Source organism: Arachis stenosperma, chromosome 9, assembly GCF_014773155.1.
Source record: "Arachis stenosperma cultivar V10309 chromosome 9, arast.V10309.gnm1.PFL2, whole genome shotgun sequence".
Lineage (NCBI taxonomy): Eukaryota > Viridiplantae > Streptophyta > Magnoliopsida > Fabales > Fabaceae > Arachis > Arachis stenosperma.
In genome coordinates, this window is record NC_080385.1 from 81241661 (window position 1) to 81313749 (window position 72089).

At 40.5% G+C, this 72089-nt stretch overlaps 2 non-coding genes across 2 annotated transcripts; both read left to right on the plus strand.

The window, feature by feature from the left end:
* The first annotated feature begins 16785 nt into the window (after positions 1–16785).
* On the plus strand, positions 16786–16889 carry LOC130952853 (small nucleolar RNA R71). Its single transcript, XR_009075029.1, has one exon. It is a non-coding gene; the product is annotated as a small nucleolar RNA R71 (small nucleolar RNA).
* An 18823-nt stretch (positions 16890–35712) lies between these two features.
* LOC130953852 (small nucleolar RNA R71) lies at positions 35713–35820 on the plus strand. Its single transcript, XR_009076012.1, has one exon. It is a non-coding gene; the product is annotated as a small nucleolar RNA R71 (small nucleolar RNA).
* The last annotated feature ends 36269 nt before the right edge of the window (positions 35821–72089 follow it).

Consider the following 72089-nt stretch of genomic DNA (forward strand, 5'->3'; position numbering starts at 1 on the left):
TCGTTGTGATTGAAAAATCCAAAAATTTTCTTAGTTCACCCTTTCCTTTAAAACCAATTTCTTATGCAAAAAGGGTGACTAAGTATTTGCAATTCAAAGTATGATTTCTAATCACAACCACAATCTAAAAAGAAAGATATGCAAAAATGTATAAAGAAAAAATTCACTAAAAGTGTGAAATCTAAAAATATCCAAAAGCATCAAAATACCAAAAATCCAAAATAAGCAATAAAAGTATCCAAAGTAAACTAAAAGTGCATCGAAATATATACAAAAGATGTGCAAAAATAAGGTAACTAAGAAAGTGTCCGAAAAGTTCACCGGTTCCCATATAATGCTACCGGTGCCCTCCCCACACTTAAAATCAAGCATCGTCCTCGATGCTAAACCGGAGGATCAGTGGGAGATACAACGGTAGGCTCTGGCTCTGGCTCTGGCTGTGGGACCGGCTCCTCATGAGTCCGTGGTGGCTCTGTAGTGTCCGTAGCTACTGGAGGGGCATCCTGCTGAATCGGGGCCTCCGCATCCTCCCCCTGATGATCCTGCTCATCGGAGGCCGGAGAATCGGGAAGTGGAGGTAGCTCGGCACCCAAAGAAATAAGCGCCAGGTCCATCCGATCTAAACGGCGTCTGACATGGAGTCTCTCTCGCTCTAAGAATCGGAATAGACGCTGGACCAGTAGGTAAGTAGGCTCAGGTGCCGCAGGAGGAGCTGTAGATGAAGATGGAGCTGCTGTTGTGGAAGAGGATGGGGCTGCTGTAGGGGCTGATGGTGAAGGTGTCCCTACTACTGCTCTTGCCCTAGAACGGCATCTAGCAGGGGGCCTCTCAATCACCCAAGTGCCCCAAGAAATAGTGATCTCCTTGGCACCATCCTCTAGCGTCGGTGGTATCACATCATCATCGTGGCTAGGAACATCTGCCAGTGATGCCATGCTGGTAATCAAGACAGGAAAAGGCAGGAGGCCACGAATATGGGCTCGCCACATGCTCTGACGGATCAATCGGGGAAAATAAACTTCCTTCCCCTCCATGACATAGCCAATCAAGAGTAACATCTCCATAGGGACCTCAGAAAAGTGAGTGGTGGGCAAGACGTAGTGAGCAAAGATCATCTGCCAAGTCTTGGCCTCCTTGTTCAAGTGTGCAAAGAGCATCCCTTTGGGCTTTGTGTTGCCCGAGTCCATGACCCAAGTGGCATCTGGTAACCCAATCACACGCCTAAGTGCCTCATAATCAAAGGTTATGGTATGGATAGCTATCTCTGCCTACTGATGGGCACACAAGTCATCAGGAATGTGCCGACACTGTAGTGCCTCCCCAATGGCAGTCTCAGTGATCATAATCTCTCTACCCCTTACCTGAACTGAATCCAAAGTCGGACGGAAGAAGTTGCAGTAGAATTCCTTCACCCAAGATATATTGATATCCCCCAAATCTCTGTCAACGAAATTGATACCCAACTCAAGGATTCGGCTAGTGATGGACCGTCGGACATCATTGGGTAGGAGCAATTTCTTCTCAGTGTTCAGCTTTGTTGTTCGATATTTGGAAAATCGATGCTCACAGTAAAGATTAGGGAACTTAGTAGGATCGGTAGAAGGTAACTGCTGGTTTTCTTTTTCCTCATCGTTCAACAGATTCTTAGCATAATGCTTGTAGATAGAGGGAATGGAGGGGGTAGAGTGTTTTCTTTTCTTGGAGGAGGTGGCAGTGGCTATGGCCTTTCCTTTATCCGACATTCTGAAAAATATGATAGAATATGTAAAACACTTAGCACATAACAAAGAAGGTATGTTCAGGATATCATTGGCTAATAGCAATCATGATGTTGTAATAAACTTGAAAAGAAATGGTGAACAAATAGGCATAAGTGAACAAGTAAATAAGAATGCAATGTTCACTAAGGACAACAAGTCTTATTCAATAAGCACAAAATCATCATACTTTAGAAAAATTGGTTAAAAATGGTTAATCGTGAGTAGAAGTGAAATGGTTAAAGAAATGAGTGAGTTAGAAAAGTGGATTAGTAGTATGATGGTATTTAGGCTCAATGAAAAGATAAGTTGCAGTTCATGTTCACAATGATTGATGCAAATCCGGGAAGTTGAAAGGAAACGGAAATTAGCCCAATTAAGACGAAAAGAATAGAGATTAAGATGAAAACAATTTTCTTGAAAATTGGGCAGCATTCTGACTTAAAATTGGACGTTCCCGGATAGCAAAATAGCACAGATAGCATGTTCACAACATCAATTGAGCACAGCAGTGGTTGCATGACATTCAGGCAACAAGAAGTACATAAAAACAGTCCAAAATCAGCATACAACATCCAAATAAACAGACAGCAAATATGCACATACGGAGCACTTATCAGGCCTAGAATCCTCTATCCAGTCCTAGCTACCTAACTGCAATTATTTCTATTTAACCTATCATGCAAAACTTGAATTTAAACTAACTAACAGACAATTAGACTAACTAACAGAAATTGATGATTAAAAGAAAAATAGAAAAAAAAAACAGAAGTTGAGTAGGAACCTGGGAGTCGGGAGGAACTGGGAATGGAAAAGGAAATAGCGATTGACCGGAATTGATGGGGGAGGCAGAGGTCCGCGCCGCCGTGGACGGTGGCCGGGAGGATGGGTGGCGGCGGTGGCATTCGGAAGAATGAGGGGCTGAGAGAAAGAAGCCCGGCGAGAATGTGTGAGAATAAAAGAGGGGGAAGGGATAGCCGAGTGTTACTGCCGGCAGTGATGGTGGAACGGCGGTGGAGGTGGCTGCTGCTGCTGTGAGGGTGAGAGACGGAGGCGGAGAGAGAGAGTGGATGGGAGAGAGAGAAAACGAGGTGAGTGCAGGAGAAAGAGAGAGAGTCGACGGAAGAGAGCGGTGGTGGTTGCCGGCGGAGCAGTGGCGGTTATGGCTGAAGAGAGGAGGAAGAAGAAAATGGAGGTTGGGGGAAGAGGGTGCGCGACTGCGCAGTGTGCGTCGCGCATTAGGGTTATCTCATTTTTGAATCGACGCTCGCGCGCACTTTGTGCGTCCGCGTGCATTGAGGGAAATGGAAATCCACGCGTGAGCGTGCAGTGCGCTTGAGCGTGGGTGATCAAAATAGGCAAGGACGCGTGCGCGTACCATGCGCGCACGCGTGCTTGGAGTTGGGCTAGGGCTTAGAGTTGGCCCAAGTCAGGCCTAATTATCTGGAAAATGGCCTGGAGGTTGCGCTACTAGACCTGCGCGCACGCGGCCTGCACGCTTCCGCGTAGATTTGGCAGATTATGCAACGGCGCGTGCGCGTACAGTGCGCGCACGCGTACATGAGGTTGGGCCTGAGGCTTGGAGTGGGCTTGAGGCACGCCCAACTCTCGGGTCAGAATACGTGATAAGCCGCGTTCATAGGGAATACGTGATAAGCCGCGTTAGCGCAATGCGTGCGCTCGCGTCTGTTCCTCCTTGGGCATAAGGGCGCGCACGCGGCAAGTACGCGTCCGTGCGAGTTGTGTTGGGCCAGGGGCTTAAGGATGGCCCAGATCCGGCTCAACTCTCTGTGGCTTGGCTCAAAATCTTGCAGCAGCAAATCGACGCGGGCGCGGCATGTACGCGACCGCGCGAACTTCCTTGTCCGCATAATCGGCGCGCACGCACGTAGTGCGCGTCCGCGTAGGTCATGTTGGGCTCAGGGCGTGATGTTTGCCCAAGAGAGGCCCAACTCTCGGGTACGTGGGCGATGCTACATCCTCACAGGGACGCGTGCGCGTACATGGTGCGCGCGCGTCCACCCCCTTTTTTTTTTTCAGAAAAGTTTTGCTGGGTGCTCCCCATACTGTTCACAACTCTTTATTCAATCAACCATCATACAATTCACAAAAAATGCAATTTGATATTGTTCATCTACTTCTAAACACAACATACATGTGACTAAGCTAACAATTAAGTTGTTCAAACAGATTTGTATGGAACATCTACCTACAATGGCAATTCAATTCACCTATTAAGCAAATTTAAAAGAGAGTGAAAAGAGTTTACCATGGTGGGGTGTCTCCCACCTAGCACTTTTAGTTTAAGTCCTTAAGTTGGACATTTTGAGATGCTTGTTGTCATGGTGGTTTATGCTTGTGCTCATCCTTGAATCTCCAAGGATCCATGCTTCTCAGTTGGTTGACAGAATTTCCAACCGTCTTCATTAATCTTGGGCAAAGTTCTTCCCAAGATATGAGTTCCCATAGTTGGTCTTCACATAGCGAACCGGAATCCCATATCTTATCTTCACACCCGTCCGTTAGTTGAGTTCCATGATATTTTCGTATGGGTGGTTGACATAAGGGTGATTGACACATAGAATTCTCTTTATCCCACCAATGCTTCCTTCTAGACCCATATACGGTGATTTTCGTTCTATCCTCATTCCTATACCTTAGAATTTTGGCCTTTATGATTTTTATAACGAATTTCCAACCACTACACAACTCTCTTTTATTCCTAACTCCACAAAGAGCTCTAAGTTGACCATCATTTTCAATTAAACCATATTCAAGTGAGAACGTGAAGCTTAGGGATAAGAGTTTTACCCACTTGAATGATGTGATGGATGGTGCTTTGGGAAGGGAGACCTCCCCACACTTAGACAATGCAAGGTCTACTTCTTTAGGCTCTTCTTTGGTTGCTTCCACCTCTTTGCAAGCTTCTTCAATTTCAACCTTTTCCCTTTTTTCACTTGGCTTGGTGTTGTCTTCAAGAACTTCATCTAGCCCAATGAGAGGTGATTCAATTTTGGATAGGAATTCATTGATGAGTGAATTCATCTCTTGATCAACCTCTTCATATTCTTCAATTTCAATATACACCATGCCATTTCTGTCTTCCTTGGGAGGTTGTGTACACTCTTTTATAATTTCAGCTTCATGTCCAATGGGAGGGGATTTCATTGTAGCGAGAAATTCATCCATGATGGAATCCATTTCTTGATAAGCTTCTTCCAAATCTCCAGCGATGGTATGCCTTGGAAGTTGTGCACCCTCCTCAACATCAATTTCAAGCTTATTGGAAGAGTGCTTCATGATGCTACATTCCCTTGGTCTTTCAACATCTCCTAAATCTTCAACCATTTCTTCCTTTTCCTCAATGATCATAGGCTCCTCCAATTGCTCCAACACCAAATTTGATTCCTCCTTTTCCACCGAATTTTCCAATTTTTCCTTCATACTTTGCTCTTCTTTTGACCTTTCCCATGTGGTTACGGAATTGCCTTGAGTCTTCAAACATTGGTGGGCTAGAGTATGCACCACCTTGGTCAAATTGGTCACAAACTCAAGTGTATCCCGCTTCATGGCTTCTTGTCCTTGAAGTAACAAAGTGAGAAGATCGTCTATTGGGGCTTGTGGTGGGTAAGAAGGTTCATTATCTTGGAGAGAGGGTTCATAATAGGAAGGTGGTTCTTCTTGGTAAGGTTGTGGAGATTGTGTGTATTGAGGTGGTTCTTGGGAGTAATCTTGGTAGGGTTGTGGTGGTTCTAAGGGTTCTTGCTCATAATGGTCATAAAAATATGGTATGGATGGTTGGTCATTTAATGGATATGGATTATAGAAAGGTGCTTGGTATGGAGAGGCTTGTGAGTATGGTTGAGGTTCATGTTGAGGATGAGATTCATAGGCATATGGTGGTGGCTCTTGAAAGTCACAAGGTGATTCACCATAGCCATTGGATTGGTATGCATCATAGAATGACTCTTCTTCATAGTGCATGGTTAGAGGTTGTTGCCATGAAGATTGATCATATGCACATGGCTCCTTCCACCTTTGATTGTCCCATCCTTGATACATGTTGCCATTAAAGTTCACATTTCCTACAACACAATTAGAACCAAACTCAAAACCAAAGTGAGAATTCATAGTGAGAGAACAAAATAAAACTAACAAGAAATTAAGAAACAAACAAAAGATAAACCTATTCACAATATTCACATATGTACAATAACCAATAACACAACACCATTGCAAATCCCCGGCAACGGCGCCATTTTGATGATTGGTTTTTTGATGGTTTAGAATTTCACTAATGAAATTTCGTTGTAAAGTATAGTTTCTAAACCAAACAATAATCCTTTCATATAAAAAGTTGTTTGTCACTAGTACAAACCCCTAAAATTTATACACCGAAGTATTTAAACCTCGGGTCGTTCTCCCTAGGATTTACAATAAAATGTTTTGTTATTGGTTGTGAGTTATTTTGGGGTTTTGGATAAGAAGCATGAAAAGTAAATGGTAATGAAAATAAACTAACAACTAACAAAGCTCTTGGCAAGATGTGAGAACTAGAAATCCTATCCTAGTTACCTTTCTCAATTGTGATGAGAATTGTTCATTGCTACCACTTAGTTAACCTCTAACCATGGAGGAAAGTCAAGTGGATGAATCAATTTGATTCCTCAAGTTCTAATCAACTCCTAAAGGAATGACTAGCTTTAGAGACATTCAAATCAATTAGCAACTTCTAATTATCAATCAACAAAAGAATTAGATAACTCAAGAGTCACTAATTACTCTACCTAGGCCAAGAGGAACAAAATCTACACTAAAATCCAACCAAGCATTTCATCAAACACTTGGAAGGCATAAAAGGAAAACATAGTAAATCAACAACAAGAACAAGATCTAACAACAATTATTGAAGGGAATTAACAACAACAATCAAAAGAAACACATTTATTATGAATTACCTTTATTGAATTGAAAGAGAGTAAAAGGAACAATACTAGATCTATAACAAAATACAAGAACAACATAAGAGAGATTATAACAAAAGAATGGAAGAAGAATGAATGTAACTACAAGGAAAATGATGTGTAGAAGTAGGAGAAAGCAAAGATTAAAACCTAGATCTAAGAACTAAACCTAATCCTCATTCTAGAGAGAAGTGAGAGCTTCTCTCTCTAAAACTCTAAAACTAATCCTCTAACTAAAACTATGCTTCCCTAATTGATTATTGGTCCAAGTCATTCCTTCCCCTTAATCCTTCATCCTTTTATTCCTTTCCCTTAGCAATTTGGCGCCAGAAATGGGTTCAGAAACCCTCTCAAATCGCCAGGCACGTGTTGCATTAGTGAGGTCATGTGCCGTCATCGACGCGTGCGCGCACGGTACGCGTGCGCGTCCCTGGCCTCTTTCGCAATGTGCGCGCGAGCGCCTTGTGCGCGTGCGCGTGCATGGCCTAGATCAATTCTTTGGCTTTTTTTTGTGCTTCTCTCCACTTGCATGCTTCCTTCCTTGCTCCCTTGATCCATGCCTAGCCTATTTCAATCCTGGAATTACTAGCAAACACATCAAGGCATCTTATGGAATCAGGGAAGAACTAGAATTCATCAAAATAAGGCTTAAAAAGCATGTTTTTACACTTAGGCACAAATACGGGAGAGATTACAAAACCATGCCAATTCATAGGTTAAATGCGAGAAAAGGTTATCAAAATACCCTAAATTCAATACAAGATAAACCGTCAAATTAGGGTTTATCAGCTACCAACCTCCTTTTCTCACTGACTCTGCTGAGGCAGCCACATCTTCAGCTGCCCCTTTCGCATCTACTATCCAAGCTCCGTCCACTACACCCCCACCTGCTCCTGAGCCCGTTTATCTTCTGGTGCATCGACACTTTAACCGCTTAGACCAGATGGAGCGCCACCACCAGCAGCAATATGAGAGGTCTGAGCGTCGCAACAGGCGACGTTATGAGAGGTCTGAGCGTCGCAACAGGCGACATTATGAGATGGCGACGCTATGAGCACCTCAAGCTGATGATTCGATCTGGTGGCGACATCCCCTCCGAGCCCGACGCACCTTCAGATACATCCGAGGAGGAGGCGAGTGATCATGCGGAAGAGGCACATACCCAGGCTGAGCAGGGAGGACCTGAGCACACTGCACCACACCATGAGGAGCACCACCACCTACAGGCCATAGATCCGGAGATTCCTCTATAGACAGAGCCTTCGCTTCAGCAGACCGCTCCTCCTACACTCACAGAGACTGTAGACCGTCGGCCCACCACTGAGACACCAGCAGCCCATCCTTCTAGAGATGACACTTCTTCACACCCAGCTTGAGTGAGTATGGAGGACGATGCTATATTTTAAGTGTGGAGAGGTCGCTATCTCTAGCATATATTTTTTGGTGAACCACTACAGACTCTTATCTTATTTTGTTCATTTTCTGTATTTTATTTGCTCATTTTTTCTCTTTTTTGCTTTTGCTGTATTTTTGAATTCTGCACTTTGGGCTGTATATATCTTAGATATTTTAGCTTAATTTGCACTTTTAGTTTACTAGTTATATATTAAGTGGATTAATTAGTATAGTTTGCCCTTTTAGCATATGATAAGTTGGTTTAATTGAAAATAAAAGAGTAAACTAGGAACTTTAGTAAATAAAAACAATCCACACGTCTTGTATATATAGCATTACATGTTAGTTAGTTAACAACATTTCTTCAAGGAGGAACACTAATATTTTAAGGGCCACCCTAAGATTTACATTGAGTTGAATGGAAACTCTTGATTTCTACTTGCATAACATACATAACTGATATATGATTTCTGAGCTAGAGAACACACAGCCTGTGAGTTTTGAGCTTAATTGTATGCTTACACCAAACCATAAATTTCATTCCTGTGTGTTTCACACTTCTTTTCTATGCTTGCAATCTTTATTTTGTTTTAATCTATATGTCCAATTATAGAATATAGATACATACCAAGAGATGATTGAGGCCATTATTTGTATTTATGCTCACTTGTCCCAAATAAGCCTACCTTATATGCCATCCTTGTTAGCCCCTGATGAGCGGATAATTTATACGCTTTTTGGCATTGTTTTTAGGTAGTTTTTAGTAAGTTCAAGCTACTTTTAGGGATGTTTTCATTAGTTTTTATGTTAAATTCACATTTCTGGACTTTACTATGAGTTTGTGTGTTTTTCTGTGATTTTAGGTAATTTCTGGCTGAAATTGAGGGACTTGAGCAAAACTCTGAAAAAGGCTGACAAAAAGGACTGCTGATGCTGTTGGAATCTGACCTACCTGCACTCGAAATGGATTTTCTAGAGCTACAGAACTCCAAATGCTGCGCTCTCAACGGCGTTAGAAAGTAGACATCCAGAGCTTTCCAGCAATACATAATAGTTTATACTTTATTCGGGAAATGACAACGTAAAGTGGCGCTCAACGCCAAGTACATGCTGCTGTCTGTAGTTAAACGCCAGAAACACGTCATAACCCAGAGTTGAACGCCGGAAACATGCTATAACTCGGCGTTCAACTCCAAGAAAAGCCTCAGCTCGTGGATAGATCAAGCTCAGCCCAAGAATACACCAAGTGGGGCCCGGAAGTGGATTTATGCATCAATTACTTACTCATGTAAACCCTAGTAGCTAATCTAGTATATATAGAACATTTAACTATTGTATTAGACATCTTTTGACCATTCAGTCTTTTGATCACGTTATGGGGGCTGGCCATTCGGCCATGCCTGAACTTTTCACTCATGTATTTTCAACAGTGGAGTTTCTGCACATCATAGATTAAGGGTGTGGAGCTCTGCTGTACCTCAAGTTTCAATACAATTACTATTACTTTCTATTCAATCCTCTTTTATTCTTATTCCAAGATATACGTTGCACTTCAACTTGATGAATGTGATGATCTGTGACACTCATCATCATTCTCACCTATGAACGCACGTGACTGACAACCACTTCCGTTCTACCTTAGGCCGGGCGCATATCTCTTAGATTCCCCAACAGAATCTTCGTGGTATAAGCTAGATAGATGGCGGCATTCATGGGAATCCAGAAAGTCTAACCTTGTCTGTGGTATTCCGAGTAGGATTCCGGTATTGAATGACTGTGACGAGCTTCAAACTCCTGAAGGCTGGGTGTTAGTGACAGACGCAAAAGAATCAAGGGATTCTATTCCAACCTGATTGAGAACCGACAGATGATTAGCCGTACTGTAACATAGCATTTGGACCATTTTCACTGAGAGGATGGGATGTAGCCATCGGCAAGGGTGATGCCTCCAGACGATTAGCCATGCAGTGACAGCGCATAGGACCATTTTCCCGAGAGGATGAAAAGTAGCCACTGACGATGGTGATGCCCTACATACAGCTTGCCATGGAAAGGAGTAAGAAGGATTGGATGAAAGCAATAGAAAAACAGAGATTCGAAAGGATTCTAGCATCTCCACACGCTTATCTGAAGTTCCCACTATTGATTTACATAAGTATTTCTATCCTATTTTATTTTCCATTTATTATTAATTTTCGAACCTATCATGAATCAATTTAATCTGCCTAACTGAGATTTACAAGGTGACCATAGCTTGCTTCATACCAACAATCTCTGTGGGATCGACCCTTACTCACGTAAGGTATTACTTGGATGACCCAGTACACTTGCTGGTTAAGTTGAACGGAGTTGTGGAAAGAAAGTTGGTGCGCGAAATTGTGAACAATACTTTTTCACAACTCAAATAATCCCCGGTAATGGCTCCAAGAACTTGGTGCGCCTAATACCATGGCATTACACAACTTCGCACAACTAACCAGCAAGTGTACTGGGTCGTCCAAGTAATAAAACCTTACGTGAGTAAGGGTCGATCCCACGGAGATTGTTAGTATTGAAGCAAGCTATGGTCATCTTGTAAATCTTAGTCAGGCAGACTCAAATGTATATGATGATGATAAACGAAAATAACAGAAAAGGTAAAGATAGAGATACTTATGTATATCATTGGTGTATGAGCTTCAGACAAGTGTATGAAGATGCCTTCCCTTCCGTCTCTCTGCTTTCCTACAGTCTTCATCCAATCCTTCTTACTCCTTTCCATGGCAAACTTGTGTAGGGTCTCACTGTTGTCAGCAGCTACCTCCCATCCGCGCAGTGAAAGCTAATGCAGAGCACTCTGTCACAGTGCCGCCAATCACCGGTTTGGTTCCCTCCCCTACCGGAATAGAATCACTCTTTTGCGTCTGTCACTAACGCCCAGTAGGTTACAGGTTTGAAGCACGTCACAGTCATTCAGTCATTGAATCCTACTCAGAACACCACAGACAAGGTTAGACCTTCCGGATTCTCTTGAATGCCGCCATCAGTTCTTGCCTATACCACGAAGACTCTGATCTCATGGAATGGCTGGCTCGTTTGTCAGACGAGCACTCGGTTGTCAGGCGATCAACCATGCATCATGCAATCAGAAATCCAAGAGATATTCACTAAAGCCTTGAATGCTTGTAGAACAAGAATGGTTGTCAGTCATCTTGTTCATAGGTTGAAGAACAAGTGATATCTTAGATAAAGAACAAGCGGAGTTGAATGGAAGAACAATAGTAATTGCATTAATACTCGAGGTACAGCAGAGCTCCACACCCTTAATCTATGGTGTGTAGAAACTCCACCGTTGAAAATACATAAGAACAAAGGTTAGGCATGGCCGAATGGCCAGCCTCCCAAAGGTCTAAGATAGCATAAAACAAAGATAGCTACTCAGATGTCGTCTCTTCGACTCTCCGACTCTCTGTCATACAATAGTAGAAGGTCCTACTTATAGAAAACTATTACATAGATGAGTAAATGACATAAAAATCCACTTCCGGGCCCACTTGGTGTGTGCTTGGGCTGAGCAATCAAGGAAATTCGTGTAGAGACCCTTTCTGGAGTTAAACGCCAGCTCCCATGCCAGTTTGGGCGTTTAACTCCAACTTTTATTCCTGTTCCGGCGTTTAACGCTGGAATTTCTGAGGCCGGATTGCTTCGCGGGTTTGGGCCATCAGATCTTGGATAAAGTATGGACTCTTATATATTGCTGGAAAGCCCTGGATGTCTACTTTCCAACGCCGTTGAGAGCGCGCCAATTGGGCTTCTGTAGCTCCAGAAAATCCACTTCGAGTGCAGGGAGGTCAGAATCCAACAGCATCTGCAGTCCTTTTGGTCTCTGAATCAGATTTTTGCTCAAGTCCCTCAATTTCAGCCAGAAAATACCTGAAATCACAGAAAAACACACAAACTCATAGTAAAGTCCAGAAAAGTGAATTTTAAATAAAAACTAATAAAAATATACTAAAATCTAACTAAAAGATATCAAAAACATACTAAAAACAATGCCAAAAAGTATACAAATTATCCGCTCATCACAACACCAAACTTAAATTGTTGCTTGTCCTCAAGCAACTGAAAATCAAATAAGATAAAAAGAAGAGAATATGCAATGAATTCCAAAAACATCTGTGAAGATCAGTATTAATTAGATGAGCGGGGCTTTTAACTTTTTGCTTCTGAACAGTTTTGGCATCTCAATCTCTCCTTTGAAATCCAGAATGGTTGGCTTCTTTAGGAACTCAGAGTCCAGATAGTGTTAATGATTCTCCTAGTGAAGTATGATGATTCTTGAACATAGCTATTTATTGAGTCTTGGCTGTGGCCCAAAGCACTCTGTCTTCCAGTATTACCACCGGATACATACATGCCACAGACACATAATTGGGTGAACCTTTTCAGATTGTGACTCAGCTTTGCTAAAGTCCCCAATTAGAGGTGTCCAGGGTTCTTAAGCACACTCTTATTTACCTTGGATCACAACTCTTATTCTTTCTTTTTCTTTCTTTTTTCGATTTTTTTTTTTTTTTTTTTTGAATAGCTTTTTCTTGCTTCAAGAATCATTTTATTTATTTTTTCAGATCCTCAGTAACATGTCTCCTTTTTCATCATTCTTTCAAGAGCCAACATTCATGAACCACAAATTCAAGATACATATGCACTGTTTAAGCATACATTCAGAGAACAAAAATATTGCCACCACATCAAAATAATTAAACTATTATAAAATTCAAAATTCATGCAATTCTTCCTTTTTCAATTAAGCACATTTTTATTCAAGAAAGGTGATGGATTCATAGGACATTCATAACTTTAAGGCATAGACACTAAGACACTAATGATCATAAGACACAAACATGGATAACATAAAGCATAGAATTCGAAAAACAGAGAGATAAAGAACAAGGAAATCAAGGAATGGGTCCACCTTAGTGATGGCGGCTCTTCCTTGCTTTTGAAGGTCCTATGGAGTGCTTGAGCTCCTCAATGTCTCTTCCTTGTCTTTGTTGTTCCTCCCTCATGATTCTTTGATCTTCTCTAATCTCATGAAGGATGATGGAGTGTTCTTGGTGCTCCGCCCTTAGTTGTCCCATGTTGGGACTCAATTCTCCTAGGGAGGTGTTCAGTTGCTCCCAATAGTTGTATGGAGGAAAATGCATCCCTTGAGGTGTCTCAGGGATCTCATGATGAGAGGGCTCCCTTGTGTACTCCATCCTTTGTTTAGTGATGGGCTTGTCCTCATCAATGGGGGTGTCTCCCTCTATGTCAACTCCAACTGAATAACAGAGGTGACAAATGAGGTGAGGAAAGGCTAATCTTGCCAAAGTGGAGGTCTTGTCCGCCACTTTATAGAGTTCTTGAGCTATAACCTCATGAACTTCTATTTCTTCTCTAATCATGATACTATGGATCATGATGGCCCGGTCTATGGTCACTTCGGACCGGTTGCTAGTGGGAATGATTGAGCGTTGTATGAACTCTAACCATCCTCTAGCTACGGGCTTGAGGTCATGCCTTCTTAATTGAACCGGCTTTCCTCTTGAGTCTTGCCTCCATTGTGCGCCCTCTTCACATATGACTGTGAGGACTTGGTCCAACCTTTGATCAAAGTTGACCCTTCTAGTGTAAGGATGCTCATCTCCTTACATCATGGGCAAGTTGAACGCCATCCTCACACTCTCCGGACTGAAATCCAAGTATTTCCCCCGAACCATAGTAAGATAATTCTTTGGATTCGGGTTCACACTTTGGTCATGGTTCTTGGTGATCCATGCATTGGCATAGAACTCTTGAACCATCAAGATTCCGACTTGTTGAATGGGGTTGGTAAGTACTTCCCAACCTCTTCTTCGGATCTCATGGCGGATCTCCGGATATTCACCCTTTTTGAGTGAAAAAGGGACTTCGGGGATCACCTTCTTCAAGGCCACAACTTCATAGAAGTGGTCTTGATGCACCTTTGAGAGGAATCTATCCATCTCCCATGACTCGGAGGTGGAAGCCTTTGCCTTCCCTTTCCTCTTTTTAGAGGTTTCTCCGGCCTTTGGTGCCATAATGGTTATGGAAAAACGAAAAAGCAACGCTTTTACCACACCAAACTTAAAATGTTTGCTCGTCCTCGAGCAAAAGAAGAAAGAAGGGAGTAGAAGAAGAAGAAATGAGGAAGAGGGAGATGGAGGTGTATTCGGCCAAAGGGGGAAGAAGTGGTGTTTAGGTTGTGTGGAAATGAAGGGTGTAAAGAGGGGTTTATATAGGAGAGAGGGGGATGAAAGTTCGGTCATTTGAGGGTGGGTTTGGGAGGGAAAGTGGTTTGAGTTTGAAGTGTGAGGTTGGTGGGGTTTTATGAAGGATGGATGTGAGTGGTGAAGAGAAAGATGGGATTTGATAGGTGAGGGGTTTTTGGGGAAGAGGTGTTGAGGTGATTGGTGAATGGGGAAGAAGAGAGAGTGATTGTAGGGTCCTGTGGGGTCCACAGATCCTGTAGTAGGGTCCTGTGGGGTCCACAGATCCTGTAGTGTCAAGGAAAAGGCATCCCTGCACCAATTGGCACCAAAATCCACGTTTTGGGCCAATTCTGGCGTTAAACGCCGGGCTGGTGCCCATTCCTGGCGTTTAACGCCAGGTTTTATACCTTTACTGGCGTTTAACGCCAGTTTGGTGCCCCTTTCTGGCGTTAAACGCCCAGAAAGGTGCCAGACTGGGCGTTAAACGCCCATCTGCTAGGCTGACTGGCGTTTGAACACCAGCAGCATCTTCCTCCAGGGTGTGCTGTTTTTCTTCCTGTTTTTCATTCTGTTTTTGCTTTTTTCATTATTTTTATGACTTCTTATGATCATCAACCTACAAAAAAGATAAAATAACAAAAGAAAATAATTAATTATAAATCATTGGGTTGCCTCCCAACAAGCGCTTCTTTACTGTCACTAGCTTGACAGAGGTCTCTCATGGAGCCTCAGAAATGCTCAGAACCGTGTTGGACCTTTCCAACACCAAACTTAGAGTTTGAATGTGGGGGTTCAACACCAAACTTAGAGTTTGGTTGTGGCCTCCCAACACCAAACTTAGAGTTTGACTGTGGGGGCTCTGCTTGGCTCTGTTTTGAGAGAAGCTCTTCATGCTTCTTCTCCATGATGATAGAGGGATATCCTTGGGCCTTAAACACCATGGATTCTTCATTCACTTGAATGATCAACTCTCCTCCATCAACATCAATCACAGCCTTTGCTGTGGCTAGGAATGGTCTGCCAAGGATGATGGATTCATCCATGCACTTCCCAGTCTCTAGGACTATGAAATCAGTAGGGATGTAATGGTCTTCAACCTTAACCAGAACATCCTCTACAAGTCCATAGGCTTGTTTTCTTGAGTTGTCTGCCATCTCTAGTGAGATTTTTGCAGCTTGCACCTCAAAGATCCCTAATTTCTCCATTACAGAGAGGGGCATGAGGTTCACACTTGACCCTAAGTCACACAAGGCCTTCTTGAAGGTCATGGTGCCTATGGTACAAGGTATAGAAAACTTCCCAGGATCCTGCCTCTTTTGAGGCAGTTTCTGCCTAGACAAGTTATCCAGTTCTTTGGTGAGCAAGGGAGGTTCATCTTCCCAAGTCTCATTTCCAAATAACTGGTCATTTAGCTCCATGATTGCTCCAAGGTATTTAGCAACTTGCTCTTCAGTGACATACTCATCCTCTTCAGAGGAAGAATACTCATCAGAGCTCATGAAAGGCAGTAGTAAGTCCAAGGGAATCTCTATGGTCTCAGTTTGAGCCTCAGATTCCCAAGGTTCCTCATTGGGGAACTCACTGGAGGCCAGTGCACGCCCATTGAGGTCTTCCTTAGTGGCGTTCACTGCCTCTTCTTCCTCCCAGAATTCGGCCATATTGATGGCTTTGCACTCTCCTTTTGGATTTTCTTCAGTGTTACTTGGGAGAGTGCTTGGAGGAAGTTCAGTAATTTTCTTGCTCAGCTGACCCACTTGTCCTTCCAAGTTTCTAATGGAGGATCTTGTTTCATTCATGAAACTTTGAGTGGTCTTTATTAGATCAGAGACCATGGTTGCTAAGTCAGAATTATTCTGCTTAGAACTCTCTGTCTGTTGCTGAGAAGATGATGGAAAAGGCTTGCCATTGCTAAGCCTGTTTCTTCCACCATTATTATTGAAACCTTGTTGAGGTCTCTCTTGATTCTTCCATGAGAGGTTTGGGTGATTTCTCCATGAAGAATTATAGGTATTACCATAGGGTTCTCCTAGGTAATTCACCTCTTCCATGGAAGGGTTCTCAGGATCATAGGCTTCTTCCTCAGATGAAGCATCCTTAGTACTGTTTGGTGCATTTTGCATTCCAGACAGACTTTGAGAAATCAAATTGACTTGTTGAGTCAATATTTTGTTCTGAGCCAATATGGCATTCAGAGCATCAATCTCAAGAACTCCTTTCTTCTGACCAGTCCCATTGTTCACAGGATTCCTCTCAGAAGTGTACATGAATTGGTTATTTGCAACCATTTCAATCAGTTCTTGAGCTTCTGCAGGCGTCTTCTTCAAATGAAGAGATCCTCCTGCAGAGCTATCCAAAGACATCTTGGATAGTTCAGAGAGACCATCATAGAAAATACCTATGATGCTCCATTCAGAAAGCATGTCAGATGGACATCTTCTGATTAATTGTTTGTATCTTTCCCAAGCTTCATAGAGGGATTCTCCATCCTTCTGTCTGAAGGTTTGGACTTCCACTCTAAGCTTACTCCATCTTTGTGGAGGAAAGAACTTTGCCAAGAAGGCATTGACTAGCTTTTCCCAAGAGGCCAGGCTTTCTTTAGGTTGAGAGTCCAACCATATTCTAGCTCTGTCTCTCACAGCAAAAGGGAATAGCATCAGTCTATAGACCTCAGGGTTAACCCCATTAGTCTTGACTGTGTCACAGATTTGCAAGAACTCAGCTAAAAACTGATGAGGATCTTCCATTGGAAGTCCATGAAAATTGCAATTCTGTTGCATTAGAGAAACTAATTGAGGCTTAAGCTCAAAGTTGTTTGCTCCAATGGCAGGGATTGAGATGCTTCTCCCATAGAAATCAGGAGTAGGTGCAGTAAAGTCACCAAGCACCTTCCTTGCATTGTTGGCATTGTTGTTGTTTTCGGCTGCCATGTCTTCTCCCTTGAAGAATTCGGTCAAGCCTTCTAAAGAGAGTTGTGCTTTGGCTTCTCTTAGCTTTCTCTTCAAGGTCCTTTCAGGTTCAGGATCAGCTTCAACAAGAATGCCTTTGTCTCTGCTTCTGCTCATAAGAAATAGAAAAAGAAGAAGAGAATGTGGAATCCTCTATGTCACAGTATAGAGATTCCTTGAAATGTCAGAGGAAAAGAGAAATAGTAAGAAGAAGGAGAAGGAGAATTCGAATTTTAATAGATAAAATTCGAATTGTGCATTTAGAAGGAGTAGTACTCCATAAATAGAAGGATGTGGGAAGGAGGGAAGAGAATTTTCGAAAATTCAATTAAAAAAATTTGAAAACATTTTGAAAAATGTTAATTGATTTTCGAAAATCAAAGTGGAAAAGAGATAAAGTGATTTTTGAAAAAGATTTTGAAATTAGAAATTAAAAAGATTTGATTGAGAACTATTTTGAAAAAGATGTGGTTAAAAAGATTTAATTGAAAAGTTATGGGTTTAAAAAGATGTGATTGAGAAGATATGATTTGAAAACATTTTGAAAAGATATGATTTTGAAAATTGATGACTTGCCTAACAAGAAAAGATATGATTGAAACATTTAAACCTTTCTCAACAGAAAAGGCAACAATCTTGTGATGTTCAATCAAATCATTAATTGTTGGTAAGTATCTTTTTAAAAGGAAAGAAATTGAATTTGAAAACATTTGATTGAGAAGATTTGATTTGAAAAAGATTTGATTTGAAAAACTAAGAAAAATTGATTTTGAAAACAAAATCTTCCCCCTGGCACCATCCTGGCGTTAAACGCCCAGAATGGTATACATTCTGGCGTTTAACGCCCAAAATGCACCCCTTTTGGGCGTTAAACGCCCAACCAGGTGCCCTGGCTGGCGTTTAAACGCCAGTCTGCCTTCTTCACTGGGCATTTTTGAATGCTCAGCTTTTTCTGTATAATTCCTCTGCAGTTGGTTCTGAATCTTCAATTCCTTGTATCATTGACTTGAAAAGACTCAAATTAAAAATATTTTTTGGATTTTTCTATTAATCAAAATGCAACAAGAATCAAATAACAATGCATGCAAGACACCAAACTTAGCAGTTTGTGCACTACTGACACTAACAATATGAGAATGCATATGAGACACACAAAATACTTCAAGTCAATAGAATTCAAAGATCAAAACAAGAAATATATGCATGAATTCGAAAATTATAACAAAAACATGCATTTGACACTAAACTTAAGATGAGACTCTAGACTCAAACAAGAAACATAAATCTTTTTGGTCTTTTTATGGTTTTATAAATTTTTTTTTTGTGTTTTTCGAAAATTAAGTGGAAAAAGGCATCAAAATTCTTAATGAGAATTCCAGGAATCAGTGCAATGCTAGTCTAAGACTCCGGTCCAGGAATTAGACATGGCTTCACAGCCAGCCAAGCTTCCAAGGAAAGCTTCGGTCCAAAACACTAGACATGACCAAAGGTCAGCCAAATCTTAGCAAATCACTGCTCCAAGAGCAAGATTGATACGAAATCAACAAGCTCTTGTGGTGATAAGTTGAAACCTCGGTCCAATCAGATTAGACATGGCTTCTCAGCCAGCCAGATTTCAACAAATCATCATGAAACTCTAGAATTCACCTTCAAGAATTTCGAAAAAAAAAATACCTAATCTAAGCAACAAGATGAACCGTCAGTTGTCCAGCCTAAACAATCCCGGGCAATAACACCAAGAACTTGATGTTGTTGCCGGATCTTGGCATCTGATGTTACCACAAGCTTGCTCAAAACATGAACAATCCCCGGCAACGGCGCCAAAAACTTGGTGTTGTTGCCGGATCAAAATATGGCACTGTTATTGCAGGGAACAAATGCGAAACTGTAGTTAGGACATTTAATTCCCCGGCAACGGCGCCAAAAACTTGGTGCGCGAAATTGTGAACAATACTTTTTCACAACTCAAATAATCCCCGGTAATGGCTCCAAGAACTTGGTGCGCCTAATACCATGGCATTACACAACTTCGCACAACTAACCAGCAAGTGTACTGGGTCGTCCAAGTAATAAAACCTTACGTGAGTAAGGGTCGATCCCACGGAGATTGTTAGTATTGAAGCAAGCTATGGTCATCTTGTAAATCTTAGTCAGGCAGACTCAAATGTATATGATGATGATAAACGAAAATAACAGAAAAGGTAAAGATAGAGATACTTATGTATATCATTGGTGTATGAGCTTCAGACAAGTGTATGAAGATGCCTTCCCTTCCGTCTCTCTGCTTTCCTACAGTCTTCATCCAATCCTTCTTACTCCTTTCCATGGCAAACTTGTGTAGGGTCTCACTGTTGTCAGCAGCTACCTCCCATCCGCGCAGTGAAAGCTAATGCAGAGCACTCTGTCACAGTGCCGCCAATCACCGGTTTGGTTCCCTCCCCTACCGGAATAGAATCACTCTTTTGCGTCTGTCACTAACGCCCAGTAGGTTACAGGTTTGAAGCACGTCACAGTCATTCAGTCATTGAATCCTACTCAGAACACCACAGACAAGGTTAGACCTTCCGGATTCTCTTGAATGCCGCCATCAGTTCTTGCCTATACCACGAAGACTCTGATCTCATGGAATGGCTGGCTCGTTTGTCAGACGAGCACTCGGTTGTCAGGCGATCAACCATGCATCATGCAATCAGAAATCCAAGAGATATTCACTAAAGCCTTGAATGCTTGTAGAACAAGAATGGTTGTCAGTCATCTTGTTCATAGGTTGAAGAACAAGTGATATCTTAGATAAAGAACAAGCGGAGTTGAATGGAAGAACAATAGTAATTGCATTAATACTCGAGGTACAGCAGAGCTCCACACCCTTAATCTATGGTGTGTAGAAACTCCACCGTTGAAAATACATAAGAACAAAGGTTAGGCATGGCCGAATGGCCAGCCTCCCAAAGGTCTAAGATAGCATAAAACAAAGATAGCTACTCAGATGTCGTCTCTTCGACTCTCCGACTCTCTGTCATACAATAGTAGAAGGTCCTACTTATAGAAAACTATTACATAGATGAGTAAATGACATAAAAATCCACTTCCGGGCCCACTTGGTGTGTGCTTGGGCTGAGCAATCAAGGAAATTCGTGTAGAGACCCTTTCTGGAGTTAAACGCCAGCTCCCATGCCAGTTTGGGCGTTTAACTCCAACTTTTATTCCTGTTCCGGCGTTTAACGCTGGAATTTCTGAGGCCGGATTGCTTCGCGGGTTTGGGCCATCAGATCTTGGATAAAGTATGGACTATTATATATTGCTGGAAAGCCCTGGATGTCTACTTTCCAACGCCGTTGAGAGCGCGCCAATTGGGCTTCTGTAGCTCCAGAAAATCCACTTCGAGTGCAGGGAGGTCAGAATCCAACAGCATCTGCAGTCCTTTTTGGTCTCTGAATCAGATTTTTGCTCAAGTCCCTCAATTTCAGCCAGAAAATACCTGAAATCACAGAAAAACACACAAACTCATAGTAAAGTCCAGAAAAGTGAATTTTAAATAAAAACTAATAAAAATATACTAAAATCTAACTAAAAGATATCAAAAACATACTAAAAACAATGCCAAAAAGTATACAAATTATCCGCTCATCAAAAGTGCTGAGTTAATTTTTATGCACATGCCAAAGAGCCATTATTGTTGATCACAATTTCGTCCACCACCCCCCTTGAGCCTTTTAACCCCCTTCTAATTCATAACCACATTACTAGCCTTAAGCAGAAAAACAAAATGAAAATCCCAAGTTGAATCATTGGTTAGCTTAAGATAGATATTGTGTATAATTTAAGTGTGGGGAATTTCATGGAAACATTGGATGATAGAGATAAAGTAGGGATTTAAATTGAATAAGTTATCTAAAAAATTTGGGAAGCATGCTCATGTAAATAATTAAATTACCATGTGCATTAAAAAAATAGTATTTAAATAAGGGGATACAAAAATTATCCCAATGCAATTATAAAGAATCAATGTACATGGGACAAAATTCAAAAATAAATTTGGTGCAACATGTGATACAAAAGTAGGAAAATTTTAGGTAGCTAGGTAAGAGAACTTTGAAATTATAAAGTACGTATGTTAAGTGAAATCTTAGACTAATCAAGGATTCACTTTGTTAGCTCACTTAGCCTTATATGTATATCCTTACCCTTACCTCGGCCCCATTACAACATGAGAAAAGACCTCATGATTTTTGTATGCCTATATTCCACATTTGTTGACTGGTTAGAGGAAAAACAAGGTTTTAGAAAAGCATGACTAGAAAACAAAAGAGTGATTAACCCCAAACACTGAGTGACTAGAGAGTAAACACAAAATCCAGTGAGGGTTCAATAGCTCATTCTCATATATCCATATATAATTATTAATTGTCTTGCAAGTTGTGAACTATCTTAACTCAACTTAATTGTAACTGTGCTGTAATATGATTTGGCTTTAATTGTACATATATGATTCCTTGAAGATATGAATTAATTTAACTACATGTAAGCTTTATATACAAGTGAATAATAACTAGAATTGCATGACTTATTTAGGTAGTTTGTATTTAGAATAGATTGCATTGCATAAGATTTCACCATTTTACCTTTACTCTTTTCTCTTGGATTTAGCATGAGGACATGCTAATGTTTAAGCGTGGGAGGTTGATAAACCACTATTTTATGCTTTATCTTGTGCTTAAATTGATTGATTTTATCAATTCTTCACCCACTAATTCATGTAAATTGTATAGTTTCACTATTCCTTCCTTGTTCTATGATATATGAGAAAACATGTTTCCTATTCTTTAAAAATATTAAATTTAATTATCCTTTATTACCATTCGATGCCGTGATCTGTGTATTGCGTACTTTTAGGTTTTATAGGGCAGGAATGACTTAAAGGATGGAAAGAAAACATACAAAAATAGAGGAAAAGCACAAAATGGAGTTTTTGAAGAAACTGCAGTGACGCAAACGCATGGGCGACGCGAGCGCGTGCTTTGCGCAAATTGGTATCGGCACGAATGCGCGCATGACGCGAACGCGTGACTCGCGAAACACAACTGACGCAGACGCGTGACTGACGCGACCGCGTGACCCACGCGGACGCGTGACGTGCACGATCTGCAGAATCTGCAGAAGTCGACCCCAACGACTTTTGGACTTTTTTTGGTCCTGATCCAAGCTCAGAGAACACATATTAAAGGCTATAAGTGGGGGAATCCATTCATTCATCAAGATACTTTATAGAACATACATTCATACATAGTTTTAGGTTTAGATGTAGTTTTTACAGAGAGAGGTTCTCTCCTCTCTCTTAGGATTTAGGATTAGGATTCCTCCTAAAGGAATTAGGATTTCATCTTTTCAATCACAGGTTCAATGTTCCTTTTACTTATTTTCTCAATTTAGTTTATGAACTCTTTATGTTTAGATTGATTTTCTATTTAATATAATTTGAGGTATTTTAGAATTATGATTGCTTTCCTTAATTTATATAAATAATTTAGATTTTCCCCTTTTTGCTTTGGTTGATTAATTAGTGACTCTTGAGTTGTCAAACTCATCATGATTGATAATTGATATCTTTGCTGATTGATTTAGATTCCTATAACTCTAGTCTTTTCTTAGGAGTTGACTAGGACTTTAGGTGTTAAATTGATTTATCCACTTGACTTACTTTCATAGTTAGAGGTTGACTCAGTGGGAGCAAAAATATAATTCTCATCACCATTGATAAGGATAACTAGGATAGGACTTCCTGTTTTCATACCTTGCCAAGAGTTTTTATAATTATTAATTTATTTTTCCTGTCATTTAAATTACTTGTTCCTTATTTCAAAAACCCAAAATATTGTTTTCTATAACCAATAATAAATCATACTTCCCTTCAATTCCTTGAGAAGATGACCCGAGGTTTGAATACTTCAGTTTATAAATTTTATTGGGTTTGTTACTTGTGACAACCAAACGTTTGTACGAAAGGATTTTCTGTTGGTTTAGAAGCTATACTTACAACGCGATTATATTTGTGAATTTCTTAATTGACAGGAAATCTAGTTCGTTAAGGCTGTTTATCTCCCTTGGATTGGTATGTGTCCTTTGTGGAGGTTGGTGTGGCATCCATGTTCTTGAATAGCATTCCTTCTTCTAATCCAAAGTTAAGGTCGTTGGCAGGGTTGCTCGCCATGGTGATAGAATGACTTCCAGGTTCTCCGGCAACGGCGCCAATGTTCCGAGGGTTACCTGAAACTGAAGGTCGATCTTGGATGAGATCTTCTGATGTGATCGGAGCTGTTGTGTTCGACTTGCTGGATTTTGAGGTGCTGCTGATCGTTGGTCACCAGAGGGTGGTGGTACCTACAAGAGACTCCAACGCTTAAGTTAGCACGGGCTTTAGGCAGGTTTTTTGTAGAATCAGAGTATGAGTTATACCTGGGTACTCCAGTGTATTTATAATAGTGGGGAGTGACCTTCCTTGAGATAAATTTAGTTATCTTATCTTATCTTTTTGTGGGTGGGATCACTTATCTTTTGGCCAGCCACCTTCAGGTGGGCTGTATCCTTCTGCTTTGGGACTGTTTTAAGCCTCTGGTGATTTGGTCGAGCTCTTTGAGAAGAGGTCGGTGAAGACCAACCTTGCAAGAGGTCGGTCGCTTTTGTCTTCGTCCAGTACTGACTTTGTAGCTCGGACCGGTGTATGAACGGTCAGCTTAAAGACAATTGACATTCTCAATGTCAATTGACACAATCAATTTAAAATCACTTGACACTCTTATTGTCAATTGACATTTATACTTCAACCTGTCAACAGATAAGATAAATATTAATGGACAACCTCAATTTGTCGAAGGTAAGATAAATGTTAATAGGATCTTGACGAGTGCTAAAAACCGGTTTAGAAAATTCACAAGTTTAAAGCTCAAGATTCGTTGTAGTTCTAAAGCGAAATTCAACATTTTTCAAAGTTTAGTAAAAGTGTCACAAGTTCAAAACAATAAACAGAAGTTTTTGGCGTTGGTTCTCTTGGACTTGCAATAGTGTATACAATCATTGGCTATGAAAATCGGGGAATTTGAGCGCAATTACAGAAATATAAATAGACTAAAAATTAAAAGAGTACTTAATAATTAAATTCTAAGAAAATAAAATCAAAGAGCAATTAAATGACTAATTAAGCAAGTATAGAATAACAGAGCAACAATTAAAGTGATAAATATACTAAAAAGCAACTAAATTAAATTAGAAATGATTAAAGTAATGAACAAATAAAGAGGAAAAAGTCAAGTGCTAAAAGATCTTGGCTAGGGTTGAGAGTCAAGAATCGTTATCCTTGTCATTAACTACAAACAAAATAAGTATTAAGTGTTAATCTCACTTCGTCAACCTCTACATATTGGGAAAGGTCAAGTAGGCATAATTAATCTTAATTCACAAGTCCTAACTGTTCATATCCTGGGTCAAGTTGTCCGACCCGAGATGTTCTACAGACAAAGCGACCGACCTCTTCAGGTCAGGACAATCCGACCTCTTCTCAAAGAGCTCGGCCAAGTCACGAGAATGCCCAAACAAAGGGCCCAAATAGAGGAACACGCCCCAGATCCTAAGGCAGCCCAAGCCTACAAGAGAAGGTCGGTTCCCTTGAAGATAAGATGACCTCACTTAAAGATAAAGATAAGATAAGATAACTAACTTATCTTATCCACAGGAGGCCACATCTCACCATTATAAATACACTGGAGCACCCAGGTATAACTCATACTCTGATTCTACTCAATACCTGCTTAATACCCTTGCTAACTTAAGCATCGGAGTCCCTTGCAGGTGATGATTAGATTTTTGATGGTTTAGAATTTCACTAATGAAATCTCGTTGTAAAGTATAGTTTCTAAACCAAACAATAATCCTTTCATACAAAAAGTTGTTTGTCACTAGTACAAACCCCTAAAATTTATAAACCGAAGTATTGGACCTCAGGTCGTTCTCCCTAGGAATTACAATAAAGTGTCTTGTTATTGGTTGTGAGTTATTTTGGGGTTTTTGAGATTATAGACAAGAATTATAAATGGTAAAGGAAATAAACTAACAACTAACAAAGCTCTTGGCAAGATATGAGAACTAGAAGTCCTATCCTAGTTATCATCCTTCTCAATTGTGATGAGAATTGTGTATTGCTCCCACTTAGTTAACCTCTAACCATGGAGGAAAGTCAAGTGGATGAATCAATTTGATTTCTCAAGTCCTAATCAACTCCTAAAGGAAAGACTAGCTTTAGAGGCATCCAAATCAATTAGCAACTTCTAATTATCGATCAACAAAGGAATTAGATAACTCAAGAGTCACTAATTACTCTACCTAGGCCAAGAGGAACAAAACCTACACTAAAATCCCACCAAGCATTTCATCAAACACTTGGAGGGCACAAAAGGAAAGCATAGTAAATCAACAACAAGAATGAAATCTAACAACAATTATTGCAAAGAATTTAACAACAACAATCAAGGAAATCACTGAATTACCTCAAATTGCATTATTGAAAGAAAACAAATGAACAACAATCTATCCAAAATAAAATGAAGAATTACAATTATTAAAGCACATGACTAGAAAGAGGAAGATGAGAAGATTAAGACTTGATAAGGGAAGAGTGAATTAAAGCATAAATTAAACCTAGATCTAAGAAGAGAGATTAACCTAAACCTAACCCTAATTCTAGAGAGAAGTGAGAGCTTCTTTCTCTAAAACTATTCTAAACTAATCCTAATTATGCTATATGATAGAATGCCCCTTTTGCTCCTCAATCCTTGATCCTTTTATTCCTTTCTATCAGCAATTGGCGCCAAAATGGGTTCAGAAACCCTTCCAAATCGCCAGGCACGTGTTGCTTTTAATGAAGTCATGTGCGAACTTTGACACATGTGCGCACGGTACGCGTGCGCGTCCCTGGCCGATTCTGCAATGTGCGCACGGGCGCCTTTTGCGCGTGCGCGTGCTCGGCTGATTTCACTTCTTTGACTTTTCATGCTTCTCTCCGCTTGTATGCTTCCTTCCTTACTTCCTTTGATCCATGCCTAGCCTATTTTAATCCTGGAATTACTAGCAAACACATCAAGGCATCTTATGGAATCAAAGAGGAATTAAAGTTCATCAAAATAAGGCTTAAAAAGCATGTTTTTACACTTAAGCACAAATACGGGAGAGATTACAAAACCATGCCAATTCATAGGCTAAATGTGAGAAAAGGTTATCAAAATACTCTAAATTCAATACAAAATAAACCCTAAAAATGGGGTTTATCAGCAGGTACCCCCCACCCTCCGAGGACGAAGGATCAGCAGCACTTTCAGTCCCACAAGTCGGACACACCAGCTCCGGCCGCTATACACCTGTCGGACATGTCGGCTCCGACCAACACAGAATATCTCGACCGAGATCGACCTACAGTTTCAGGTAACCCCCGGAACATTGGCACCGTTGCCGGGGAACCTGGAAGTCATCCCAACACCATGGCGGATAACCATGACAACGAGCACGACTCAGGTTTGGAAGACAGAACGCCGCATAAGAACATGGATGCTATACTTAAAGATACTCCAGAATCCAATGGAGACAACAATTCATCAAATCTAGGGGTGATAGAAGCACTTCAAGATCGATTAAAGCAACTTGAGAAAGAAGCCCAACATCAACGCGAAAAAGAAGAGGATCTACATCGGGAGATAAGCTGACGCCGAGAATTAGAAGATAAGCTTATAAAACTCGAAGCTGATCTCAAAACTAAAGCTACTCGATCCACCCCAGAGGATAGCTCTCACAAAGATCAAGATCCATTCACCAGGGAAATTATGAAGACCAAAATTCCAAAAGATTTCAAACTTCCGGATATGACTCTGTATGATGGCACCTCGGACCCCAATCACCATCTCAGCAACTTCAGAAGTAGGATGTACCTCACTGACGCCTCATATGCAGTTCGCTGCAAAGCCTTTCCAACAACTCTTACCAAGATAGCCATTAGATGGTTCGACAACCTACCTCCAAAATCCATCTCGAGTTTTGACGACCTGGCCAAAAAGTTCCTGGCCAGATTTTCCATACAAAAGGACAAAGCCAAACACGCACCCAGCCTACTAGGAATCAAGCAAGGAGATCGGGAGAGTCTTCGTAACTACATAGAAAGATTCAACAAAACATGCATGGACATACAAAGTCTACCAACAGAAGCTGCCATCATGGGCCTCATAAACGGCCTACGAGAAGGACCATTTAGCCAATCTATATCAAAGAAGTCCCCAGCATCCCTAGACGAAGTACAAGAACGGACGCAGAAGTACATTAACATGGAGGAGAATTCTCGACTTGGGGAAGCCTCGAGGTTCGGTTCTGCCTACCGAGATAAAGATAAAGAATTCAAGAAAAAGGAAGATCGCTCCGGGGAGAAAATAAAAAAATATCATAACTACACCCCTCTTAGGGTATCCTTGGTAGACGTTTACAAAGAATTCCGTCATAGGGAAAAAATACCCCCAGCTCAGCCACTCAAAGGCAAAAGGGGAGGAGGAAATCGGAACGAATACTGTGAGTATCACCGAGTCCGAGGACATTCCACCAACGAATGCTTTGACTTGAAAAACGTCATAGAGAAATTAGTAAGGGAAGGAAAACTATATCAGTTCCTGGCCAATCGGGACGAAGAACCAAGAAAAAGAAGAAGGGATGAAGATGTCGGTCGATCTGAACGATCACCCCGCACACCGAAAAGACATGTCCATGTGATACATGGCAGATTTGCTGGAAGAGGAATCTCCAATTCATCTCGCAAGCGACACCTCAAAGAAGTATACCATGTCGAAGGCAAGAAAGAGGTGCCAGACATCCCAGCAATCACGTTTACCAAAGAAGATGCATCCGGAATCATCTCAGTACACGACGACCCCATGGTCATCACAATCATATTGGCAAACGCCAACCTCTACCGTACATTAATGACCAAGGAAGCTCCGCCAACATCTTATTCAAAAATGCCTTCGACAAGCTCGGCTTAGAAGAATAAGAGCTAAGAGCATACCCGAACAGCCTGTTCGGACTTGGGGATACCCCAGTACAGCCACTGGGATACGTATCGTTACATACAACCTTCGAAAAGGGGAACCAATCCAGAACACTTAAGATAGACTATATCGTGGTCGACGTAAGCTCAGCCTACAATGCCTTAATAGGTCGGACAACGTTAAATCAACTCGGAGCAATAGTTTCAACTCCACACCTATGTATGAAATTCCCAACTACAGAAGGGATAGCTACAATAAAAGCAGATCAAAAGATGGCGCGTTGCTGTTATAACGAAAGTCTAAACCTCCGAGGCAAAGGAGGAGAGTTCCACACAATCGAACTCGGCAGAGATCAGAGACGAGAAGAACTCTGCCCACGACACGAAGGAGAAATAGAAAGAGTCCAGATCGAAGATACCTCGGACAAAACAACTAATATTGGCACGATCCTGAAAGGAGACGCAAAAGAATCACTAATATGGTTTCTACGAGATAATGTTGATCTCTTTGCATGGAAAGCTGCCGACATGCCAGGCATAGATCCCGAACTAATGAGCCACAAGCTGGTAGTCTACCCGGGATCCCGGCCGGTACAACAAAGACGAAGAAAACTCGGGCCAGAATGGTCTCAGGCTGTAGAAGAACAGGTACAAGCACTACTAGAGGCAGGGTTCATAAGAGAAGTTAAATGCCTACTATGGCTAGCAAACGTCGTCTTGGTGAAAAAGTCAAATGGGAAGTGGCGAATGTGCACCGACTACACCGACCTCAACAAAGCCTGCCCAAAAGACCCTTATCCACTCCCAAGCATCGATGCTCTAGTAGATGCCTCATCGGGATATAAGTATCTCTCGTTCATGGACGCATACTCAGGCTACAACCAGATTTCAATGTATCCACCGGATCAAGAAAAAACCTCGTTTCTCACGCCAAAATCAAATTATTGCTACATCGTAATGCCTTTTGGCCTTAAGAACGCAGGAGCCACTTATCAAAGGCTAATGAATAAAGTCTTCTCGGACCACATCAGAAAAATCATGGAGGTCTATGTGGATGACATGTTGATAAAGACACAAAGTGAAGAAACATTACTAACCGACTTGGTTCAAGTGTTCGACACCATACAGAAGCACGACATGCGGCTCAACCCGGCTAAATGCACCTTCACAGTGGAAGCAGGTAAATTTTTGGGCTTTATGCTCACACAAAGAGGAATCGAGGTAAATCCAGATAAATGCCAGGCCATACTTAACATGAAAAGCCCAACCTGCGTCAAAGAGGTACAACAACTCAATGGGAGATTGGCGGCCTTGTCCAGATTCCTAGCAGGGTCAGCAATAAGATCCCTCCCCTTCTACGCTACCTTAAGGAAGGGAAAGAACTTTGAGTGGACAACGGAATGTGAACAAGCCTTCTGAGACTTTAAAGAATTCTTGGGACAGCCCCCCATCCTATCTCGACCACGAGAAGGAGAACCACTCATACTGTACCTCGTAGTAGGAAGTCGGGCAATAGCCTCAGCACTAATTAGAAAAGATGAAGGGGGACAACAACCCGTCTACTTCATTAGTAAAGCACTACAGTGGTCAGAGCTGAACTACCAGAAAATAGAGAAGTTTGCCTATGCTCTGATACTCGCATCTCGACGACTTCGCCCATACTTCCAAGCACACACCATTAAAGTTCGGACCAACCAGCCCATAAAAGGTATATTGCAGAAAACAGATCTAGCAGGAAGAATCCTACAGTGGGCAGTCGAGTTGTCCGAGTTCGACCTCCAATACGAGGCACGGACAGCCATCAAATCACAATAGCTAGCCGACTTCATCGCAGAATTCATAGACACCACGGAAATCCCCATAGAGTGGAACATATACGTGAACGGTTCCTCAAATAAAGCTGGAAGCAGTGCAGGTGTGATAATCGAAAGCAACCAAGGAACCCAACTTGAGCTTTCCCTGAAATTCAGATTCCCGACCTCAAACAACCAGGCGGAATATGAAGCGTTATTAGCTGGCTTGAAGCTGTCTAGGGAAGTTGGAGCTTAGAAACTCAACATCTACAGTGACTCACAAGTCGTTACCTCGCAAATAACGAGAAGCTACCAAGCCAAAGATCCTACCATGAAAAAATATTTGGATAAAACCAAAGAATAGCTCAGACAACTCGGGGAATATAGGATCTGCCACATATCCCGCGAGCAAAATGCCCGAGCTGACGCACTCTCAAAACTAGCCAACACCAAACCAGGGGGCAACAATAGAAGCCTCATCCAGGAAATACTGCAGAACCCATCAATATCGGAAGAAGAAAAAATCCTAGCCATAACAGGTCGGGATCAAGGATGGATGACCCCCAAAATTAACTACCTCAAAACAGAAGCGCTCCCCACAGATGAAAAGGAGGCAAAGAGGTTAAAAAGGGAGGCATAGTACTACACTATCATAAACAACACCCTATACAAAAGAGGGATCTCAACACCATTGTTAAAATACGTACCGACTTCCAATACAAAGGAAGTCTTAGAGAAAGTACACAGCGGCATTTGTGGCAATCATCTCGGAGCGCAAGCTCTCACTAAAAAGGTACTCCGGGCGGGATTCTATTGGCCAACTCTACAAAAAGAAGCTACCGAATTTGTAAAGACATGTCCACCATGTCAAAAGCATGCCAACTTTCACATCGCCTCGCCGGAAAAGCTCATCAACGTAACCTCACCCTGGCCATTTGCAAAGTGGGGACTCGATCTTCTCAGACCCTTTCCCCAGGGATCGGGACAAGTCAAGTTCCTCATAGTAGGGGTAGACTACTTCACAAAATGGATCGAGGCAGAACCCCTAGCCAACGCCACTGCTCAAAGAAGTCGGAAATTCCTATATAGGAACATTATTACAAGGTTCGGGGTTCCATACTCCATCACCACGGATAATGGCACCCAATTCACAGATGCAGGCTTCAGAAAACTAGTAGCCGACTTCAACATAAAACACCAGTTCACCTCCGTCAAACATCCCCAAGCCAATGGACAAGCCGAAGCAGCCAACAAAGTCATATTGGCCGGGCTGAAACGGAGACTACAAGAAGCAAAGGGAGTTTAGGCCGAGGAACTTCCACAAGTTCTATGGGCGTATCGAACAACTCCACATTCCACTACGAACGAATCACTATTTCGATTAACATACAGAGTGGAGGCAATGATTCCAATAGAATTTGAGGAAGGGTCTCCCCGAGTAGTCCACTACAATGAACAAACCAACTCTCAACTTCAAAGAGAAGAGCTCGACCTACTTCCGGAAATCCAAGAAAAAGCTCGAATCAGAGAAGAAGCACTAAAACGGCGAATGGATTCCAGATATAATCAAAAGGTAGTGCCAAGAGATTTCGCTGAGAATTATCTCATCTTAATCCGAAATGATATTGGAACAACTCGACCCGGAGAAGGAAAGCTGGCAGCCAATTGGAAAGGACCCTACCGAGTCACAAAGGTACTTGGGAAGGGCTACTACAGACTGTCTGAACTTGAGGGACGAGAACTCCCCAGATCATGGCACACCTGTAACCTAAGAAGGTACTATAGTTAGATAAAGGTCTCATCACAAGATGCACTCTTTTTCCTAAAAAGGTTTTTTAATGAGGCGTCAATATTGAGATTTAAATCCGACTTAAGGGTATGAAAAACTCCCACCTATATATATTTGCACTTTTTTTAAATAAAATACATTTCAGATATTCTACAAATTCCCAAGACACATTAATCTGAAGCATTCATCGTCCGATTATAAAGCAACGGATCGAACAGAAAGTGAAGAATGGATTCACTATACGATCTCGATAGGAATGATCGACCAACAAAGGTGAAAACGCGATTCACCTAAAGGTCGATTAAACCAGGACAGAAACCATCATCTACAAATCGGCAAAGGATGAACACAGAATAATGCAAGAAGTTATCGAAAGTGATCCCAAAAAGAACCTGACGAGGTCTTATGGATTGCTATATAATAACTTAAAAAGACTGGCCGACACTAAAAAGTCGGACCAAGTCAATCCAAGTTATCAGCAAATCCCTGGAAAGAGGTCTGGCCAACCCTATTAAAGAGGAATTGCTATAACTTAGAAGAGATCGACCTAACGAAGTCGGTCTCCTACAAAGACAAGTTGTAAAAGTAATCCCTGAAAGAGACATAACAAAGGTCCAAGAAAGAGGATTACAAAAACAACTTAGAAGAGATCGACCTAATGAAGTCGGTCTCCTACAAAGACAAGTTGTAAAAGTAATCCCTGAAAGAGACCTAACAAAGGTCCAAGAAAGAGGATTACAAAAACAACTTAGAAGATATCGACCTAACGAAGTCGGTATCCTACAAAGATAAGTTGTAAAAGTAATCCCTGAAAGAGACCTAACAAAGTTCCAAGAAAGAGGATTACAAAAACAACTTAGAAGAGATCGGCCTAAACGAAGTCGGTCTCCTACAAAACAAGTTGTAAAAGTAATCCCTGAAAGAGACCTAATAAAGGTCCAAGAAAGAGGATTACAAAAACAACTAGGAAAAGATCGACCTAACGAAGTCGGTCTCTGGTGCACGAAATTGTGATCATCAATGGCGCCATCAACATGGTACGCTCATTGCAATCTCAACTCTTTATCACAACTCCGCACAACTAACCAGCAAGTGCACTGGGTCGTCCAAGTAATAAACCTTACGCGAGTAAGGGTCGATCCAACGGAGATTGTTGGTATGAAGCAAGCTATGGTCACCTTGTAAATCTTAGTCAGGCAGACTCAAATGGGTATGGGTGATACTAAAACATAAAGATAAAGATAGAGATACTTATGCAATTCATTGGTGAGAACTTCAGATAAGCGAATGGAGATGCTTGGTCCCATCCGTCTCTCTGCTTTCCTACTGTCTTCATCCAATCCTTCTTACTCCTTTCCATGGCAAGCTTATGCAAGGGTTTCACCGTTGTCAGTGGCTACCTCCCATCCTCTCAGTGGAAATGTTCAACGCACCCTGTCACGGCACGGCTATCCATCTGTCGGTTCTCAATCAGGCCGGAATAGAATCCAGTGATTCTTTTGCGTCTGTCACTAACGCCCCGCCCTCAGGAGTTTAAAGCACGTCACAGTCATTCAATCATTGAATCCTACTCAGAATACCACAGACAAGGTTAGACCTTCCGGATTCTCTTGAATGCCGCCATCAGTTCTTGCCTATACCACGAAGACTCTGATCTCACGGAATGGCTGGCTCGGTTGTCAGGCGAGCGCTCGGTTGTCAGCTGATCAACCATGCGCCTTTGGTGTTTAACGCCAGGTTCTTGCCCTTTCCTGGCGTTTAACACCAGTCTGGTGCCCCTTTCTGGCGTTAAACGCCCAAAATGGTGCCAGACTGGGCGTTAAACGCCCATCTGCATGCCTTACTGGCGTTTAAACGCCAGTAGTTTCTTCCTCCAGGGTGTGCTGTTTTTCTTCCTGTTTTCTATTCTGTTTTTACTTTTTCAATTGATTTTGTGACTTCTCATGATCATCAACCTACAGAAAACATAAAATAACAAAGGGAAATGGATAAAATATTATATTGGGTTGCCTCCTAACAAGCGCTTCTTTAATGTCAGTAGCTTGACGGTGGGCTCTCATGGAGCCTCACAGATACTCAGAGCAATGTTGGAACCTCCCAACACCAAACTTAGAGTTTGAATGTAGGGGTTCAACACCAAACTTAGAGTTTGGTTGTGGCCTCCCAACACCAAACTTAGAGTTTGACTGTGGGGGCTCTATTTGACTCTGCTTTGAGAGAAGCTCTTCATGCTTCCTCTCCATGGTGACAGAGGGATATCCTTGAGCCTTAAACACAAAGGATTCTTCATTCACTTGAATGATCAGTTCACCTCCATCAACATCAATCACAGCCTTAGCTGTGGCTAGGAAGGGTCTGCCAAGGATGATGAATTCATCCATGCACTTCCCAGTCTCTAGGACTATGAAATCAGCAGGGATGTAATGGTCTTCAATCTTCACCAAAACATCCTCTACAAGTCCATAAGTTTGTTTTCTTGAATTGTCTGCCATATCTAGTGAGATTCTTGCAGCTTGTACCCCAAAGATCCCTAGCTTCTCCATTACAGAGACAGGCATGAGGTTTACACTTGACCCTAAGTCACACAGAGCCTTCTTGAAGGTCATGGTGCCTATGGTACAAGGTATGGAGAACTTCCCAGGGTCTTGCCTCTTTTGAGGTAATTTCTGCCTAGACAAGTCATCCAATTCTTTGGTGAGCAAAGGGGGTTCATCCTCCCAAGTCTCATTTCCAAATAACTTGTCATTTAGCTTCATGATTGCTCCAAGGTATTTAGCAACTTGCTCTTCAGTGACATACTCATCCTCTTCAGAGGAGGAATACTCATCAGAGCTCATGAAAGGCAGAAGCAAGTCCAATGGAATCTCTATGGTCTCATTTTGAGCCTCAGATTCCCATGGTTCCTCATTGAGCAACTCATTGGAGGCCAGTGGACGTCCACTGAGGTCTTCCTCAGTGGCGTTCACTTCCTCTTCCTCCTCTCCAAATTCGGCCATATTGATGGCCTTGCACTCTCCTTTTGGATTTTCTTCTGTATTGCTTGGGAGAGTACTGGGAGGGAGTTCAGTAATTTTCTTGCTCAGCTGTCCCACTTGTGCCTCCAAATTCCTAATGGAGGACCTTGTTTTAGTCATGAAACTTTGAGTGGTTTTGATTAGATCAGAGACCATGGTTGCTAAGTCAGAGTGGTTCTGCTTAGAATTCTCTGTCTGTTGCTGAGAAGATGATGGAAAAGGCTTGCCATTGCTAAACCTGTTTCTTCCACCATTATTGTTGTTGAAACCTTGTTGAGGTCTCTGTTGATCCTTCCATGAGAAATTTGGATGATTTCTCCATGAAGAATTATAGGTGTTTCCATTCTCCCATGTAATTCACCTCTTCCATTGAAGGGTTCTCAGGATCATAAGCTTCTTCTTCAGATGAAGCATCCTTAGTACTACTTGGTGCATTTTGCATTCCAGACAGACTTTGAGAAATCAAATTGACTTGTTGAGTCAATATTTTGTTCTGAGCCAATATGGCATTCAGAGTATCAATCTCAAGAACTCCTTTCTTCTGATTTGTCCCATTGTTCACAGGATTCCTTTCAGAAGTGTACATGAATTGGTTATTTGCAACCATTTCAATTAGTTCTTGAGCTTCTGTAGGCGTCTTCTTCAGATGAAGAGATCCTCCAGCAGAGCTATCCAAAGACATCTTGGACAGTTCAGAGAGACCATCATAGAAAATACCTATGATGCTCCATTCAGAAAGCATGTCAGAAGGACATTTTCTGATCAATTGTTTGTATCTTTCCCAAGCTTCATAGAGGGATTCTCCATCCTTCTGTCTGAAGGTTTGGACTTCCACTCTAAGCTTACTCAATTTTTGAGGAGGAAAGAACTTTGCCAAGAAGGCATTGACTAGCTTTTCCCATGAGTCCAGGCTTTCTTTAGGTTGTGACTCCAACCATGTCCTAGCTCTGTCTCTTACAGCAAAAGGGAATAGCATAAGTCTGTAGACCTCAGGGTCAACCCCATTAGTCTTGACAGTGTCACAGATTTGCAAGAATTCAGCTAAGAACTGATGAGGATCTTCCAATGGAAGTCCATGGAACTTGCAATTCTGTTGCATTAGAGAAACTAATTGAGGCTTAAGCTCAAAGTTGTTAGCTCCAATAGCAGGGATAGAGATGCTTCTCCCATAGAAGTCGGGAGTAGGTGCAGTAAAGTCACCCAGCACCTTCCTTGCATTGTTGGCATTGTTGTTGTTTTCGGCTGCCATGGGTTCTTCTTCTTTGAAGATTTCTGTTAGGTCCTCTACAGAGAGTTGTGCCTTAGCTTCTCTTAGCTTTCGCTTCATGTAACAACCCTAGTTTTTGAAAATCAAATAATTAGTTATTTGTGATTTATTTTAAGAAAATTATTTTGCTAAAGGTAATTAAATGGAGTTTCATGATAATTGGAGTTTAAATTAATTAGAATTTTTATATAAATTTTATTAGATATTTGGTATAATTGAAATTATAATTTTGGTAATTGAAAAATAAGAAAGCATTGTATAATTTAATTTAAATAAATTTTATTTTGAATGAATTATATTATTAACTTGAACTCCTAGAAATTATTTTGTTAGAAATGATTAGATTGATATTTATAAATACTTTAAGTTTACGTCAATTAATATTTATGTACAATTTTTTTATAATTGGTTATTTTATAAAGTTTCAGAGATAGAAAACTAATAGAAATTTGTATGATTTAATCTAGAAATTTGATATTTGAATTTAAATTGTACTTTACAAAATATAATTAACTTGTTCATTTTGTAATGTAAATTAGAAATAATTAATTTAACTTAGCAATATGTGGATAAATAATGTTCAAAATATCTACTCATATCTATCCTTATTTCTTTATAAAATCCAAATTTCTAACCCTAATTCCCAAATCAAACTCAGAAACCCTAATTTCCCAAATTGAAAACCCTAAGTTACTAATCAGAAACCCTAACCCTCCCTCACTCTCCTCAGCGCCGTCACCCTCATCACAAGCGTACAGACTCCCCCTCTCTTCCTCAGCTTCACCGCGGCACACATACACACTCAGGACACCACTCATTCAGCCCACACCCCTTCTGTCACACACCCACACTTTGTGAATGGAGCTGCACCACGTCCAGCCCGCCTCACCATCGCCGCCGTTATTATTGCCGACAAAGAGGACACCGCCGTCGCTGTTCAAGGAGGAAGGAGGAACCGCGCGAGAGCCAAGGGAGGAGGGAACCTTTACTGCGTCGCCGCCATGCCTCTATTGCCACCGAACGCCGTCAAGCGCGGAGAGAGAGCCAGACACCGCGAGGAAGAAGCCGCTCGTTGCCCTTACAGTCACTGTCGTTGGGCCTGTAAATCGCCGCTGTGACCTATGCGCGAGGAAGGAGCCCGCGACCAGCCTTGTCGCCATCAGTGCTGTGGGTTGCCGTCGCCATCCACGCGAGCTGCCACTGCGTCGCCGTTACTGAGCTGCAGCGCTGCCGTTGTTGCACCCTGCTGCTGCCGCGTCTCACCAAGCCGTCGCTGGAGGAGGAAGTTGCTCTACCACCCTCCGAGCTTGCTGTTGCAGTTGCCTATACCGCTGCCGTAGCTTCTTCGTTCTGTTATTACCTTCTAATTGTTGTAAGACATTCGTGTTCTGAATCATTACTTGGTGTTTTTGTTTATTCCACTGCCATTTTATTAGCCTTGCTCTTGTTCCAATTTGATTTTGCCCTGAACTTCCAGAATTGAACTTCCAGAATTGTTACTCTTATCCGATTTAAATTCATGGCTTTTGCTTGCTGCCGTGGCCACCTCACGTTGCTGCTGGCTCTGTTTGAAAATGGCTGCTACTGCTGTTCCGGCCACATCGGCTGTTGTAAACTGGGAAAAAGAAGGGGATCATTGCGTTTAAATTCTGCAAATTTCGACACTCTGAGGTAGGGGGTTTAACATTTTTAATTTAGAATGCCTACCAAGTTATTGGATAAGTGCAAATGGTTAACAATGGTTTAGAATTTCTTAATTGACATGAATGACCTGAAATGCATTTGAAATTTGTTAGTTGTTGTGAATATTTTGAGCTGTGATTGGAATTAAATGTGGTTGTGAATAATGATTAGTTTAGTGTAATTTATCAAGTTGATATATGCTAGGTTAACTATTGAAAAGTTGTCGTAATGATAATTGATGAACTGAGTTAGATTTGTGTTTGGTTTGGGATTATTGTGATGATGGTTGAGGTTGTGGAATTTGGAGTAAGTTTAATGATGTTTTAGTGCTTCAATTGGATTATTGAATTCAGGTTAAAGGCTGTGAATGCCTTTGGGCTTTGTTGTGAATGTTTGAAGTTGTAATTGGTATTATTTTCTCTGATATGGATGGAATTGTTGAAAAGTTCTGACTCTATATGATTATACTGAATTAGTTGAGTTGGGTGGCTGAAATTATGATTGGAAATGATTGAGATTTTTGATTGGAACTTTGGTTGAATTTGTTGATTTTGTGAGATTGAATTATAAATTGTTTGATGAGAGATTAATGTGATTTTGGTATTTTGATGGGTCAAATTGAAACTATTGCTGTTGAGTTGGTTTATTGTAATGGGTTTAGTTAGTGATTAATTGAAGTTGGGCTTAAGGAATAATTGGAAGATTGGATCTTAAAATGTTGAACTAGTTGCTGAAAATCTGATTTTTGAAATTAAAAGTGACTTTGGAAGTGAATCAGTTATTCAACGATAATCGAAAGGGTAATAGAGTAAATGCTGAGTAAAGTATAATAAAAGTTGTTGTTGAGACTCAATTTTGAGAAGTTTGAATTAATTATAGAACTAGTTATGATTTTTCAAAGTTAAAGTGTAAAACTTGATTTTCTGCATTATGTTTAAAAGAAGCCGGACACTTTGAAAAGCTACAACTATTTCTGTGATTATCGGAATTGTGTGAGACCAAGTCCGGATTGAGCTTGGGAATATAGGGAATTGGACTGCTGAATTTGAGGCTTTTTCACTAAGTTTATGATTTATGGTGAATTTTTGAGTCATGGATGTCAAATCTGGTTTTTCTGCTGAGTATTTAACACAGCAGCAACTTGATTTCTTTAATGGAAATTCTGCATTTTGAATTTTGAAATGGAACCAATTTTAAATGAAACTTTGGTCCTAATACTTTAATTTCATAAAAATTTAGAATTGTTAGAGTGGTGGTTTTAAAGATTTGGATTTTCAAAGAAAGATGTATTATGCAGTAAAAGTCAGGTTTTGTTTTCTAAGTCAGTAACTTTGAGGCTTTATAATTTTTAAATCTGGATTGATATTGAGATGCAACCAATTGGAGGTGAAAGTTGAGTATGTTTAGTATATATGATTCAAATTTCAGGGTTTTCCATGTTTTAATAAGTGAGTTATGGAACTTGGAAGAGGTTGTGTTCAATGATTTGTAAAACAGAATTCTGCAGAAAATTACCTAACTTCCAAGCTACGTAACTCCTTCATTAAAAATGGTATGACCCTGGAACCAATTGAGAAAGAAATTTGGATGAGTTATGTTTAACCACATTAATTTTGAAGGTAGTTGGATTTAATTTGGATTTTATATGAAATTTCGAATGTTGTATGCTGCTGCTGTTTTCTGGTTTTAAAACACTGCAGAGTAGTCACGGTTTTGCTTATATTCCTGAAGCTAGAGTCAGCGAAAAATTATGAATTTTGATTTAATAGAAAGCTTAATTCGAGACGGTCGCATGGATATAAAGTTTGCGTGATTCTGAATTCATTTGATATTTTAAAAACGAAATGGAAATTTGGCTGCCAAGTTGTGTTGGAATTTAAGAAATAGATTTTCTATACTATTATCAAATGTTGTTGAGAATATATATTATTGTGGCAACTGCTGAAAAAGGGCTGTGATTTGTTGAGAAAGAGGGAACCCGTAAGGGTGGCTAAACCCGAGTTTTAGGGGAGGTGCTGCCGAAATTTTGTAAAATCTGAGATTTTACTTGATAAAAGTTATTTCAGAAGGTTTGAATTTGGAAAGTTATGTTATTTAAGTTTTATCTATTGATTAAAGTATTATGTATGGGCTGAATTTATTATGAAAACAATTTTATTTAGGTAAGAAAAGAATTATATTATTTTGAATTTGAATTACCAAAGTTTATGTTCACGTTTGAATTGTTTATAAAAGAAGTTATGTTTTGAGATTTATTCAACATGAAAAGAGTTATGCTTGGGGTTTGAAATAAAGGATTACTTTTTAGAAATTTAATGAATATGTAATATTTGAACTTGAATGGTAAAGAAAGATAGTTTCTTTTGAGTCCTTGAGAAGTTGGTAAACTTGAAAAAGAGTTTTATTTGGTTACTTTTAGTAAGAGGGTGATGTTTTGAAAAGTATTTAGCGAATTTAAAATAAATGATTTTCTTGAGTCTTTTGAAAGAAAATTAAACTAGAAAGTGGTTTTAAAATTGGTTGGAGTTAAGAGGTTGCAAAAGTGGAAGTCGTAAGGTTTGTACAACATGATTGAATAAAGAAAGAGAGAGATGTTGTGTAAGAATATGTAACTAGAAATGAATAATGAGAATGATAACTTATGATGATAATTACACAGATTCTTTTGAGGAAAGGTATTTAGTTTATGAGATTGTTGGCAAGGACGTGGGTTTTGTCCTGCTTGCATATTTATGATTATAAAAGAGAATAAAAAGCAGAGCACCTGTTGAAAGGTCATTAGTTGTTTGAGGCAACCCACGAGATGTGTTTATTCATTTGTTGCATTAAGGCAACTCCAAATATACTTGTATGATCATCTGCTGCAGTGAGGCAGTCAGATAGATAATGGTATGATTACTGAGAACGCTTTCCTACGGTACAGATCCAATTTTATTTCTGTAAGGCAGAGGGGTTATTTCCTGCTACAGAAGTACCGTGACCACCTGTTCCATTTCTGTAGTGGCAGAGGGGTTATTTCCTGTATACAGAAGGTGTGTCGGCGTACATCCCTGCAGTGGCAGATGTGTTATTTCCTGCGTGCAGTGGACCCTGTGGTGGCAGAGGGGTTATTTTCTGTACACAGGGGTATAGCCAATAGGAAAGCCTTATCCAGACAGAGGTTGCTGGATAATGTCGGGAGCGGGTTAGTAACCGACAGATGAGCTCATTACCTGCACTAGGGCTAGACAAGCATCATCCTTGTTTGTGCATTTGCATTTGATTGGGCTTGCTCGTTGTACTTCCTTGTGATTGTGCTGTTTGCCTTGCTGTGACTTGTTTGTGTGTTGAATTGAATCTCTTGCTTGTGCTATTAGCTGGTGAATGTATGATGATGAGTAAGAATTGACGTTGTGATTGAAAATTAATCGTGTGGTTGAGAAAGACTTAATGTGACTAGTTTTATATTTTGGAATTTGTTTCAAGCTTAGATTTTTGAAGGAGGTAATTAATTAGCTAAAGTAAAACCAAAATTATTTTCAAAAAAGGTTTGATAAAAATATAGTTTCCTCGAGTATGTTAATTATTTGCATTTCTATTTCATTACTTTTACGGCATTCCCATTCCCTACTGAGAACGTGTGGTTTGTTCTCACCCCAAAATTCTTCCACCCTTTCAGTGACACAGGTTCGAAGATACAGTTTGAAGCTGCGGGCGATTATAGAATTTATTTATGAGTTAATTTGCTTTCATAGAATTCCCTCGCCCTTACTGCTTAAGGTTTTTATTTTATGCAGAGGGATAGGAGTTGTACCTGAATTTTATTTAAATTCTGTTGTATAATATTACTATTATTAATAATTGTGTGATTATTATTACTTGGTGATGCTTGCTATATGATTTTAATTATCAAAAACAAAATTTTCTGGTATTTTTACTAAAACTGGATCGCAATATCGAACTAGAGGCTCAATAGTAAATAGTTAATAAAGGAAAGCAGGTTGGTAACGCCTTACTTTCGGTATGATCATGACGTTCTAGAAGTTGGGTCGTTACACTTCAAGGTCCTTTCAGGTTCAGGGTCAGCTTCAACAAGAATGCCTTTGTCTTTGTTCCTGCTCATATGAAAGAGAAGAGAACAAGAAAATATGGAATCCTCTATGTCACAGTATAGAGATTCCTTGAGGTGTCAGAGGAACAGAATAATAGAAGAAAGAGGTAGAAGAATTCGAACTTAATCAGATAGAGTTCGAATTGTGCATTGAGAAGGAGTGGTACTCCATAAATAGAAGGATGTGAGAAGAGAGGAAGAAATTTTCGAAAATTAAGTGAAAGATTTTGAAAACATTTTGAAAAACTTTAATTGATTTTCGAAAACCAGGAGTGGGAAAGAAATCAAGTAATTTTTGAAAAAGATTTTGAAATTAGAATTTAAAAAGATATGATTGAAAACTATTTTGAAAGAGATGTGCTTAAAAAGATTTGATTGAAAAGTTATGCTTTTAAAAAGATATGATTGAGAAGATATGATTTGAAAACAAATTTTAAAAAGATTTGATTTTAAAAATTAATGACTTGGCTAACAAGAAAAGATATGATTCAAACATTAAACCTCTCTCAACAGAAAAGGCAACATACTTGAAATGTTCAATCGAATCATTAATTATTAGCAAGTATCTTTGAAAAAGGAAAGAAATTGATTTTGAAAAAGATTTGATTTTGAAAAACTTTGAAAACTTGAAAAAAAAATTGATTTGAAAACAAAATCCTCCCTCTTGTGCCATCCTGGCGTTAAACGCCCAGAATGGTGCACATTCTAGAGTTTAACAACCAATGCACTACCTTTTTGGGCGTTAAATGCCCAACCAGGCACCCTGGCTGGCGTTTAAACGCCAGTCTGTCCTTCTTCACTGGGCGTTTTGAACGCCCAGCTTTTTCTGTGTAATTCCTCTGCTGCATGTTCTGAATCTTCAGTTCCCTGTACTATTGACTTGAAAATAGAACCAAGATCAAATAAACAATGCATGCAAGACACCAAACTTAAAATTAGACACTAGACTCAAACAAGAAACATAAAATATTTTTGGTTTTTATGATTTTGAAATTTTTTTTTGGATTTTTCGAAAATAATATGGAAATAGAAAATAAAGGTTTCAGAATTCTTAATTTGGATTCTAGGAATCATTGCAATGCTAGTCTAAGACTCCGGTCCAGGAATTAGACATGGCTTCACAGCCAGCCAAGCCTTCAAAGAAAGCTTCGGTCCAAAACACTAGACATGGCCAATGGCCAGCCAAGCCTTAGCAGATCATTGCTCTAACAGCAAGATTGATAGAGATCAACAAGCTCTTGTGATGATGAGTTGAAACCTCGGTCCAATAAGATTAGACATGGCTTCTCAGCAAGCCAGATTTCAACAGATCATCATGAAACTCTAGAACTCATTCTTAAGAATTATGAAAAATACCTAATCTAAGCAATAAGATGAACCGTCAGTTGTCCATACACGAAACAATCCCTGGCAACGGCGCCAAAAACTTGGTGCACGAAATTGTGATCATCAATGGCGCCATCAACATGGTACGCTCATTGTAATCTCAACTCTTTATCACAACTCCGCACAACTAACCAGCAAGTGCATTGGGTCGTCCAAGTAATAAACCTTACGCGAGTAAGGGTCGATCTCACGGAGATTGTTGGTATGAAGCAAGCTATGGTCACCTTGTAAATCTTAGTCAGGCAGACTCAAATGGGTATGGGTGATACTAAAACATAAAGATAAAGATAGAGATACGTATGCAATTCATTGGTGAGAACTTCAGATAAGCGAATGGAGATGCTTGGTCCCTTCCGTCTCTCTGCTTTCCTACTGTCTTCATCCAATCCTTCTTACTCCTTTCCATGGCAAGCTTATGCAAGGGTTTCACCGTTGTCAGTGGCTACCTCCCATCCTCTCAGTGGAAATGTTCAACGCACCCTGTCACGGCACGGCTATCCATCTGTCGGTTCTCAATCAGGCCGGAATAGAATCCAGTGATTCTTTTGCGTCTGTCACTAACGCCCCGCCCTCAGGAGTTTGAAGCACGTCACAGTCATTCAATCATTGAATCCTACTCAGAATACCACAGACAAGGTTAGACCTTTCGAATTCTCTTGAATGCCACCATCAGTTCTTGCCTATACCACGAAGACTCTGATCTCACGGAATGGCTGGCTCGGTTGTCAGGCGAGCGCTCGGTTGTCAGGCGATCAACCATGCATCGTGTATCAGGAATCCAAGAGATATTCACCCAATCTAAGGTAGAACGGAGGTGGTTGTCAGTCACACGTTCATAGGTGAAAATGATGATGAGTGTCACGGATCATCACATTCATCAAGTTGAAGGACAAGTGATATCTTGGAACAAGAACAAGCGGAATTGAATAGAAGAACAATAGTAATTGCATTAATACTCGAGGTACAACAGAGCTCCACACCTTAATCTATGGTGTGTAGAAACTCCACCGTTGAAAGTACATAAGAATAAGGTCTAGGCATGGCCGTGAGGCCAGCCTCCCAAAGAGGGTTCAATCATCAAAACATGATCAAAAGATTCTAAGATTGAAAGATAAAAATACAGTAGTAAAAGGTCCTATTTATAGAGAACTAGTAGCTTAAGAATGAGTAAATGACATAAAAATCCACATCCGGGCCCACTTGGTGTGTGCTTGGGCTGAGCATTGAAGCATTTTCGTGTAGAGACTTCCCTTGGAGTTAAACGCCAGCTTTGGTGCCAGTTTGGGCGTTTAACTCCCATTCTTGTGCCAGTTCCGGCGTTTAACGCTGGAAATTCTGAGGGTGACTTTGAACGCCGGTTTGGGCCATCAAATCTTGGGCAAAGTATGGACTATCATATATTGCTGGAAAGCCCAGGATGTATACTTTCCAACGCCGTTGAGAGCGCGTCAATTGGGCTTCTGTAGCTCCAGAAAATCCACTTCGAGTGCAGGGAGGTCAGAATCCAACAGCATCTGCAGTCCTTTTCAGTCTCTGAATCAGATTTTTGCTCAGGTCCCTCAATTTCAGCCAGAAAATACCTGAAATCACAGAAAAACACACAAACTCATAGTAAAGTCCAGAAAAGTGAATTTTAACTAAAAACTAATAAAAATATACTAAAAACTCAACCAAATATACTAAAAACATACTAAAAACAATGCCAAAAAGCGTACAAATTATCCGCTCATCAGTCTCCTACAAAGATAAGTTATAAAAGTAATCCCTTAAAGAGACCTGACAAAGGTCCAGGAAAGAGGATTACAAAAATAACTTAGAAGGGGACAAACATAAAGAAATCGGTTATAAGGCGCTAAAAATACAAACAAAAGCGAGGAAACCAAGAAACAAGTCGGACCCCCCACAGTCACGACCTCAAAAGGATCCAAGCTACAAACAATAAGTATGAAAGCAATCTAAAGAGGCCAAGCAGCAAGATTCCAACAGATACCCTGCTAAAGCACAGTGAAAGCATAGTATGATAAAGCTTCAAGAGGCCACCAAAATCAACCTCAGAGAAACAATTTTGTTTTCAAAATAAAGTTGCTAAAAATAGCAACTGGAGTATCAACAATCAATAAAACATCATTCACAAAAAAGAGTTCAAAGCCCACAAACCGGGCTATTTACACAAATACTTAAAGGAGATCAACCAAGATCTGGAGCCTTCCCAGCAGCATCAGTACGGGGAGAAGGAGGGCAAGTCTGAATAGGCACAGTATCTACAGTTCCATCATCCCGGTTCAGAATCTGGCAATCCGGATCGAACGTAACGGGAGGAACTGAGGAGGTCGACACTTTAAGAGAAGGCACTGGGGGAGGGTCAGCATCATCATCATCCTGGTCATCAGGGACAATCCTACCATCCCTCACAACATTGTCCAGGCTGACGAGAGTCAAGTCGGCATCAGGAGCAACAATCCGGAACTGCTCCATCAGGTTCTCGGAGGCGGAAGTTACGCTGCCCACAAGGTGACCCTGAAGCTCACCATAATTAACCCGAGCAGTTTCTGAATAATCCCGGAGATGCATCAATTCCCTATAAGCCGAGATATAGCTATCCTTATGCTTCAGTGCCATGTCCTCAGCTAACTTCAAAGAAGCAGCCAAGGCAATAGAGCTGGCCTTCTCACCCTCCAGCTCCTTCTCCACCTTCGCCAACTTCACCTCCAACTCATCCTTCAGACCCTTGATCCGATCAAATTTTGACTTGGCCTCCTCCATGAAGGATTTTGTGGCATGAATCGGGATCCCCTGAACTGTTCGGAAAATAGCCGCACCCATATGAGCCATCTTCACACTACTTTTGGTGATAAAATCCAGATGCTGAAGAAGAGACACGTCGTCTATGGAAAGCCCACCATATAGGGCAATTTGTTGGTCAACAAACTCGATAGCATCAAAGTCCGGGGCATCCAGGTTAAAGGGCTCGGATGTTTTTTGCTTTTTTAAGAAAGGGACACCAGAAGCAACGGCAGAAGTCTTAGGAGGATCGACCTGATGAAACCGAGGAGTAGGAATTACTTTCTTCGGCCCGAGAGAACTCGACACAGGAGGCTTCACTGGGACCTGAGAAGATCCCTCGCCGGCCACTTTGGCCGAGATGTTCAGAGCAACAGTTGCCTTCTTTGCCCTTTTAAAGGCCTTCATGGAGTCATTGTTCTTTGACATTTCTGCAAATACAAAATTAGCCACAGCAAAGAGTTACGGTCACAACAAAAGGAAGAAAAAATTAATAAACAAGTATAAGAGACAAGTCAGACAAGTACCCAAAACAGTCCGAACCAAGGACGGGTCATTCAAAAACCTTTTTGTATCAAGATGGGGTGGTTTCCCCCACAGATCCTCAAGAACAATAACAAAAGCACGCTCAACATCATCAAGCATCTCCCAGGTATAGCGATACACTCTCACATCCCTCTGCCACTCTAGAGGGAAAGAAGGCTCATCATTTTCATCAAGAAAAAAGGAGCGGGCCCCCTCGACAGCACGAACCTTAAAGAAGTAATTCTTGAAGTCCTTAAAGGACTCATCATACATAGCAAAAACTTTGTGGCCCTGGGCAGACCTGAAGGAAACCCAGGAAGCTTTCTTTTTTGAAGAACCGCCAGGCTTGGCGGAAACAAACAAATAAAGAAAAAGAGTCTGGGAAGGTGTTACATCTAATTCACGCCAGAGAAGTTGAAAAATTTTAATAAAACCGTAGGAATTGGGGTGAAGCTGGGATGGGGCAATATTACACGACCACAACAGGTCGGTCTCAAAAGCAGTAAAAGGAAAGGTAACGTTCAACTGGCTGAAGAAGTATTCATAGGCATAGAAGAAGGGACGCTCCCTCTCAATGGAAGTCGGAAAACAAACTCTCTCATCAGAATCAGGAGCAATAAGCTCGTAATCCTCTTCACGGGCATTGTTACCACAAATCCTATGGCGCTTCCTCAGCTCTGTGCAAAACTCAGCATCCACAACAGAAACACACAACAAAACAAGGGAGTCCAGCCAATTGGACATCCCCTCAGGAACTCTGGAAGACATCTCTACAATGTTATTGCGAGAAGACATAAGGCCAACTAACCCTACAAGTAAGAAAAGAAGATGGGGTTACCACAAACATCTCGGACGAAGGGAAAAAACAACTCGGTCAATACTTCTCAGGCGATGGAACAAAGAAAAGGAAAACCCCAAGACTCAAACCAAAAGTCCTGGGGCATCCTTTGGAGGCAGTAACAAAGCAAGGTTTCCAGAAATCAATCTACAAGCTTACATCCCAGCATGTCTCAAAAAGAAATTCAAAAAACAGCAAACACCTTTCTGCAAGGAGAAATACAAAATATCGTTGCACTCTACCAAACATGCCAAGCAGAGACCATTAAAGATGCAACCTTTTTTCAAAGATCAGACAAAAAGCAAATCTTCAAACAAAGCGAGGAACGGATGCAGATTTTTATCAAGTATCAGGCAGGAAAAAACCACAAGCGACAAAAAAACCAAGAAAGCCTCAACAGAAAAGCCAAGACAATGCATAAAAGAAAGACAGGAAGAACATGTTACAGTGACAAGCAAATACAAGACTTCGAAAAGATTCAAACTTTCAAACATGCAAAATAAAAGCATCACCAGAAATTGAAAACGAAGCTACAAGAAAGCCAGTACTTACTAGGAAAAGAACAGCAAGCCTCGAGGAAATTGAAGATGGAGACGAAATCTGGGACACCCTCTCACAAGCAGAAGCGCAAACGAAAGAACAGAAAGCAAAGAGAGCATAGAAAAGAAGTTACAAAAAGGCTAAAGGAGAAAAACCGTTTCTGGTTTTCAAAATCAAAGTAAAGAACCAAAGGGAAACGGGGCAATTAATGCTCAAATTAAAGAGGGCATTAAACCCTCGCACGTTCCCAAAAAAGCGCCGATATAAAAGCGCGCGCCTTTTAGAAGAAACGTTCTGCATTCAAAGCTGCTACAAAGAAGTCGACAAAATGCTTGAGTTCGGCTTCACCAAAGAAAGACCGAAGTCAAGGACTCGATCTCAAAAAGAAGACCGAGCTCAAGCAGGGGCACTGTTCATATCTTGGGTCGAGTTGTCTGACCTGAGATGTTCTACAGACAAAGCGACCGACCTCTTCAGGTCAGGACAATCCGACCTCTTCTCAAAGAGCTCGGCCAAGTCACGAGAAAGCCCAAACAAAGGGCCCAAATAGAGGAACACGCCCCAGATCCTAAGGCAGCCCAAGACAAGAGAAGGGCGGTTCCCTTGAAGATAAGATGACCTCACTTAAAGATAAAGATAAGATAAGATAACTAACTTATCTTATCCACAGGAGGCCACATCTCACCATTATAAATACACTGGAGTACCCAGGTATAACTCATACTCTGATTCTACTCAATACCTGCTTAATACCCTTGCTAACTTAAGCATCGGAGTCCCTTGCAGGTACCCCCCACCCTCCAGGGACAAAGGATCAGCAGCATTTTCAGTCCCACAAGTTGGACACACCAGCTCCGGCCGCTATACACCTGCCAGACACGTCGGCTCCGACCAACACAGAAGATCTCAACCGAGATCGACCTACAGTTTTAGGTAACCCCCAGAACACTAACCAACTTACTAATTAAATTTAGTAAAAAATTAGTGTTAGTAAAAACAAGATTAACTATAAACTATAAATTACCAATCAAAATTGGATATTAATCTCAAGGTCATCTAATTTCTCAACTCCAAGCCAAGAAAAGAAAAATTTACTCCATAAATAATATAAATATTTTATCAAACACTTGATGTGCACAAAAGTAAAACATAATAAATTGCAAAAATTGACAAAAGCTACTAATATCCTGATGCCAGGGCATTTTGGCCAGTTTCACTGACCTTTTCTTTACTGTTTTTAGGTAATTTCATGCATTTTCTTAGGAAATAAGTTAGTTTTGGGCAGATATTCACTCAGACCTTGATTCAAGCATACATTGTGCATTTTACATTGTTTCATGAGGATTTTGCATGATTTTAATGACAAAATTGTATATTGCATTACCCATGACTTGGACTAGAACTTTGATGCACTCTATTACTTGATTTCAGGACTAAAGGAAGCAAGGAATGGGAGGTAACTTGCAAAGTTAAGGAGAAAAGTAATTGCCAAAAAACACTCTCAAAAGCCATCAATGCCCACGTTAAAGAGTCACGTTAACTAAGTTAACGTGAACTCTAACGTGGAGAAGAGAAGTTGAGCCAACGTTAGTGACACTTAACATTGTAAATAAAGTTGGAAATTGCTCACAAATGGCCACGTTAGAAGCCACGTTAACCTAGTTAACGTGGCCTCAAACGTTAAAGGGGGAAGAGAAGCCAACGTTAGTGACACTCAACACTGTCACTAACGTTGGCCTAAGGTGCAAAGAGCCACGTTAACTCCCACGTTAACTTGGTTAACGTGGGAGCTAACGTAAGAGATGGAGAGTTGTCGACAATGTTAGTGACACTCAACATTGTCACTAACGTTGGAGCAACCACACAACCCCCAAGAGCCACGTTAATTTTCACGTTAACTTGGTTAACGTGGAAGCTAACGATGAGGAATGAAGAATGAGCCAACGTTAGTGACACTCAACATTCTCACTAACGTTGGGATGGCTAAGAATGGCCACGTTAGAAGCCACGTTAACCTAGTTAACGTGGACTCTAACGTGAGACCTAGGGGCACATTTGAACGTTAGTGACAATGTTGAGTGTCACTAACGTTCTCGAAGGTTGGCAAAAGCCACGTTAGAAGCCACGTTAACCTAGTTAATGTGAGCTTTAACGTGAAGCAAGAAGGGGCACACTTGAACGTTAGTGACAATGTTGAGTGTCACTAACGTTCTCGAAGGCTAACAAGGCAACGTTAAAAGCCACGTTAACCCAGTTAACGTGGGCTTTAACGTGAGGCAAAGGGGTGCATGGCAACGTTAGTGACAATGTTAAGTGTCACTAACGTTCTCGAACTTGTATTTTCACTAAATGATAAAAACCCCTAACGTCTTGAGCTAAATTCTATGCCCACTTCACACTATCTCTCTGCAAGTAAGCCAAGCCCAATTGAAGAAAGGAACTGCTTTAAGCTCAAAGATCCAGAGGCCCAAGACTTGAAGAGCTAACTAGAAGCTGAGAAGAGTAGTATATATAGGAGTAGTTTTGAAAGAGAGAGGAGCTTTTGGAAGGAGCTAGGACAGAGAACTACTCTTTGTATTTACTTTCTTTGTACTTCTAGATTTATCATCTATTCTCCATCTTTGATTTTGATTTCTAGAGCTATTAACAACTAAAACCCTTTCATTGGGTTAGGGTGCTCTGTTGTAATTTGATGGATCAATACTAATTTTCTTATTCTTCTTCTATCTTTCCTTTCGATTTTACTTGAAAGCTTTCGATCTTCATCCAATTGGATAGTTATCTTAGAAAAGAAGCTATTCAAACATGGATTTCTTCGGATCCTTGAAAGAAGAATGAAGAGATTAGCTAGAAATGCTTTCTCATGCTGGACCAAATTGAGTGTGGATGGGTATGTGGCTATAACCCTCTAAGCATTTGATTTGGGAAGTGCATGTGGTATAATCAGTGACCACACTTCATCTCTTCTCATGAGCAATTGACCAAGGAATTGGCTATTGATCAAGATTTGAGAGATTGAATTGCAAGAAATTGTGATTCAATCACTTAAGATTGCCAAGGAGATCAATGAGTGCATTGATTGAGGAAGAGATGAAAATGAAATTGATCCGGAGAATGCAACATCTCCTAAGCCTAATGAACTCCCCATTTCTGATCTTACCCATTCTCTTTATTTTCTGCAATTTACTTTTATGAGCAATTCTCCCATTCCCATTTACAAGTTTGCTATTTACTTTCAGTCATTTACTTTCTCGCCATTTTAATTTCTGCAATTATCAACTCTATTCATGGATTTGCTCAACTAGATCATTCCTCTAATTAAAGTTGCTTGATCAATCAATCCCTATGGGATTCGACCTCACTCTATTGTGAGTTTTTACTTGACGACAAATTCGGTACACTTGCCGAATGGGAATTTGTTGAGAGACAAGTTTTACCCCGATCAAGTATATGGCGCCGTTGCTGGGGATTGATTGTGCATCGACAATGATTACATTAGAGGATCACTAGATTGAGCATTTGTATTTTGTTTGATTTAATTTTCTGTTTGGTTAATTTGCTTTCCGTCTTAGTTTAATTCTTCCCCTCCCCTGTTTCTGAGTTTTTCTTTGCTATTTACAATTCAGTTCACTAACCCACTAACTGTTTGATATATTGCATCACTGACACTAACAAGTTATTCTAACAAGATACTTTCTGCATTGCTTTTCTTGCTTGTAATCTGTTGGTTGTATGACAGGGAGAAGAAGCGAAGCTTCAACTTCCTTTGATTCTGAACCTGAGAGAACCTTCTTAAGATTAAGAAGGGAGGCAAAAGAAAAACGTGTAGTGGGTGTTGAAAAAGAGGAGGAACACTGTGAAGAATACTTTGAAACAACCATGGAAGACCATCGTGAGGAAGAGGTTCACAACCATGGTGGAGGAGGTAGAGCAAATCCTGGTGGGGAAGATAGAAGAGTCTTGGGCTCTTACATCAACCCAAACCCAGGGAATTACGGAAGTAGCATCCAAAAACCAACCATCCATGCCAACAACTTTGAACTAAAGCCACAGCTCATCACCCTTGTTCAGAACAATTGCTCGTTCGGAGGAGGTGTCCAAGAAGACCCCAACCAACACTTAAACACCTTCCTGAGAATATGTGACATAGTAAAGTCCAATGGCGTTTAACCAGACGTCTATAGACTGTTGTTGTTCCCATTCTCTCTCAGAGACAAGGCAACCAAGTGGTTGGAGTCTTTTCCAAAGGAGAGCTTGACAACTTGGGATGATGTTATGAACAAGTTCTTAGCAAGATTTTACCCCCCTCAACGAGTCAATCGGCTGAGAGCTGAGGTCCAAACTTTCAGGCAACAAGATGGTGAGACTCTATATGAAGCATGGGAGAGGTTTAATGACTTAACAAGGAGATGTCCATCTGATATGTTCAATGAATGGGTGCAGCTGCACATCTTCTATGAAGGACTGTCATATGAATCTAAGAAGGCCGTAGACCATTCATCCGGAGGTTCTTTGAACAAGAAGAAGACCATTGAGGAAGCCATAGATGTCATTGAAACTGTAGCTGAGAATGACTACTTCTATGCTTTCGAAAGAGGGAACACTAGAGGAGTAATGAAGCTGAACAATGTAGATGCTCTGCTTGCTCAAAACAAGCTCATCACCAAGTAGCTAGCTGACCTCACCAAGAAGATGGAGAGAAGTCAAGTGGCAGCAATCACCACTTCAACTCAAGAGGAAGCAAGTAAAGAGGAAGAAGGCACTCAGGAGCAAGCCACTACATTGGGAATTCACCCAGATACAACCATGATCCATACTCCAAGACGTACAACCCTGGATGGAGGAATCACCCAAACTTTGGGTGGGAGAATCAACAAGACCAAGGCCAAGATCAGAGACGTCACAACCCCAACAACACAGCTCCCCAACAATTCACACAGAGGACATACCAATAAAACCACAGCAATACATCTCACTCTTCTACCTCTACCCCCAACATACCATCATTTGATGACAGAATCTCTAAGATTGAAACCTTACTTGAAAGCATATGCAAAGACATTCAAGACAATAAGGTGTTCAAAGAGGAGGTGAGAGCCAGTATGAAGAATCGGGGGGAAGCAATTAAGAAGCTGGAATTCCAAGTGGGATATTTGTCTGAGAAGATGCCCAGACCCACTGATAGCTTCCCAAGTGACACGGAGAAGAATCTGAGAGGTGAAGCGAAGAAAGTAAGATGGGAAGACTGCAATATGGTCACTACAAATGACAAGGAGACTGAAGACAAGCCAAGCAAGCTGTCAGAACAACCTGAAAATCCCTTAGTAGAGAAGGAGAAGAAAGACCAACAAGAACCAGAAACCTCACAACAGGAGCTGCTGAGACTATATGCACCATTTCCTCAACTGCTAAAGGGTGCTGTGGGAAAGAGAATGTACTCAAGGTTCTTAGACTCGTTTGCATCTTTGAATGTGAACATACCATTCATCAAGGTCATTCAGCAAATGCCAGCATTTATCAAGTATATGAAGGAACTACTTCCCAGGAAGAGCTCACTCAAGGGGGGCCAAACTATAGTGATGAACAAGGATTGCAGCACCCTCATTCAAACACAATTGCCTGGGAAAAGAAAAGACCCAGGGAGTTTTCATGTCCCTTGTGCTATAGGGGAAACAAATTTTGATAGAGCACTTTGCGATTTGGGAGCAAGCATCAACTTAATACCCCTATCCCTGGTAAAAAGGCTGCAGATCAATGAGATACTACCTACAGATGTAGTCATAAGGCTGGCAGACAAGACTCAAAAGCAAGCAGTAGGAATGGTGGAAAACGTGTTGCTCAAAGTTGGAAAATACTTTCTCCCAACAGACTTTGTCATCCTGGACATGGAAGAGAGTCACCTGCACCCAATCATATTGGGGAGACCATTTCTAGCTACTGCTAGAGCACTCATAGATGTGGAGAAAGGAGAGCTAATATTAAGGATCCATGATGAACAACTGAGCTTCAGTGTTTTCGAACTCTCACTGGAAAAAGATGAAGAGGATAAAGAACCGAGCAAAGGGCATCATGAGATACTAAAGGAAGAAGCAAGCACTGAAGCACAACCAGCTCATCCTGAGATTCACTGGGTTGATGGACAAGGCCAGCAGCAAGTGCCACAGGTCAAGGAAAAATTGGAGGAACCTAAGCCACCAGAAGTTTGTGAGGACATTAACAAAAGCTCATCAAAGAAGGTGGCCACCAGGAGTAAGAAAACAGCACCAGGGGCAAAGAAGAAGGTACCAAGGGGGTGGCAAAACAAGAAGATTCCTACAGAAGATTTCTCTCTAGGGGATAAAGTAATATCAGCCTACTTCACAGATATCCCCCCTAATCTCCCCACTGTACCATCTCAGCTACCTAAGGTCTTCACCATCAACAGAGTTCTCTCCTTGGAGCATGTAGAGATCATTGATACAACCAATGGATACAAGTCCACTGCCAGAGGAGAAGACTTCAAGCATTACCAACCACCATAATAAGGGGGTAACGTCAAGCTAGTGATGCTAAAGAAGCGCTTCATGGGAGGCAACCCATGTTTACATGCTTTCAGAAGTAGTGAATAAATCAATATTCATGAATTCCAACCAAAAATGGACAAACATGTGTGAAATTTTTATATGCAGAATATAGTAAAGAACAAGTTTGGTGTTCAAAGCATTATTCTTAAAGCTTTGAACACAACTTTTCATCACAGTGCTCCAAAATAAGTTTGGTGTCACCCTATGGTGCCACCAATTTACATATGAAGACACACAGTTAGTCAGTTAGTGGAATTCAGGAATAAACAAATTCTTTTATTATTCAAGCTGTAGATGTTAAAGCATTTTTGTTTCTTTTATAAAAGTAGTTCTTACTCTTCTTATTTTATCTTTATAGGGAAAAGAAAGGAGCATTGAGGAGATTGATAGGACAAGTGAAAAGAAATGGTTCAGCACTTTATGAAGAGATACACACACACGTGACTCAAGGAAGAATGCATTGGAAAATGTTGCCATGCAATATGGAAGAAAGAGGAAACTTGATGACTGAACCAATAACCACAATAAAGTGGTGATCCTTGTCCATGAGCATACATAACCCCAACCGTCCATCGAGCGACAAATCCATCAATCCACACCATCCATTCACTTACAACTTCCCTATATAAGTAGCCCTTGTTCCGTACCCAGCCTTAACTTTCTTCACACACTCTTCATACATATTCATTTCGAAACGCAGCACTTCTTACCTCATTACAAACGTTCCCTCCCCCTCACTCTCTTCATTGCCATAAAACCATAAACAACCAGAAGTCTCCACAACCTTACCACCTTCACATAAGAATTATCATTCATGGCATCCTCAAGTGCCAAGAGAAGGAAGGGAAAGGAACCCATAGAGGAACACCCGTATGATGAGAAGAGGTTTAGAAGCTTGCATCATGCATTGGAATACGGATGGATGGTTGGTAAGGAAATCATCTATGAGTTGGGATTTCAAGTTAGGAAGAGTGAGTGCCCGAAAATCTCAGAGAAGGTAGAAAGGAGAAGATGGGAGCTCCTCACTGACCCGGTCACTAAGGTGAATGCAAACCTCATAAGAGAATTTTATGCAAATGCAGTCCGGTATGATAAGAAAGATGAGTCATATATAAGCTTTGTGAGAGGAAAAATGGTGGATTTTGGTCCCATAAGTGTAATGAGGGCATTGAAGCTACGGTCTATACCATTTGAAGAAGAAAGTTATCACTCAAGGATGGACAACAACCCAAATTATGACCAGATCCTACGAGACCTTTGTGTACCCAGAGCTGACTGGGAAAGGGGCGCGGGAAATAAGCCAAAATTCATCAAGAGAACAGATCTCACTCCTGAAGCCAAAGGGTGGTTTGAGCTAGTGAGGAGGTCCACCCTCCCAGCTGCAAACAACTCGGAGGTGAATTTGGAAAGGGCAACAATGGTGCATTGCATACTCAAGGGAGGAGAAATCAAGGTTCATGAAATCATAGCTCAAGGCATTAGAAAGATGGCAGAGAAAAGTGACGCAAGAGGGACGTTAGGTTACCCCAGCACTATTTACCGACTATGCAAGAAAGCTGGGGTGGAGTTTGAGGATGAGGATCCTGTATGGATAAAGGAAGGCATTCTAATAACAGTTCGAAGGATGAATGCTGCAGCATCCCCCATACCTCAAAAGAAGCAAAGAAAGAATAAAGGCCCTCAAGGAGTGGAAGGACAAGCCCCAGAGGAGCAAGCACTACAGACCTTGGACATGCATCAACTTCAGGAAACCCTTGATGGCTTGTCTAGACAGTACTTGGAAGGCCAAGGAGCACAGAAAGAGCTACAACTACAGATGATGAGGCAACAAGAGGAAGCACTATCAAGATGGATAACTCAACAAGGAGTGTGGCAAAGGCAGATGATAGAACAGCAACAAAGTCAAGGGCAACAATAGGGAGAAACATTCAATAGGATGGAGCAAAGGCAAAATGAGCAACAAGAGTCCATCCAGAGGCTAATCAACATCCAAGCACATCAAGGGGCACACATACATGAGATGCATCGAAGGCAGATAGAACACACAGAACTACTGGACGAGCAAAGGGCATTTGCAGAAAGTGTTTACATGAGCGAGACAGGACATCACATAAACACTCAAGCCAGGCTCGGGTACCTAGTAGGACAGCTGCCTATATTACACCCAGGAATCGAAAGGTATGAAGAAGTGAGGGATGAATTAGCACGAGAAGAGAGAAAAAGGGTGGAAGAGAGCTATGAGTCAGTGAGGAAGGCACTTGCGGATTGGAAGCAAGCAAGATTGGCACGGCTGCAAAGAAGTGCAAGAGGACACAAGGAGGACCAGCAAGGAAAAGAGCAAGGACGGCCACAAAAGTAAAAGGTGGTGGAGTTCCTTCGTTACTCCATTTCTTTTTCTATGCTTTAAATAAGGAAGATCTTGTATGGAATAGAACATGCTTCCATGTTAGTTTGAACATTTTCAATTCTGCATCTTAATGCTCTTATTGCTTAGGTCCATGAACTCTGGTTTAAGTGTCACTGCTTCTTTCCCTTATTTACTTGTAAGCTTGTCTATTTGTATGAAGAAGAGAATGTCTATGTTTACAAAAGACCAAAAAGGAGTTCATAATGTGGAAGTGCATTCATGAATCTTTGGGGGTAGTCATAAGTTATCTAAGTTGGTTCAACCACAAGGTTAGGATGACAACTATCTATCCTGAATGCTTTACTTTTGATATACCCATGAGACTAAGATAACAACAAGATCCTAATAAGAGAAAAGGGAAAGAACAATGGAAGTGAAAAACAAAAGAAAAAGAGTAAGCAATAAGGCTAGGCACCAATGGTTTACCTTAAGACATGTGTCTGTGGTGCTCCTGTGTGGGGGATCTACTTGGATGAATAAGCTCATTGGGGTGCTTTATCACCTGGTAACTTGGGTTAACTAACTTGGGATTATCAGCTGAAAATCCACTATCAAGAGTAACCCTCACCACATAGCATTTAGTAACCCAAAGAGGTGCTGGACACCAAGGTCTGAAGGAAAGAAAATAAATAAACTATATGCCTGTGGTGTGTATGTATGGGGGAGAGACTTGAGCAAGTAAGTCCTTAGGGGTGCTTCAACACCTAGCACCTTGAACCAACTGGTTCGGGAGTGTTGGCTGAAAGCTTATCCTAAAGAGTTGCCCCCTTACAAAACACTTAGCCTAAATAACACAAACAGCCCTGGAAATAATAATAAAAGGATCAATAAATAAAGGTCTCATGGGATATAACAAAGTGAGTATTTTAGGAGATGATAAAGGTCTGAAAGCCAGTAGTGGAATGAACCTAAGTTGCTATGCATGAAACCACCATAAAATCAGTAATATGACTTCCACAAGAATGACTCATTTCTCTGGAGATTCCATTCATCATTCTCTTGTTCCAGTACTTGCTTAGGGACAAGCAAGCTTTAAGTTTGGTGTTGTGATGCCAGGGCATTTTGGCCAGTTTCACTGACCTTTTCTTTACTGTTTTTAGGTAATTTCATGCATTTTCTTAGGAAATAAGTTAGTTTTGGGCAGATATTCACTCAGACCTTGATTCAAGCATACATTGTGCATTTTACATTGTTTCATGAGGATTTTGCATGATTTTAATGACAAAATTGTATATTGCATTACCCATGACTTGAACTAGAACTTTGATGCACTCTATTGCTTGATTTCAGGACCAAAGGAAGCAAGGAATGGGAGGTAACTTGCAAAGTTAAGGAGAAAAGTAATTGCCAAAAAACACTCTCAAAAGCCATCAATGCCCACATTAAAGAGTCACGTTAACTAAGTTAACGTGAACTCTAACGTGGAGAAGAGAAGTTGAGCCAATGTTAGCGACACTTAACATTGTCACTAACGTTGGCAATTGCTCACAAATGGCCACGTTAGAAGCCACGTTAACCTAGTTAACGTGGCCTCTAACGTTAAAGGGGGAAGAGAAGCCAACGTTAGTGACACTCAACACTGTCACTAACGTTGGCCTAAGGTGCAAAGAGCCACGTTAACTCCCACGTTAACTTGGTTAACGTGGGAGCTAATGTAAGAGATAGAGAGTTGTCGACAACGTTAGTGACACTCAACATTGTCACTAACGTTGGAGCAACCACACAACCCCCAAGAGCCACGTTAACTTGGTTAACGTGGAAGCTAACGATGAGGAATGAAGAATGAGCCAACGTTAGTGACACTCAACATTGTTACTAACATTGGGATGGCTAAGAATGGCCACGTTAGAAGCCACGTTAACCTAGTTAACGTGGACTCTAACGTGAGACCTAGGGGCACACTTGAACGTTAGTGACAATGTTGAGTGTCACTAACGTTCTCGAAGGTTGGCAAAAGCCACGTTAGAAGCCACGTTAACCTAGTTAACGTGAGCTTTAACGTGAAGCAAGAAAGGGCACACTTGAACGTTAGTGACAATGTTGAGTGTCACTAACATTCTCGAAGGCTAATAAGGCAACGTTAAAAGCCACGTTAACCCAGTTAACGTGGGCTTTAACGTGAGGCAAAGGGGTGCATGGCAACGTTAGTGATAATGTTAAGTGTCACTAACGTTCTCGAACTTGTATTTTCACTAAATGATAAAAACCCCTAACGTCTTGAGCTAAAGTCTATGCCCACTTCACACTATCTCTCTGCAAGTAAGCCAAGCCCAATTGAAGAAAGGAACTGCTTTAAGCTCAAAGATCCAGAGGCCCAAGACTTGAAGAGCTAACTAGAAGCTGAGAAGAGTAGTATATATAGGAGTAGTTTTGAAAGAGAGAGGAGCTTTTGGAAGGAGCTAGGACAGAGAACTACTCTTTGTATTTACTTTATTTGTACTTCTAGCTTTATCATGTATTCTCCATCTTTGATTTTGATTTCTAGAGCTATGAACAACTAAAACCCTTTCATTGGGTTAGGGAGCTTTGTTGTAATTTGATGGATCAATACTAATTTTCTTATTATTCTTCTATCTTTCCTTTTGATTTTACTTGAAAGCTTCCGATCTTCATCCAATTGGATAGTTATCTTGGAAAAGAAGCTATTCAAACATGGATCTCTTCGGATCCTTGAAAGAGGAATGAAGAGATTAGCTAGAAATGCTTTCTCATGCTGGACCAAATTGAGTGTGGATGCGTATGTGGCTATAACCCTCTAAGCATTTGATTTGGGAAGTGCATGTGGTATAATCAGTGACCACACTTCATCTCTTCTCATGAGCAATTGACCAAGGAATTGGCTATTGATCAAGATTTGAGAGATTGAATTGCAAGAAATTGTGATTCAATCACTTAAGATTGCCAAGGAGATCAATGAGTGCATTGATTGAGGAAGAGATGAAAATGAAATTGATCCGAAGAATGCAACATCTCCTAAGCCCAATGAACTCCCCATTTCTGATCTTACCCATTCTCTTTATTTTCTGCAATTTACTTTTATGAGCAATTCCCCCATTCCCATTTACAATTTTGCTATTTACTTTCAGTCATTTGCTTTCTCGCCATTTTAATTTCTGCAATTATCAACTCTATTCATGTATTTGCTCAACTAGATCATTCCTCTAATTAAAGTTGCTTGATCAATCAATCCCTGTGGGATTCGACCTCACTCTATTGTGAGTTTTTACATGACGACAAATTCGGTACACTTGCCGAATGGGAATTTGTTGAGAGACAAGTTTTACCCCGATCATATCTACTACAAGAATTCAACACTAACAACTCAAATAAGTATAAATAAAAACTTAAAACATCAAATTCATTCATAGAAATCAAGAATTAACATAGTTCATAAAAGTAAAAACAAAGCTGAGTAGATTTAACAAGAAATCTAAGCAAAATATAATCTAGAAACAAAAAAACAAGAGTCAAAACTATAATTAAACAAGATCAAAATCCAAATTAGTGGAAAAATTGAAGAAAATCCTAGAAAACCTAGAGAGAAGAGAAGTTAAAGCTTCTCTCTCTAAAAACTATGAATTAAAATCCTAGAAAAATATAAAAAATGAGTGTATATGTATCCATCTATGATCCTCCTCAAGCTTCTCTTTAAATATGACTTCAAAGTGATTTAAAATGGGCCAAAATGGTCCCCAAATCGTGAGTCACGTGCCATTTTAAATGTGTCACATGACTAGAATTGTGCGTGCACACATGTGGATGCGCACATTGATGAGCGGATATTTTATACGCTTTTTGGCATCATTTTCATATAGTTTTCATTATGTTTTGTTTAAGTTTTATTATGTTTTCATAGGTTTTACTGAAAAATTCACATTTTTGGATTCTACTTTGAGTTTGTGTGTTTTATGGTGATTTCAGATATTTTCTGGCTGAAATTAAGGAGCTTGAGCAAAAGTCTGATTCAGAAGCAGAGAAAGGACTGTAGATGCTGTCAGGATCTGACCTCCGTGCACTCGAAGGAGCTTTTCTGAAGCTACAGAGATCCAAATGGCATGGTCTCAACGACTATGGAAATATAATATCCAGGGCTTTCCAAAAATATATAATAGTCTATACTTTTCTTTGGAAATGAAGGCCCAAATCTAGCATTCAACGCCAACCACCAGCCCTATTCCTGACGTCCAGCGCCCACAGGGGAGTAGCTAGCGTCCAACGCCCAAAAAGAAGCCCAGGGGTGGTGTTCAATGCCCCTATGGGGTACTAGCTCGTAGAAAACACTTATTCTCAGCCCAAACACTCAGCAAGTGAGCCCCAGAAGTGGATTTTCACACTTCAAGACTAATTTATCTTATTTCTGTAATTTCTAGTTAGCAGATTAGTATATATATACAAGAGTTCACCCTTGTTAAAGGACTCTTGCCAACTTTTACTTTTAGCATAGTATTTTCGAATAGCATGAGTCACTAACGTCCTAAGGTTAAGGTTAGGAGCTCTGCTGAGTTTCATGGATCAATAATATTACTGTTTTCATTCAATATGTTTGATTCTATTCTCTTATGCAACCTCGTTCTTCATCTAATGAATTGAGGGTGACCCGTGACAATCACCTTTGTTCTACATGGGTTCCCTGTGATTCTTGACCTGGATAGCGTTGAACTAAAGTTAGAGATTGCATTGCGGATTCCAATAGAGCATTTGAGCAACTTTAGATATGTGACATATAATCCCGTTGACTATGGGTGCGTGAAGTTTCTGTGGCATTATGGCTAGAGTCAGAGAAGCAGCAGTTTCTGATCTGGAAGATCTGCCATGTCTATGGCACCTTGAGTAGGATTGTCAAGGGCAGTGGACTTCTTAGAGCTTCATCTTCTGCTATAGTGAGAAACCTAGAGGTGGCTTGATGAGAGGACATAAGTCATCTTAACGTGGTGGATTGTTGTAGTAAAGGAGGTTAACTTGATGAGAGGACATGAGTTAATCACTTTCGGTTGCAATTGAAGGAATCAAAAGGTTATTGAAGAAGACAATAAGAAAAGTTAATCTGGAAAGACAAAGCATCTCCGAAGCCTCAACCATTCTATCACCATTGAATTCCTATCTACCTAGTAATGTTCTATTTATCTGTTTTATATGATTTTCATGACAAACTATAATTTCTATCCGCCTAACTAAGATCTGCTAGTTGTCCACTGCTTGGTCAAACAAACAATCCTCGTGGGATCGACCATGACTTACCTCGGTATTACTTGAACGACACGGTATACTTGCCAGTCTATCTGTGCGAGTTCTGTGAAGCCAGTTCCGTACACCAAGTTTTTGGCGCCGTTGCTGGGGATTGTTCGGATTTGGCAAAAAAAAAAAAGGATTATCTTGTTGCTTAGATTACGTGCTTTTTAATTTTGTTTCCCTTTTTTTTGAAAAAATAAAAATTTTTCAAAAATATTTGCTTTTCTTTTTTATCTTTATCTTTTTATTTGAGGCTTTGTTCTTGTTCTTGTTAAAGTTTCTAATTTTCTTGCTTTCTTTTAAAAAAAATTTCAAAATTAGTGTCTTTTGTTTGAGTCTAGTGTCAATTCTTAAGTTTGGTGTCCTTTGTGTGATCTTTATTTCCTTTGAATTTTCGAATTGTTCTTAGTGTTCTTTCTTGGTATTCAAATTGTTCTTGTTTCTTTTCTTGTTTTGATCTTAAAATTTTTAAGTTTGGTGTCTTTTGGTGTTATTCTTTTTGAATTTTTGAAGACTTAGTGTTTTAGATCTAAAAATTTTAAGTTTGGTGTCTTTTGGTTGTTTTTCTCTTTCTTTATTAATTCAAAAAATGAAAAAAAAATATTTTCTATCTTTATTTCAAAATTATTTTCAAAAATTTTAACAAAAAATTCAATTTTTAATTTCAAATTATTATCTTATCTTATCTTAATTTCAAACTTCAATTTTCAAATCTTATCTTTTTAATATCTTTTCAAATCTTCTTTTAATTGTGATTCTATCTTATCTTATCTTTCTTCTAAAATTTAAAATTTAAAACTTTTTTAAATCTTTATCTTATCTTTTGTTATCTTTCATTCATCAATCACTGTCTTATCTTATCTTAATTTTAAATTTCAAAATAAAATCTTTCAAAAACCAAATCTTCTTCAAATCTTTATCTTATCTTCTTTCTAATTCAAATTTCAAAATTTGAAATTGAAAATTTCAAAATTCAAATTTTAAGATTCAAAATTCAAAATTCAAATTTGAAATTTCCAAATCAAATCTTTTTCAAATATTTCTTAATTAGTTACTTGTTTTCCCTTTCTTCTTTTTCAAAATTTCCTAACTAATTCTTCTCTCTCCTTTTTTCGAAAACCTCCCTTCTATTTCTCTCTCTTCTTTTTTGAAATTCATCATTCAATTTTCAAATCTTTTTAGTTAATTAGCTTTAATTTTTGAATTCAATTAACAAATAAAATAAAAACAAAAATATTTTCGAATTCCCTAACCCCTTTTATTCGAATTCTTCATCTCCTTCCTCTATTTTCATTCTTCTTTCTTCTTCACATCTCAGAGGGAGTCCTCTATTCTTTAACATAGAGCTCTCATTCTTCTTCTTTCTTATTTTCTTTTTCTTGTTTATGAGCCGGAATAGAGATAAAGAAACTCTCTTTGATCCTGATTCTGAACCCGATAGAACCCTAAGAAAGTGTTTGCAACAAGTTAAAGAACAACATTCCGGAGGAAACCTCACAGAGCTATTCGAACAAGAAGCTGAAAACACAGATATTGCAACCAAACAAAACAATGGAGGAGATTCAAGAAAAGTTCTTGGTGACTTCATTGCACCAACTTCTGACCTCTATGGAAGAAGTATCTCCACACCTTCAATTAGAGCAAATACTTTGAGCTAAAGCCTTGGTTAGTCTCTCTCTTGCAAAAGAATTGCAAATTTCATGGACTTCCACTAGAAGATCCATATCAGTTCCTATCTGAATTCTTACAGATCTGTGACACTGTTAAGACCAATGGAGTGGATCTTGAGGTCTACAAACTTATGCTTTTCTCTTTTACTATTAGAGACCGAGCTAAGACATGGTTGGATTCTTAACCTAAGAAAAGCCTGGACTCTTAGGAAAAGTTGGTCAATGCCTTCTTGGCCAAGTTCTTTCCACCCAAAAGATGAGTGATAAACCACTATTTTATGGTTTATATTGTGTTTAACTGTGTGGTTTTATCATGATCCTTACCCACTTATTCATTAATTTAGCATGCATTTATATCTACTTCCTGAAATTATTACATGATTGAAAACTGCTTCCTAGAAACTATTAAGTATGCATTTTAATTCTCCTTTATTCCATTCGATGCCGTAATTTGTGTGTTAAGTGTTTTAGGCTTTATAGGGCATGAATGAGTTGGATATTGGAAAGGAAGCTAGCAAAAATGGAAGGAACACGAGAAATTGAGGAGATGAACAGCGAGAAGTGACGCGGACGCATGGCTCACGCGTTCGCGCGAAAGAGGAGAAATTGCAGTGATGCGGCCGCATGGCTCACGCGACCGCGCGGATTGGAAAAGCACAAATGACGCGGAAGCGTGGACGACGCGAACGTGTGGTAGGGAAAAACGCGAATGACGCGTCCGCATGGATGACGCGATCGCGTGACGTGCGCGATCTGCATAATCTGCAGAATTCGCTGGGGGCCATTTTAGACCCTATTTTGACCCAGTTTTCGGCCCAGAACAGCAGACTAAAGCCAGAGAACATGCAGAAACCAGAACAACAATTCATTCTGCACAGCTTTTGTTTTAGATCTAGTTTTGACTCCTCCTCTAGGTTTTTTTCTCTACACATTCATAGTTCTTAGGATTTTATTTTTCTACCACTTTTTGCATTGGGATACTGAGAAGAGTCATTACCTCATCAAGACTTCGTCATTCTAGTTCGTTTTCTTTACTTGGCTTTACTCTTCCATGTCCTTTGCTTGTTTAATTACCATTGGAATATTTTTAGGATATTAATACAAGGATTATTATTTTTAATGATTATTTTGATTTTATTTACAATGTCTTTCTTTAATTCCTTTTCATATGTTATGAATTTTACATTCACAATGAGCGAGTAGTTCCCTAACTTGATGGGGAGTTAATTGAAAGGAACCCTCGAGTTGGAAAGCTTAAAAGAAAGATGTAATTGGGTTTATGTGTTGGATTGCCCTCTTAGTCACTAACACCAATCCTTTTATTAAGTGGGTTGCAACTTGTGAACAGACGTAACATTCCAACTTGTTTGACTTTCCCTTACCTAGTAAGAGATAACTAAATAGGATAACCTTTAATTATCAATTAATCTAGAGAGTAATCCAACAATAATGGGGCTTCCAACTAATCAACTCCTAGTCAAGGCTTTTATTTACATTATTCAAATTCTCCAATTTAATTTCCTGTTTACTCAACTCAAACCTTTTTGAAAACATCTGATTAATAAAATAGCACACTTTTCTGCAATTCGTGGGGAGACGACCTGGGATTCATACTCCCAGTATTTTAATTTAAAATTTCTGTGACACCTTTCTAAATTGATAAGTGGATTTCTGGCGAGTTAAGAACTATACTTGCAACGTATATATTTTAATAAATTTTAATTCGCCAATTTTTGCTCACGTCAATTTTTGAAGCCGTTGAAGGGGAGTTGCAACAGTGTGCTAATTTATTGATTGGTATTTATTTTTATTCCAATTTTTCTTTTCATTCTATCACTATGAGCTGTACGTTTCTTTCATTAAATGACGCATTCACTTCCTGATCCAAGCTTGCCAGTATTTGACCCTGAAATTGAAAGAACTCTTTCACGTATAAGGCAAGCTCGGCGTCGGCGACTCCTTTTTGAGGACGAACCTGAACCGTCATCCAAGGAAGAAATAAGCTCCCTCTCCACTGATCCAGTTCATTTACATGCAGGTGACATGGCAGCGCCCAAAAGAGTCACTATCAAGGAGGAAGGAGCCCCTGATTTTACGCTCCAACCATTCCAGGCACACCACCTAGCAGTAGCTGTAGATTTTGAAATAAAGTCTTCACTACTCAACTTGATGCCCAAGTTTCATGGCTTACCTACTCAAGAGCCTATCAAGCATTTTAGGGATTTCCAGACTGCTTGTTCTACTATTAAGCGTAATGGCACTGATGAAATCTCCATTCTGTTGAAAGCCTTCCCGTTTTCTCTGGAGGGAAAGGCAAGAGAGTGGTACTACACTCAACCCCTAGGAAATGTATCCAACTGGGATACACTCAGAAAAGAATTTTTGGAAAAATTCTTTCCATCTAAAGTTACTGATAAACTGAGGAAAGACATTTCCACGATTGTTCAGGATGACAACGAGACTCTCTTTAAATACTGGGAGCACTTCAATAATCTTCTGGAAGCATGCCCCCACTACAGGATTGACAAGATAGTGTTACTCAGTTATATTACACAGGGCATGAGGCCCCAAGATAAGACCACATTGGAAAGTGCTAGCATTGGGTCTATGAAGAAGTACAAGACCACTGATGAGGCATGGAAATTGATCAATGAATTAGCTGAATCTACTAGGAACCACAGGCAGAAACAAGGCCGTTCAAAAGTCGCTACAGAAGTATCCTCTAGTAGAGAGACTGCTGTTCTAGCTCAGAGTATCTGTGAAATGACCAACTTGCTGAAGCAGATGCAATTGAATCAACAACAAGTTCAGCAAGCTCAACCTCCTCCACCACAGCAAAGCCAACAGTTAGTCCCACAGAGAGTTTGCGGAGTCTGTGCTGATTATAGCCATTATACCGGTGAATGCCCGCAGCTCCAACAGGAAGACAACATGGTGGCATCCACTCATAACTTCTATGACCGCCCCAACCAAGGGTACAATCAAGGTGGAAATCATAACCATGGATGGCAGGACAATTCTAACCAGAATTGGAGGGACAACAATAACAGAGGAGGCAGAGATAATAAGGAAAATCAGAGGTGGAATAATAACAATAACAGGCAGCAGAATCCACCTTACAAAGCACCTCACCTGAGGCAATTCCAAGGACCACAGAATACCCAACAGCAGACCTCTCAATTTACTCATCCTTCTTCATCTCCTAATGAAGAGTTACTACAATCTTTTGAGCGGAGACAATAGACCATGGAAAATAACATTATGAATAGAATTAATGCCAGTCTGAATAGTCTGACCTCTACTTTGCAAGCTCTTGTTTCACAGATTGGATCAATGCAAAATTCCAGTAACCAACCTTCAAGCTCCACTGGAATCCCCTCTCAACCATTACCCAATCCAAAGGGGGGCATTAATGCCATCACCCTAAGGTCTGGAACCACACTGCAAGAGAGGAATCAGGAGGAGCCAAGCCCACCAGAAGACGCCTCAGCTAAAGAGGTAGTAGAAATAGAAGATGTTGAAGAGGAAGAGGACATACAGGGCATAGCTGAAGAAGAAGAAGAAGCTCAACCACAGGAGGAAGCACCAAAAGGCATAGACACTACAGAAAACACCACTTCCATTCCATTTCCACAACTTGCAAGGAAGCCCAAGAAGCAGTTGGAACCTGATCCCAAAATGGTAGAAATATTCAGAAAGGTTGAGGTAACTATTCCCCTTTTTGATGTCATTCAACAGGTACCTAAATATGCAAAGTTTCTAAAATATTTGTGCATACATAAAGACAAAATTAATGAATTAGAAACTATTCCTTTAGGAAGTTCTATATCTGCTTTAATGGGAAATTTACCTGAAAAGTGTAGTGACCCAGGTCCTTGTATAGTTAGTTGTACTATTGGTGGTGTAGTAATTTATGATTGCATGTGTGATTTAGGAGCATGTGTTAGTAAGCCTTTATGTATATGATGTTTGAGGCTCCCTCACTTAAAAAGGTCGGCAGCTCGTTTTGTGTTAGCAGATAAAAGCATTATTACCGGGGCTAGAGTTGCTGAAGACGTTTTAGTGAACATTAAAGGGCTCACCTTCCCCACTGATTTTTATATCTTGGAGATGCCCCATAATGACTCAGATAAGCCATCATCAATCCTACTTGGAAGACCATTCCTGAAGACATCAAAATTCAAATTTGATGCTTTTTCAGGAACATACTCTTTTGAAACAGATGGCCGAATGGTAATCTTCAATCTGAATGGAGTCATAAACAACCCTCCAGAAGATCGTTCTATCTTCCAGTGTGACATCATAGATGAAACCGTAGCTGAAGTTCACCAGGAAGAGTTTGAAGATAAGTACATAGGACAAGGTCCAAGTGTGGGGAATTCCGAGGACAATGCAGGTACTCTACCATTGCCACCAGTTCCAGATAATCTAGAGCCAGACCATGACCAGAAGTTGGAATTGAAACCTCTCCCTCCACACCTCAAATATGCCTACCTTGAGGACAAGCAGAAGTTTCCAGTTATCATTGCACAGGACCTCACTTCTCAGCAGGAAGAGCAGTTACTTAGTGTGCTGAGGAAGCACAAGAATGCAACTGGGTGGAATTTAGCAGACATAGTAGGCATCAACCCTCAAGTTTGTGAGCACAGGATATTTTTAGAAGAAGGAACAAGACCTGTTCGTCAACCCCAAAGAAGACTGAACCCCACTATTTTAGAGGTTGTCAAGAAGGAAGTGACCAGACTATTAGAGGCAGGTATTATCTACCCCATCTCAGACAGTGAATGGGTGAGTCCAGTACAAGTGGTGCCTAAGAAGTCTGGAGTCATTACAGTGAAGAATGAGCATGGAAGCTCATAGCAACCCGAGTACAGAATGCCTGGAGGGTCTGCATTGATTACAAGTGTCTCAACCAAGCTACCCGTAAGGATCACTACCCTCTTCCATTCATTGATCAAATGCTGGATCGCCTGTCAGGTAAATCACATTATTGCTTTTTAGATGGTTACACAGGCTATTTCCAGATTCATATGGCTCCTGATGATCAGGAAAAGACTACTAATGACTGGTCATCATATACCTATTTTTCAAGCTAATTTCACTTGTTTTGATAGTCTTTATGCACTTTCTTGCATCCTAAGTAAGTGGTTTGGAGTGAAAATGAATAACTTCTTTAAATCAAACAACCACCATGAAATCAATGTTAACTCATGAGGTTTAAGCTAAATTTAATTGATTTTTAATTGATTTATAAGCCTTGTGAATTTAGTGATACTTGGAGTGGTTGTTTTGGTTTATTGTAGGTGAAGAAAAGAAGAAAAGGAAAAACGTGGCCTAAAAAAGCGTGGCCCAAGGAGAAGAAAACGTGGTCAAAGGAAGGAGAACACGGCACCATGAGGAAGCAAGGATTTAAGCCTCACTTTGGTACCAAGAGAACCAAGGAAAATAGTTAGCGTGTGTGTCATCCAAGTTTCGAACACGGGGCTTCAAGTTGGAAATATTGCCCTGCCTCCGCGAGGGCAGGGCAGGATTTGTTGTGGCACGCACAGACGCACCAAACTGGCGCACCAAGGGACGGTTTGGCAGCACCAGCAGCACGCACAGGCACCAAACTGGCGCACCAGAAATTTCTGCCCTGCGCTCCGCGAGGGCAGGGCAGCATCCTGCAAGCACGCATCGCACGCACCAACGCACCAAGGCCGCACACAATTTTCTGCCCTGCCTCCCAAGGGCAGGGCAGCCTCTGGAAGCCAATTTTTCATGGGCCAAAAATTGAATTGAAAATCTAATTTTTCAATTCTTCACCAAATCAAAAGCCATCAAATCCCAAGATCCAAGAGTAGAAAGTGTATAAATAGGAGTTAGTTGATGTAATTAGGACTTTACTTTCACCTTTTACTTGACTTTGAATTTGGCACTTTCTTTGGAGCTTTGAATTTTGCAACTTTTCTTTGAGAGACTTAACCGAGAATTAGGGAGGAGAATTGATCTCTCTTCTTCTTCGTTCTGCTTGGGCATTTTCTACTTTTCTTGTTTGAGTCTTGGGTGTTAAGAATTGAGGAAATTCTGTCAATCTCACTCAAGAGCTCTTTAATTTCTCTTCTGCATAATTGAATTCATTACATTCCCTTTACTGCTTCTTCTTCAATTTTTGTCAATTGCTTTGAGAACTTGGATCTGGGGAAAGCAATTGAGATCTAGGCTTTGCTACCTAGTCTCTGGAGTCCTGAGATCCCAATTTCCTTTTGGTTCTTCTGTGAACCTTTGCTGCACTTAATTTCCTTACTGTTTAAGTTCTAATTGCTTCTAATTCAATTTTTGCTCTATTAATGTTGCAATTCAATTTCTCTTGCTTAGATTGAAATCCCAGTCCTCAGATCCTTTTACATTCAGGCAATTTATATTACTTGCAATTTAAGTTACTGCAATTACATTTCTTGCATTTTAATTTCAGTCATTTACTTTCTTGTTCTTTAAGATTCAGCAAGTTTACTTTCCTGCTCTTTAATTTACTACAATTCTCCTTTCCCCTTTACATTTTCTGTCATTTACTTCCTGTTAAATACAAACCACTCAACCAAAACTTAATTCGCTTGACTAAATCAACCACTAAACTAAAAATTGCTCAATCCTTCAATCCCTGTGGGATCCTCACTCATGTGAGTTATTATTACTGATGCGACCCGGTACACTTGCCGGTGAGTTTTGTGTCGGATCGTTTTCCGCACATCATGTTTTTGGCGCCGTTGCCGGGATTGAAATAGATTGACAATGATTAAGTGAAGTGGAGGTCTAGATCAAGCATTTTTTTCTTTCTGTTTCTCTAACACACTAACTGTTGAATTTTGCTTAAACTAACTAAAAATTCATTCTAGCAATAGATTGAAGTTTTATTGATTTTCTGTTCTGTGTGTGTCTTATTGTGTGTTTGTATGTCAGGTACAGGAAGAGCCTCCCCTATTCTCTCTGAAATTGATAAAGAACTCTTCGAGAAGAATAAGAAGAGCTGAAAGAGGGAAAGAACGTCATTGGAGAGGAAGAATCTGAGGAGGAATTCCAAGAAATGGAAGGAGATCCATCAAATCCCAATCAACCAGAAGGATGGAGCCAATAATAACCAACAACAAAGAAGAGTGCTGGCTTCCTACACATTTGCAAATGCCAGACATTGTGGGAGTAGCATTCTTCCCCCAATGTCAATGCAAATAACTTTGAACTAAAGCCACAGTCATCACACTGGTCCAAAACAACTGTTCTTTTGGAGGAGGGCCATTGGAGGATCCGAATCACATTTATCTACCTTCTTGAGGATTTGTGACACTGTCAAAACCAATGGTGTGCCTCCTGACAGTTACAAGTTGTTGCTCTTCCATTCTCTCAGGGACAAAGCCACCCAATGGCTAGAAACGTTCCCAAAGGAAAGTCAACACTTGGGATGACTTGGTGAGCAAGTTCCTTGCCAAATTTTATCCCCTCAAAGAATCATAAGATTGAAGACTGAGGTGCAGACATTTACTCAAATAGAGGCTAAGAATTATATGAAGCATGGGAAAGATATAAGGCATATTGAGGAAGTGTCCACCAGAGATGTTTACTGAATGGGATAAGTTGCAAAACTTCTATGAAGGACTACTCTGAAAGCCCAAGAAGCACTTGATCACTCAGCTGGAGGCTCATTACAAATCATGAAAACTACAGAGGAAGCTCAAAACCTCATTGATGGTGGCAATAACAATATTTCTTTGCTCATCAAAGACAACGCCACCATCACAGAGAAGAGGAGTAATGGAGTAGAAGGAGTGGATTCAATTCTAGCTCAGAACAAGATGATGCAGCAGCAGATTCAACAACAGTTTGAACAAATGGCTAAACGAATTGATGGCCTGCAAGTAGCAGCAGTGAGCACCACAAGCCAACCATCAACCACAGGGTGCAAAGTGAAGAAACCCAAGAGGAGCAACAGCAAGAGCAAGTCCAATACATGCAAACCAACAATCGGAACAAATGAAGTCTATGGTGATACTTACAATCCATCTGGAAGAACCATCCCAACCTCAGATGGGGAGACAACCACAAGCAAAGCCAACAACCATGGCAAAGAAACTCAAGTCAGAACAATTGGAAAAGCACAAAC